Source organism: Sorex araneus, chromosome 11 (genome assembly GCF_027595985.1).
Source record: "Sorex araneus isolate mSorAra2 chromosome 11, mSorAra2.pri, whole genome shotgun sequence".
NCBI lineage: Eukaryota > Metazoa > Chordata > Mammalia > Eulipotyphla > Soricidae > Sorex > Sorex araneus.
Genome location: NC_073312.1, coordinates 46,330,577 through 46,400,394, shown reverse-complemented (window position 1 = coordinate 46,400,394; position 69,818 = coordinate 46,330,577). Strand labels below are relative to the sequence as shown.

At 51.2% G+C, this 69,818-nt stretch overlaps 4 protein-coding genes across 5 annotated transcripts in view; 1 reads left to right on the top strand and 3 right to left on the bottom strand.

Annotated features, from left to right (window-relative positions):
• The window catches only part of SFTPD (surfactant protein D), a 5,319-nt gene extending 5,239 nt beyond the window's left edge, over positions 1–80 (top strand). For both annotated transcript variants that reach the window (XM_055119275.1, XM_055119274.1), the window contains one exon: positions 1–80. This exon is cut by the window's left edge and continues 297 nt beyond it. In XM_055119275.1, the coding sequence (XP_054975250.1) occupies positions 1–80 (80 nt within the window).
• Positions 81–16,207: 16,127 nt separating this feature from the next.
• LOC101540995 (mannose-binding protein A-like) lies at positions 16,208–22,011 on the bottom strand. Its single transcript, XM_004607431.2, has 5 exons — positions 21,948–22,011; positions 20,112–20,287; positions 19,591–19,707; positions 17,258–17,332; positions 16,208–16,988 (listed from the first exon to the last, which is right to left on the bottom strand). The coding sequence occupies exons 1-5, from the start codon at positions 21,974–21,976 to the stop codon at positions 16,615–16,617; spliced, it is 771 nt and encodes a 256-aa protein (XP_004607488.2). The 5' UTR covers positions 21,977–22,011; the 3' UTR covers positions 16,208–16,614.
• Positions 22,012–35,894: 13,883 nt separating this feature from the next.
• On the bottom strand, positions 35,895–38,028 carry LOC101555380 (pulmonary surfactant-associated protein A-like). Its single transcript, XM_004607562.2, has 4 exons — positions 37,857–38,028; positions 37,419–37,538; positions 36,667–36,744; positions 35,895–36,277 (listed from the first exon to the last, which is right to left on the bottom strand). Exons 1-4 carry the CDS (start codon positions 38,026–38,028, stop codon positions 35,895–35,897), a joined length of 753 nt encoding a protein of 250 aa, XP_004607619.2.
• An 8,623-nt stretch (positions 38,029–46,651) lies between these two features.
• MAT1A (methionine adenosyltransferase 1A) lies at positions 46,652–62,579 on the bottom strand. The gene is made up of 9 exons (XM_004607430.2): positions 62,288–62,579; positions 58,760–58,837; positions 57,789–57,911; positions 55,128–55,240; positions 54,652–54,795; positions 50,214–50,432; positions 49,043–49,225; positions 48,637–48,770; positions 46,652–48,256 (listed from the first exon to the last, which is right to left on the bottom strand). Exons 1-9 carry the CDS (start codon positions 62,373–62,375, stop codon positions 48,154–48,156), a joined length of 1,185 nt encoding a protein of 394 aa, XP_004607487.2. The 5' UTR covers positions 62,376–62,579; the 3' UTR covers positions 46,652–48,153.
• Between the last annotated feature and the right edge of the window lie 7,239 nt (positions 62,580–69,818).

Sequence of the window (69,818 nt, the reverse complement as noted above, 5' to 3'; positions counted from 1 at the left end):
ACTGCGTGGAGATCTTCGGCAACGGCAAATGGAACGACAAGTCCTGCGGGGAGAAGCGCCTGGTGATCTGCGAGTTCTGAGGGGCGGGGCGGGGGCGGGGTGCTGTCCCCCTGCCAATAAAGAGGCGCCAGCTCTACTCCCAGGGCGGGGCTTCTCCACCCGCCTGTGCTCCCCACTGCAGAGGGGAAAGTCAGGCCTCCTAAGGGGAAGGGGGCCCGGGATAGCTTGGGGTTGGGGGGGGGGGTGTGCAGGGACTGGAGGTTGATCCTTGGCACTGTGTTCCCATCTGCCACCAAGCACCGCGGGCTGTGGCCCTAGTGGGCCCAACAGTCAGGCCAGGTCACTGGGCCCAGGATGACGCAGTCTGGCCTGGTTGGCTGAATATTGCCACGATGATCCCCAGGCCCTCTCAGCACGGTTTGGACGTGCCCCTCCACCCCCAACCTCCTGCATGAGATCTCCAAGACCTCCCTGTTAGAAAGCCCAGTGGCTCGCCCTTTCCCCTCTGCTCCCTTGGGGACTGTCACCTCACTCCTGCCTCTGGTCTTTCTGGTCTTGGAATCCAAATCACTCTCTGTTATTTAATTTTTTATTTTGAGGGGCCTCCCAGTGGTGCTCAGGGTGGCCTGGGGTCCCTCTGGGCTATTTTAGCCAATCTGTTTGTTTTGTTTTGTTCGGGGGCCACATGCGGCGATGCTCAGGTGTTATGTCCTGGCTCTGCACTCAGGAATTACTCCTGGTGGTGCTCAGGGGACCTTATGGGATGCTGAAGGTCGAGCCCAGGTTGGCCACACGCATGGCAGGCGCCCTACCCACCGTACTATGGCTCCAGCCCCTGTCTCAACCAACTGGGTTTGAGGATGCGGTGCTGGCTATGCTGGGGGTGTGTGTGTGTGGGCGCTCGGCTCCTGGGCCGCACCCAGGTGTGGATGGGGAGGCGTGGTTTCAGGGGTGGAGCTAGGGTCAGCCACACACAAGGCAAGCGACTTAACCCCTGTCTCCAGGTCACACTGTCACCTGTTTTCCTTATGCACATGGTGGATCCTTCTCAATCCCTTTTGCCGACTCCTCCTTCTCTTCGCGACCACTTTTTAGTGCAGTGCCTGCACCTCAATTCTCAGTTCTCCTCTCCCCTTATACTCGCTCCAGGAGGGAGCTCATCCCTCCCATGGCTCCAAATTCCTGCCCTGGGCTGATGGTGAAGAGCCCGTTCCTGTGCCCCAGGGTCCTCTAGCTGATGCAGCTGAGTCCCTAGCTGGGAGACCTCAGGACGTGGCAGCGAATGCCGGCTGGGCTCGATGACCCACACCCTGGGGGACCCTGCCTCCCCTCACACTGCCGGACGCCTATCTCCACCTGTACAGGGGCTCATGGGCGGAGGCAGGTACCACCAACTGCACAGAACTGATTCCTCCCGAATCTCAGGGTCTGAGGGTTCAGTCACACCCAGGGTGATCCCCAGCCTTCCACTTACCGAGAACAATTTTTCCCACGCTCCCTCAGAAATAGAAATCTGGGAACACAGAGGCAGGGACTTGTACACAGCCACAGGGAGGATTTGGATGAGGTCACTGGACTCCAAATTTTGTCCTTTGGGCCTGTATGTTAAAAACAATTGGATTGGGGGACACATTCGGCAGTACTTGGGGAACATGTGGTGCCAGAGAGTGAGACTGTGCACAGAGCAGTCACCCCAGCCCTCTGAGCAATCTCCTCATCCCGGGATCCACAAAAATTTAAATCAAATCCTTATGTATATTTAGGTTTTGAGTTTTTCCTTTGTGGGGTGTGGTACCAGGGTTCGAACCCCGGTCTGATGCGTGCAAGCTGTGAATTCACAAAGTAAACCACGGGGACTGCTGCTACGATGTGCCTGTGCATGTGCGATCGGTGGCCCTGAGCCACCTCCCCAGGCTCCCCAACAGAGACACAGAGAGACTGGGAGACAGGGACGCTGGGGACCACAGTCTGATGGTGAAAATGGCCCCTTTAATGCAGAGTTGCTCACATACTTATAGAACATCTGAAGGGGGATTGAGATAAGGACAGATGTGATTGGTCATTAGATAGATAAACATTTGGTAGAGGAAATTCTCTTGGGGAGATCAACTCCAGAAGACACTCTGTCTCCCAGGGACATCTACATTGCTCTTATCTTTCCCTCTAGGTGTACAAGTTATCAATCCTTGCAGTTGTTTGGATAAACACAATAAAAGACAAAGATCCCAACATTTAGTTCTCTGGGCTCTGAGAGCAAGCAAGGCTTTTACCGTAAATCCCAGACTAAGTCCTCAGACCAGTTCAGCTAGTCCTTCCCCATGGGGGTCCTGTCTCTTAGGTTGTAACAGTTTGCATAAAGACCATGCATTTATGCTTTCTAGAATGTCCCATTTTGATGCCGGGTAGTTTTGCCACTCACCCCGGCTTCCATTCCAGTCCCACGGTGAGACCTCCCTTTTGGGGTGTTAGGAACTACAGAAACTGAAGCCTGAGTCAAGTAATTATGACCAAATAATTATGCCCAGGAGCAGATACATTTCAGAGCCAGCCAACTCCCAAATATTACGAGCATAGCATTAATGGTCTTTCTGTGCTTAACCAAAGAACATTGCTCTATAGTAAAATATAAAAAGCCAATAGGGAGATAGAAAAGCCGGTAAAAATATACAGCACTTCAAATACAAAGCAGTACAAATACAAGTTCAGAATTACCAGAAAGTTTTGGTAATCAAGTAATCAAGATTAACTTGGGGAACTGTGACAATGAGAGGTGAAATACAAGGGAAAGATTAAAGATAAACTTTAACTAAGTTAGGAATGCTAGCAAGGGCATGTTAAGCTTCTCTGTGAGGAAGAAAGGGGGCAATTCACCGATGAAGCCTGAAACACTTAGGGTTGATATCCAACACAAGGCAGGTGCTTTACCACTAAGCCACAGTGCTGGCTCCTGTTGATGGTCTTTGCGAACCATGACTCCAAAATGATTTAAATGACACCTGAGCTTAAGGCATTGGGATCACACGAGGATGGTCCATAGGCTGACAGGAAGAAGTGACCGAGGAGAAACCAGTCACTCCGTTCTGAGTCCCCTGGGAACAAGACACTGCCCATTCTGGCCCTTTCTCAAGGGAGCTCCAAGGCCCATACCTTTCCCTAACACTCAGGCATCCACACCAGAACACAGGACAGTGTACTGAAAATAGGCTGTAACCCTGTGCTTGTGTGCGCACACACACATACACACATGCACACATGCACACTCACACACGTGCACGCACACATGCACACACACACACACACACGCACACGCACTCATGTCTGTCAATATCTTTCTCCTGTGATGGAAAAACTCTCCATTCCCGGCAGTGTCTGAAGTATGCCAGTTACACAATCCTGAGAGTTCTCCAGCGTGAGGCCACACCTGGACACACTCACCAAAGGCACTCAGAAAGGCCTTTTTATAGAAAAGAAAACAACTGGATCTAATTGCAGCTAAAGAGAAACATATTTTTCTAAGAATAGAGCGCTCTGAATTGGCCCATGGCGGAGGTGACATGGTGCACTTCCGGACTCAGCCCACCATACGCATACCCCTCTGCGTCTCTCAGTGGCCGAGTCCAGGGATGCACAGAGAATCGTGCAGAGACAAGAGAGTTTGCTGAAAGCAAGTCAAAACCACCAAAGCAAGTCAAAACCACCAAAGCAAGTCAAAACCACCGTGTGCCTGGATCCACCTCTCGGATGTCCACCTCTGAAGGCCAAGGGGGTGGCCCACACTGGGAGACAGGACGGGGCCCCATGTGAGGTCATGCTGGGCTGGAAGACTCTCTCAAAGCAGTCACTCCCCACACAATCCCTCAGCCAAACCCACTCCCTGGCAAGAGGGAGGGCAAGGAGACAGAACTACACGACTCAGTAGAAAGAGAAAAATCTACTTGGGGTTGAAGATTAAAGTGCTGGGACCCACCCTCCCTCAGCCCACCCCAGGGAAAATCTTCGGCCCACTTGCACCTCCAACACAGAGATGGGGGAGAACAGAGAACCAGTAAGGAGGGTCGTTGCAGCCATCTGTAGACACGTCCTGATGATAATAAAGGACTGGAAAGGAACGTCTCTGAAAGTTCAGGTGTTAGCTGTTCTTTTCTCTTTTTTGTAAAAGACTTGTGCCTCTGGTGGTCTGGAGATCACACACACTTGGTCGTGAAACTTGTACCCTTCAGGGGAGGTGCTCACTGGGGAGTGGGGCATTGGGTTGTGGGCTCACACATACTCAGTTGTGGTGTGCTGGAGATGGTGCAATTTGTCATAGGTCTGGGTTATCCTAACACCAGAGCCACTGGGATGAACTACGGCATGAGGGGTGGGCTAGGGACTGAACTCACGACCTCACATACCCAGGCTCCAGATTTTCTTCTTTTACCACTGAAGAGCTGTCCCCAGCCTCCACTAGCCCTTATCTGAGCATAGAGACCTTTTCTGCACACACTAACATGCATAAGGTCCGACACAGTCCTGCCCCAACCATGGTAGTCTCGGACCCCTGTTAGATGTCAAGAAGAACCAGCATAGTGTGATTCTTACGTTCTTGGGAGATCAGTGCAGGTGACATCATGGGTGGGGGGATGGGTGCTGGGGTTCTCTTGGGCCCAGAGGGGAGCAGTCACAATGCTTGCAGATGAAAGTCCCTACCCAGTTTAATATTCTCAAATCTCCTCCTGGACCCCAAGGCTCCTGTAACCACGCCAGCTCACATCCTGCTGAAGAGTCAGGAGGGACTTCAATGTTTGCTTTAGAATGCTATCAAGGCTCTGAATTCCCTTGATAGGTGAGATACTGACAGGTGGGTTTTGTTTTTATTTGGGGGCCACACCTGACGATGCTCAGGGATTACTCCTGGCTCTGCACTCACTCAGGAATCACTCCTGGTGGTGCTCGGGGGACCAGGTAGGATGCTCACACACCCCATTCTGGCTGGATTAATTGTATTAATACATTGACCCTCCACTGACTTAAGCAGTGTCGCGTCTCTAGGCAGTGTGGCTGCAAAGACTGAGGGAGGAACTTGTAAGGGTTGAGCCTGAGCAAAAGGTATTTTTCGTGTTTATTTAGTAAGTAGATAAAATGAATGACGCGAACGAGTGAAAGAGCTGCATAAATGATGTCCTTCATTCCTTCTTGCGAGTCTATTTGTGGCGCTATGAAAAGTGTTTTCAAGATGTTTCCAGGTCCTCTGGTCTGGGGAAATAGCTCTGGGACTTCACTGTTAGCTTTCCGGGACATTGATTATGTTCCCGAGAATTTCATTTCAGACAGAAAAGACTGGGGCCAGGCCAGAGCGGGAAGGTCAGGTCGTAACTTCAGGCCAAGGCAATATGTTCTGAGATCAGATGGTCGAACAGGAATGAGGGTAAAAATGGATGCATGCCTGGGTCCTGGAGAAGCAGAGCCTCGGAGAGTACAAAGAGAATGTGATATCTCTAAAGAAAGACTCAAATCTCTCAAAAGAGCAATTGAGGCTATGAGAGCTTCATCCAATGATTCCAAAGCTCTTATGAAAGAAATAAACATCCTAAAACTCTCAGAAAAAATTACTTAAAATAACACAGTGGGGCCAGAAATGTAGTTCAAAGGGCTGAGTACATGCTTTGCATCAGGAGCTGCTGATTCCTGGCTCTGTATGTGGTCCCCTGAGCGCACCAGGAGTGAGCACCAAGCACAGAGTTTGGAGAGACATTTGAGCCCTGTCTGGTGCAGCCCAAGAACAAAAAATAAAATAAAATTCCTTTAACAGCAACAACAACAGCAACACAATGAGCATGGACTTGATGATCTTATATCAGAGGGTTTCGTAGCAATAACACAAGTATGTCAGTGTATTACCAACATTAGAATAAAGAAAACAATGTAAAAAACTCCAAATGGGCCTCTGTGTGTGTTTTATGCATGATAAAAATAGCACCAAAATTGTAGGGAAATAATAAATAACTATAAAATAAAATAATACAATAATAATAACTTTTGATTAAATGACTGAGAATTTAGAGAAAAAATAAATCAGATTCTTTGTTACAATAGAAATCAAAAGAATATACAAACAATGGTTTTTGTAGTTTTGAAAGGGAAATGAAAGATCTAAGAAACATATTAGATGAGAAAACCCAAAGCAATAATATTAGTACATTTGACTAATGTATATAAAACTCTGTCAAAAGGAAAATCTATACAAAATTGCAGTTAGCATTCTGGTTTTTTGCAAAACATGACAGTTTGACTTCCTTGCAAAACATGACATCAGTAAAGATGCTGATTTATTTGCAAATACATGACAGAAAAAAATAAACAAGATAAAGTCTGGAAATCAAAGTAGAAAAATGGGAGAAAAGGATTAATAAAAGAAGAAATACTTATGACCGACCTCCCTTCCTTCCTTCCTTCCTTCCTTCCTTCCTTCCTTCCTTCCTTCCTTCCTTCCTTCCTTCCTTCCTTCCTTCCTTCCTTTCTTCTTTCCTCTCTTTCTGCCACATTTGGCAGTGTTCAGGGCTTACTTCTGGCTCTGTGCTCAGGGGACCATACCGGATGCTAGGTCTTGAACCCTAAGATGAGCCATATGCAAATCAAGTGCCCTGCTGTTTGCATTATCTCTCTGGTTTCTTGTATTCCTTTCTTCACTGACATCCCAGTGCTCATCAATTTGCTCAAGTGGGCACCAGTAACGTCTCCATTGTGAGACTTGTTACTATTTAGCCTGGCAAGCTACTCCTTTCTTAAAAATGAAAAATAAAAACAAAATAAAAACAAAAATAAAAGAAGGGCAAAACACACATATATATGAAATTACAATTAATAAAATATAAAGCAAGTGAAAATATTGAAACTAACCCAGACACCGGACTTTACCCTCTTCCCTCTCCCTCCCTTTTCATTGTTGCGTGGCTGGGGGCTGTGCTTGGTCGTGTTGCTGGCTTCAGTGCTAAGACTGTTCACTTTTTTGGGGGGGTCACACCCGGCGAGGCCCAGGGGTTACTTCTTGTGCATACACTCAGGAATTACTCCTGGTGGAGCTTAGGGGACCATATGAGATGCTGGAAATTGAACCCAGTTCAGCCGAATGCAAAGCAAATGCCCTACCCGCTGTGCTATTGTTCTAGCCCCAATTCCTGTCTCTTTACCGCTTCCTCAACCTGTTTCTGGGGTTTGGGTCACGAACGCCCTACCCTCTGTGCTATCGCTCCAGCCCTGATTGTTCACTTTCTGTGTCCACCGTTTTTGTGCCAAAGATCCCAGATGGCAGCACCACCTGTAAGTCACTCACTAGGCCCAGAAGCGAGGGCAACGCATGCTGTCCTGGTGGGTCCTGAAACCACCCTGGACACAGGGAGCTGAGACAGGCAGGTGAGGCAGAGAGTGTAGCATGGCTGGGCCAGTTCAGTCTGGGTTCGAAAGTGAGACAAACATAGGACAGAGAATTGCTCTGGGACCGAGGGTTTGCTGTGTCCCGGAGTGTCGTGACCCAGCGTGTTGAGGCCTGTGGACACCCAGTGGGAGTGTGTACGTGGATCTGGCCCTGTAGGGAAGGGGCATTTAGCAGAAGCTTTCCAGGGGGTGGTGAAGTGGTGAAAGTGCCCACCTGGCAAGCCTGAGGCCGCGAGCTCGATCCTCAGTGCCTCCTAACAGCTCTGTTGTTTGGGACCCTCCACACCACAACTAACGTGTGTGACATTGCAAGCAGCTGAGCACTGCAACCTAGTACGCATGCAACCCCTCGTCTCCAGAGCAATCATAACCAAGAGGGAAGCGGATGAGAGGAAAATACCCCAGTCTCTGTGACCAGGGAAGAAGGGGTGAGGGGGAAAGCAGGAGCTTGTTTTTTTCTTCTTCCTTTTTTGCTTTTTTGTTTTTGGGGGTCACATCCAGCGATGCTTAGGAGCTACACCTGGCTCTGCACCCGGGAGTTACTCCTGGTGGTGATCAAGGGACCATATGATGCTGGTGATTGAACCCGGCTCAGCCGCGGGCCAGGCAAACACCTTACCTGCTGTACTATTGCTCCACACTGTGTGTTCACCAGGTGACTACGAATCCCACGGCTCTTTCTCACCGCCTGCGTTCGGTGGTCTCAGGCTGCTTCCCCACCCAGGAGGCCGATGCCATGGGCGGATGAAGGAGGAAACGAGGGTCATGCTGGTTGGTGATCAGTCGCCGTTTATTCCATTCTCCCCATGTACCTGTTCTGGTCTCACTAAGCCCCTCATTTCTGTCTTCTCCTGTCTCCCTCGCTCGTTTCTCTGTGCTCTGACTCATTCCTTGGTCTCCCTCCAGACTCTCTCCAACTCCCGAACTCCCCGCATTGTGGGTAGCAACCACACACTCTGGTAGGGTAGAACAGTCAACATAATGAAGGCCCTTCCTGATCACCTGCAGCCAGGGGATCAGGCTCAAGGATGAAATGCCACTTAGGGGGTTTTCTCCTTTCCTTTGTCCAATAACTTAATTAACATCTTGATTAACAACTTAATTCTACCTCTTAGTGTCAGTTATTTTGTATGGGCACAGTAAGAGATATGTAAAGCTTGTAGGGTGGCTCTCCTGGGGATATCTCACTATAGATCTCAGACTACAGTGCTCAGGCCAGATGAATCTTTCCTAACCCTAGCAGGGTCCTAATCTAGTTTTTACTTTTTGGCTCAGGACAGAATGTCCATGACCATGCTTTTAACTTGTAGTTAAGTATTATGGCGCTTTGGCCTGGCCCATTTTGATGCCAGGGTAGCTCACAGCTTGCCCTGGGTCCATCCAGTCCCTCATAGAAACCCTGCTTCTGGGGTGCTAGGAGGTAAGGGCAACTGAGGCTTAAGTCAAGAAAACAGATGCCCAGGAGTGAATATCATTCAGAGGTAATTAACTCTCAAATTACAAAAGCATAGCATTAATTGTCTTCCTAGGACATTACTCTGCATTAACTATGCAAAGACCCTAAGGAGAAGAGAAAAGCAATATTTACAAGTTAACAGAGTCTGATTAGGAGATAAAGGTGATTGATTGGTTGGGGAAGCAGAGCACAAAAAAAGAGGTTACAAATAAACACAGAGGAATGGGAGCACTGTGATTGGAGTAACCCAATAAACCTATGCTCCCTGTGGCAAGGCAGAAAGGACAAACCAAAGTTATCCTACACCATTCCAGTTTTTTTTTTATTTAAGAATTTTTCCCACCTTAAATTTTAATCTCTTAAACATTAAAATTGAAGTTCTGTGATTTACATTACTTCTAATTATGGTTTCTTCTGCACATAATCCCAATACCACACCCACCACTAGTGTACCCACCTTCTTCCCTCAAAACCCTCAATGTCCCTTCTTTTCAAGGCCACCTGCCAACTCAATTGTGTGGATAATTTCTCCTGTTGTGTTGCCCGTGGCCCTTTAGTGCTACCTTGCAGTCTATCTTTAAGTGCTCCATATAAGAGAGATCATTCTGTACCTACCCCTTTCCTTCTGACTGACTGCACTCAGCATGATATCTCTAGTTCTATCCAGGTTATGAAAAATTGCATGATTTCTTCTTTCTTAGAGCTGTATAGTATTCCATTGTGTATATCCGCCACAACTTCCTGACCTGTTCATTTAGAGTTGGATATTTGGGTTGTTTCCATATAGCCTTTCGAATTAATGTTTTTGTGTTTGGAGGATAGAAGCCAAGAAGTGGTACCACTGGGTTGTATGCGAGCCCAATCCTGATTTTCTTGGTAACCTCTCTAGATGAAAGCAGGAGCTTTTGAAATTGCAAAAGAGCATTGTGGTATGCGTGCAGTTCACCAGGCTTCCCCCAGAGCCTGAGTTTGTCGGCCCTGTCTAGAGATAACCAGCAGAGGGCGGCATGAGCCCACAGCTCTCACTGCACAAGGTCAAGATAACAAACTGGGACCCAGATTTCCCTGAGCCATATTCCAAAGAAGTTTGGCAGCTCAAAAAGACATTTGCACTCCATTATTTATTGCTGCACTCAGTACAATACCTAAGATATGGAATCAACTTTGGTGTCCAGGGCAGATAAATGGATTGTGAAGATGTGGTGTATATGTACACGCAATAGAATACTATGCTGCTGCAAGGAATGATGAAATCATGCCACTTGCTGCGACCTGGTCAGAATTGGAGGATAACATGTTGCGCGATATAAGCCAGAAGAAGAAAGATAAACACAGGATGCTCTTACTTATCTGTGGTATATAGACTACTGGATGAGGAAGTATACTGTAATAAAGGGGGAGTGCCTAGATCATCCTTGACCCCAGTGTTTAGAGAGGAGACAGACAGAGAAAGAAAGAAATCAAGAGAGAGATAAGAAAACGGGGAGTAATGGACGAACAGGCATTGGGGTGTCAGTTATCCTAATGATATGGAGCAGTGGTACAGCCATATAGCCAAAACACCGGCTCAACAACACTGAAAACATAAGATCTAAGTTGCAACCAGTGGAACCTTTGTAATGTGCCATCAAGTTGACAGGTGGGGATGGGGTGGGAATATGGGAACACAGGTAGAGGGAAGTTGACACTGGATGTGGAATTGGTATTGAAATATTACATGCCTAAACCTCAACTATCAAAAACTTTGTAACTCACAGTTCTTTAATTAAAAAAAAAAAAAAGAAAAAGAAATTTGGCAGCTTCCTTCTGGAATTCAGCTTCATGCTGCGTCAAGCTCCAGAGATAGAGGAGGGTCACAGATTTCAGGACAAGCCTGAGACTCAGTGATTCCTCTGTTCACTCATTTATTCAGTTAATATTGAATGTGCCTGTGGTCGCCAGCCGTTTCCCAGGGCGCGGGGCTGCAGTGGTGAATGACACCCTTTCGCAACCGTCACATCAGCGAGAGAGAATGTTCTCATGCCAAAGAATGCAGCCCAGCACTCTGCTAAGTTTCTGGCCATGTCCATGCCTTTCCCCTCTCAGACACCCTGTGAGGAAGCCACTGTGGTTCGAAGAATGATAGTGAGGACTAGAGCCCAGAGACTCTGTGACTTGCCCAGGGCCACACAGCTGTTCAGTGGAGGAGTCAGGGTTTGAATCCAGGCCTCCTGGTTTCAAAATTCTTCGTGGTTCGTTCTCCCATGTCAGAAATTAAGCAAACAAGCAGCCAAGCAGAGTTCTGAGGAAATAGTGGCTACCAGGACAGTGAAAGGAGGCTTCACACTGGTGATTGGGATGGGGCCCACCTTAGTTTAGTGGCCGGATAAGGCCTTCGGTGGAGCATATGATCCCAGGCTTGGCACGGGAAGAGGAGCCTGTTAACCCCCGAGCATCTCTGTGAAGCCATGGCAGTCTCAAATCAAAACTCAGGGCCACGCGTGATTCCTTTTGTCCACAGCCAAGCATCTGTGCCCCTCCCCTCGGAGCTCTTGGAGCCACCAGACCCCATGCTCCTTGGAGAGGCGGGAACAGAGAGAGGCCTGGGCACAGGTTAGGAGAAGGCAGGGGTTGGGCCCTACCAACAGAAGACTGGAAGTTTCTAGCCCTGGGACCATTGTTTTCCTCACAGATGCACAAAAATGCTTCCAAATACCTCCAAAGCCTGTTGCCCACAATTCCCTACTCAGTGTGTCCACACACCAGAGACTTGCCATCCCCCAAACCAGCCAAGGCTATTCCAAGCCCCTGGAAATGCATTTGGCGCCAGCAGCTGCTTGTGGAAGGCGGTTATTTGAGACGTGACACAGTGAAGCAGGACCTTCCTGGGCTCTGGAAGGGTCTACAAAGAGTGCAGCAGCTCCAGTGTCCTGACTGTTGGGTGCCCTGCAAAGCCGAGAGAAGCCGGCAAATACTTCGGCGACTGGGTTTCTCGGGACAGCAATTTCTAAAGCTGACCGCACATCCGGGTCATCCAGGGGTCCCGGGAAGGTGGCAGATTTCTGCGATTTGGATTCACTGGGCCCAAGGCTAAGCCAAGATTCTATGAGCTGTCGAGTGTTCCTGGCAACGCAGCTGGTCCCAACTCTGAAGAGTCTGGTGAGTGACACACGGGGCTAAGGAGCCAGGCCGGGCTGGCTCTGGGGTGGTCGGTGGTTTGCTTAGTGCGGGGCATTTGTTTAGCTAGGGCTAAAGGGCGCTGCCCTCCTCCTTGTTTTGACTCTGACACCTGTGTTTGCCTGCACAAACCACCAGTCCAAAGGAGACATTGTCTCTTCGCCGTATAAGTTACCACCAGGACTGAGAACACCCCTTCCCAGGCAGACCCCCACCCTGAAGCCCTCCTCTCTTCCCAGCACTCCATGAGCCACTCAGCGTGGCCAGGACAACGTCCCATCCCAAAGGCGGTTTCTGGCTCCCTGTGACCCAGGCCCCAGGATGACGTTGGATCCTGTCTGTGTTAACAAAATGGGGAAAGATCCCTGATTCCTGGCAGGTTTCAAAGCACAGGTCAGTTACACAATAATGAGCAAACAAGCTTCCGGGTCAGAAGCACGCTGCCAAGAACATATCCCAAGGGGGTGAGTGAAGGGTCTCCCCGTGACCCCAGGAGGGGCTCATCTACCAGGGAGGAGGCGGGCAGGCTGGTTCCCGGCAGGAAGGAGTTTGAGGAACACGAGAGCGTGGCCTTCTCCCGGAGCCCCGGCAGCCTCTCCCGTGACCTGGGCATGGCTGGGAGCCAGAAAGAGCAGAGCTGCGGGGTGGCGGAGAGAGTCGGGCCTGGGCTGGGGTGAGAGTACAGTCCTTGCCTTGCATGCAGCTAACCTGGGTTTCATCCCCGGAACCCAATACGGTCACCCGAGCACTGCCAGGAGTGATTCCTGGCTGCAGAGACAGAAGTAAACCCTGAGCGCTGCCGAGTAGCCCAGATTTTTTTTTTTTTTTTGGCTTTTTGGGTCACACCCGGCGATGCACAGGGGTTACTCCTGGCTCTTCACTCAGGAATTACCCCTGGCGGTGCTCAGGGGACCATATGGGATGCTGGGAATCGAACCCGGGTCGGTCGCGTGCAAGGCAAATGCCCTACCCCCTGTGCTATCTCTCCAGCCTGAGACTAGTCTTCGATGGCCTTGAGCAAGAGTTCTCAAAGCTGATGGACCTCAGCACCTAAAAACACTTCCCAGAGACGGCAACTTCACACTGGAAATGGGTCCCACAGGACTTGGAGTAAAGGTGTGACCCTGGATTCTTTCCACTTGAGAAGGGAGGAGTCTTTACAAACCACTTTGCAGATGTGGAGACAGAGGCTCAGGGAGCCAACCTCAAACCACAGATGTGTGCTTCGGAGTCCTGAACATCCTCAAGCTGCCCCTCGTCAGTCCCACTGAGGTCCAGAGACCCCCAGGCCACACTCTGCTGCTGGGCGTCACTTGGGCAGGACCATAGACCCCTGGAACCGGAAGTTTCACTTCTGCTTCCTTTCTGGGAATGCGCTAGGATGTGGCTGGCAGGCATGCAGCGCTCAGGCAGGCCTTGCCTTAGAGTGAGACACGATGGAAGAAGCGACTCAGATACGCTCCCCCCACCCTGGCCCGGAGCAGCCTGGGAAACCCCGGGCCGGGCCGCCAGGGCTCCCTCTGCAGCAGAAGAACAAGCAGGGGCTGGCCAAGGGCACAGAGATCATCACACGCGTGTCAAGGCGTTTCCCTGGCGTACTTTGTCTCCTTTCTAGCCTGGAGAAAGAGGCTATTTGGAGGGTCACCTTGACTATGCAATTTCCCTTTTGTTCCAGGTCTTGGGAGGCCTTGGAGGAAACTCCAGTTTCTATCTTTGGGCTCTCATGAGAAACAAGCTTTTCCTTTCTTTCAATTGAATCACTAAGAGATACAGTTACAAAGCTTTCACGATTGAGTTTCAGTTATACAATGATGGAACACCCATCTCTCCACTAGTGTACATTTCCCACCACCAATGTCCCCAGCACCCCTCCTCTCACCACCCCCCACCTCACCCCACCCCCTGCGTCTATGGCAGGCACTTTCCTTATTACTCTCTCTCTACTGTTGGGCATTATGGTTTGCAATACCGATACTGAGAGGCCATCATGTTTGGTTCATTGTGTAGCTTCAGCATGCAATTCCCATCCTGAGTGATCCCTCCAACCATCATTGACTTAGTGGTCCCTTCTCTATTCCAACTGCCTTCTACCCAGCACTTGAAACAGGCTTCCAACTGTAGACCATAAATTCATTGATTTTTTTTTTTTTTTTTGCTGTGCAAGGCTTTGAATCCAAGTCTCTGGCATGCAACACAGGTGCTGAATGGTTGAGTCACATCCTCTATCAGAGAATCAAGTGTGTTTAAATTCCTCCACCTTTTTTTTTTTTTTCCTGTGAGGGGAGGCATCACACCTGGCAATGCTCAGAGGTTATTCTGGGCTCTGTGCTCAGAAATCACTCCTGACAAGCTCAGGGGACCATATGGGATATCAGGGATTGAACTTGGGTAGGCCACGTTCAAGGCAAATGCCCTACCCTCTGTACTGTCACCCGTCCCCACACTTCTCTTCTTCTTGAGCTAATTGCTCAGTGGACTGGAGCGTTAAGCAAAGGACTGGAGTGATAGCATAGCTGGTAGGGCATTTGCCTTGCACGAGGCCAACCTGGGTTCGATTCCTTCATCCCTCTCGGAGAGCCCGGCAAGCTACCAAGAGTATCTTGCCTGCGTGGCAGAGCCTGGCAAGCTCCCCGTGGAGCATTCGATATGCCAAAAACAGTAACAAGTCCCACAATGGAGACATTACTGGTGCCCACTCGAGCAAATGGGATGATAGTGCTACAGTGCTACAATTGCTCAGTGTCCTGTGGCTGGCTGATAAGCATTGGGACATGGACAGAGGGAGGTGGTTCCCTTCATTTTAGAAGGGAATGGTGGCAAAGGGCTGCATAGAGAGAGAGAGGATATAGGGAAGTATTGTCAGGCACTGAATCTGGTGGGGAAGAACAAATTTGGAAAGAAGATGGTCCAGGAGGAGAGAGAACCAGTCAGGATCCTCAGAGCATGCGGCAGGGCAGAAGTATTGCCCCCTTGGGTAACTCAGAAGCTGTCAGAGCAGGAAATCGAGCCCCTGTAAGTGAGGGGACAGGACCGGAGTGGTCACCCTAGATGGAACTGGAAGAGGTTGCCTGAAAGGGGGATAAAGAATCTGTGCTGGTCTTGCAGATTCTAATTGTGTTTTCTGGACTGAGGGTCAATCATTTCATCCTGGGAGGTAATGAATATGATGCATGTGGCATTATCTCCTACATTTTTTCCAGCTAAAGAAACTCCTCTATGCACAATATAAAGAGAGAGAACAATCTTCTGAGGGCAGCCGAGATTCCAGCCGTTAAGATAAAATAGAGGAGCTGCCTAATGCTTATTCATCTGTTGTTTCCCTGATTGTCATGACTCTGGAAAAATGTAGGTGTAGCTTTATGCCTAGCAGCTATGGTATCATTTTTGTTCTGGGCTATCTTGTGTGCCTTATCTTTCCTTCTAAAAGACACCTTTCCTGGTAAAAGATGCCTGGTCTTCCCCATAGCTACAGTTTCCACAGTGCCGCTACATTTGAAGCATTTCCCCATGCCTTTGACGAGCTGTCTGGATTTGAACGGAAAACAGTGGTTTGCTGCATGGCACCAAATCCTCTTGTTATTGCCTCCTAAGGCCAGTTCATGAGGAAGAGCTTTGCAGGATGGAAACTTCAGGGAAGTGACCTCTCCGTGATAGAGACCTGAGGTATGAGCTTCATTCCCTGCATCCTAAGCCTACAGCATGTCGCAGCCCAACTCTCAGCCCTGCCCTATAGTCTTGCCAAAGAAGCTCACCCATTAGACAACTCTACCCTGTATCAGTGGTTCCAGCTGTATCCCACACACATCCACCCGCTGGGGGAATCCACTCAACAGATAGTCACCAAGCACTGATTACATGAAAGGGTTTTCTTTAGTTATAAAAAATAATACCATGGAATGCTAATTTTACCAACAATATTTCATTCAGCAAAAGTGGCTTTTGGCCCATTTAGGACATATCTATTCCTTTTTCGGATGGTATAGTTGGAGCTGTAATTCACTCTTTGGCCAGACGTCAGTCTGAGTTCTGTATCATGTCATCTCCCTCCCACTCCCGTTAGTGAAAAACATCCATGGTGAAGAGCTGGCCTGGGGGTCGAGCTTGCATCAGAAGCCTGCTCAGAAGGGAAGCTTCCTTCGCAGAGGGGACAATACTGCAAGACTTGGCCTGCAGGGTGCAAAACTCCTCTTTCACAGCGCTTCTCTCTTATATCTACTAACAATGGAGTAACTAAACTTTGAACTGCAAGAAAGAAGGATTTGGATGCTGGCTGGGGAGGAAATGAAACCACCAGTGATGTCTTGTGGAGAGGGACACAGCCTACCCAACCATTTGTCCCCTCTTGTGCTGCTGGTAAATCAAACCAGACCCAGGAATGCCAGAAGGCCAACTTTGTTCTCAACTACCCTCACAACTACAACACAGTGGTATATGTATGTGATGTGTGAGTACCTCTGTGTGTGTGTGTGTTTGTGTGTGTGTGTGTGTGAGTGAGGAAACCCGCCTATGCCAACACCTGGCATTGGTAAAACCAGCATCAAATTCCCTTTCAGAGCAACAGAGAACTCAGCGGGAAGGAAGCCATGTTCTCAGGCTGGGAATTCACAGACAACCAGGTAGGACGATGAGCAGGAGACGTCGTTCCAGATGCCTTCTTTTAAGAGGATCACACAGTCCTCCCCTGACCCGTGATTATTAGGCTCATTCGTCTTCCAGTTGCTGTAGGTGATCCTCCCTCCAGTCACATACATAAACTGGCCTTCCGTCTGCATATCTGTGATGCCCAGGAAGGCAGAGTCGTTGGCCACATTCTGAATGGCTTGGTTCTCCTCAGCGTTCTTGGGGGTGGCGATGGTGGCCTGATGCTGAGCACACAGTGACTTCGCTTGGACAAAAGGCATTTTTTCCCTGTTGGTTACATACCACTTCTTCCCATTCTTTTTGCCCAAGGAGAAGCTTTGCACTGAAATTACAAAAGACGGGAGAGGTTGAACTTGGAGACCCACCCAGGATAGCAGGTGAAAGAATCCTCCCCTGGGAGACACTGGTCTCTGAAAAATAGTGCCAAACCCACCACCTCTAATTCTCTCAAGAAGGACTGAAAGAATGGTTGAGTGAACCTAGAATATGAGAAAACGGCGACCCACACTCCAGCGCCAAGTGTGTTCCTAGCTATTAGTCCTTTTCTGCTCTTCCGAAGCCTGGAGCACTGAGATCAGAAAACACACTTACGATTTTTGACTCTGTCCAGCTCTGATTTCAGGCTTCTCATTTCTTGCTCTAAGCGAGCCAACGTGGCCTCCACAGCTACAAAACAGTAGGAGAAGGGCACTTACTGAGAGAGGGTGCTGTGTTAGACAGTGGAGCGCCAGAGGAAGGCAAAGAACTTTCTGAAGAGTATGATTCATTCAGAAAAATGGAAAAAACAAAAAGGAGCAAAAGGGAAAAGAACTGAATTTCCATCTACCCTAGTAACTCTTCTGAATCACAGCTCTATAATGACTATGAAACAACAATGAAAAAAAATAATAATAGCTATTATAATGAAAGCTATTCAATTATAGCTCTGGATCTTTTTCTCACATATTGTAAGGTTATTATTATTGTATGATAAGTCCAATTCTTTCTTTTTTAATTATTTTATTTGGGTGGGGGGGCATACCTGATAGTGTTCAGGGCTTACTCCTGGCTTTGTGCTCGGGCTCTGGGGACTATTTGTAGTGCTGGGGATTTAACCCAGGTCAGTCATATGCAAGGCCTTACCCAGTGTACTATTGTTTGGATCCCTGAAAAAGAATCTTATAATCATTCTCTCTTGTTTTTAATTCCAGGAACACTCTTTATACTTCTATTCATTTGACTGATGCTGGACAAATAATACTAATTTAAATTTTCTTGATACTGACTTTATTTCACTTTGAAATAAGTTGCTGTCCCATTTTCTAGGCGTTCCACTACATCTGGTTGTGCTCAGGACTTACTCCTGGTTCTGCATTCAGGGATCACTCCTGGCAGGATTTGTGGGATTATATGGGGTGCCGGGGATTGAGTCTGGGAAAGAATTGTGCCATATATGGCCCTGGAGATTAACCTCAGTTCCCCCATGCTGTTCCCAGGAGCTTTTGAAGCCACTGAGCCATCTTTTAGACTTTTTTTCATCAGGGCTGTTCATGGCAGGACCTCTGGATTGCCTTGGTGCTTGCAGGAGGCCTCTGGTTTGAATCAGGAACGTGTGCTTGCCAGACAGAACCTCAAACTATTGAGAGGCAGACTGTTCCTGCCGCTCTTGGGACAAGAGACTCAAGAAGACCATTTTTCTTCCTAGTAACTGAAGCCAACACAGGATGGTTTCACCTAGAGGAGAACCTGTCTTATTTGTAGAAAGACTCAGCCAGAGACCCGACAGGGCCGGGAGGCCTGCACGGTGTCACATCCGCATATAACCTTGACGAGAGGCCCTTGGAAAAGGACTTTAAGTGAAATGACATATAACAATTTACTGTAGACAGACAAAATCAAGAGTTAATTTCCCATGATACATTTCTGTTCACAAAACTATCACTAATGGTGCCATAGAGAGAGAGAGCTCATAAAGTCGGAGATGTGCTTGACATATGGGAACCCCCTCGTTCTTTCTTCAACCACATGGTCCCCAGAGCACTGGCAGGAGTTGATCTTAAGCATCCTTAGGATATGCCCTCCTCCCCAAGAAAACCAAAATCATAGTCAATGTTTTAAAGACGTCAAGCACTTGGTGGGGGCTAGGGGGTGAGATTGAGCCACACCCAGCAGTGCTCAGGGGCTAACTCTGGCTCTGTGATCAGCATTCAAGACAAGCACCCGTCTCCTCTGCTATGGCTCCACTGAACAATAATGTTTATCTAATTGTTATCTAAACTTTTTAAAATTTTTTAAAAATTTTGCTTTTGGGTCACACCCGGCAAAGCACAGGGGTTACTCCTGGCTCATGCACTCAGGAATTATCCCTGGTGGTGCTCAGGGGACCATATGGGATACTGGGAATCGAACCCGGATCGGCTGTGTGCAAGGCAAATGCCCTACCCGTTGTGCTAGCGCTCCAGCCCCTGTTATGTAACCTTAAACATTAGATAAAGCAACACTGGACAGGACATCCTTCATGACAGGATGCACTCCTGCATGTGTGCACATTTGCGTCTCCCTGAACCACCCCCCCACGCCCCAACCACACACACTAAGACAATAGAGGCATGTTAGTGAACTTAGTGCTCGTATGTTTGGAATGTGGGAGAAAACCCATGTAGACTCCACAAGGTTGGTGGAGGAATCCTTTGACCAGGAATTTGTTTTATTTTCCCTCAATATTACAACATCATAGATGACACTGAGCAAAACAACACAATTCAAGAAGCTGATATAGTCAGGCAGGGGAGGGAACCCCCTCAAGACCCTGACATGTATCTGGCACCACCAGGTTTGGATGTAGAGTATCTCCATCAGGGATCAGAAGAAGGGACCCCTCCACTGGTCCACTGGTCTGGGCCCTGCGTGCCCCAACCCACACCACACCAGGAAGGGCTCCTTACCTGAACAGTCTCCTTGATCTCCTTTGGGACCCTTGGGCCCTGGAATCCCGGGGGGGCCCTGAATTCCTGGAGGTCCCAGTTTCCCGGGAGGGCCCTGCAGACCTCTGAGCCCTTCTCCTATTGGAAGAACAAGGAAATGTGGCCTGAGAGCTCACTGATATTTTCTTTCTGCAAAAGCAAAATCCTCCACTCAAAGAGTCCCCAGGAAACCTCCAATGAGCTAGTGTTGACCCCAAGAAGAAAAAGCCTTGTGCACTCTAGGGGATGGCCTGTCCTGGGTCCCCAAACATGCAAACACCCCTTCTCAAGAGACCCTCAGGCAAGCCCTGAGTGAAGAGGTAGAATCTCAGAGGACTTTGATATTTGGAGATATTTGATATTTGGAGAGAAAAATCTTTGATATTTGGAGAGAAATATTTTGCAAGCAGATTCTTCTGTGCCATTCACCAGCATGAAGGGTGCGCCAGCTCGTGTCTGGGGGTGGGGTCCCCTGCAGGGACAGAGCAGCCTGCCTCGTATACCTGGCTCTCCCTTTTCTCCCTTGGGTCCGTCTCGCCCATCTCGGCCTGGGGTGTTGCAGGCAATCACTGAACAGGTCTTTTGAACATCTTCACAGTTCTGGGGCGCAGAGCAGGAGGCTGTCACCACGCACAAAAGGAAGACAGCAAGCGAGGGCCTCAGAAACATGCTCCTGACCCTGGCGTGGAGGAAAATCAGGGAAAATCACTGCCTTGCCTTTCATCTGGTCAGCGCTGGCGGGGTGGGGGCCAGACTCTGTGGTCAGGGTTGTGGGCCCCTGAGTCAGTGTCATAGGCCCTGACTCTGAGTCCCTCCCAGGTTGCTAGGCAGAGATCAGTCAAAGGGAGTTGAGTTGGACCAGGCTGAACTAAAGGCTAAGCAAGAGGGGTGTGCTTGGAGCCCATCCTCTGTGGGAACAGGCTTTCTAAGTTAGGCAGCCCAGGCCGGAGAGTCTGGGGGTCTGGAAATGACAGACTCATCCTGTCTTGGGTACCTGGCACAGGAGCAAAGCAGACTGACTTGCAGGAAACTTCTGTTGTTCTCAACTCTCTTTTCTGAGGTCAAAGAGGATGTTCATTTCTCCAAATCCCCTCAGTGCTAAACTCAGAATCTGACAGGAGACCTGAAGTCCCACAAGATCCATTCCTTGGTGGGACCTGGCTTATGACATCTTTTGGATTTTTCACACCAATGTCCATAATTTCCACTCTGGAGTGCCCAGCTGCCTTCAGAACCTCAGCAGTTTCCTCTCTCTCTCTCTCTCTCTCTCTCTCTCTCTCTCTCTCTTTCTCCCTCTCCCTCTCTCCATCTCTCTTTCTTTCCCTCTCTCTCCCTCTGTCCCTCCCTTCCCCATGCTTCTCTCTCTCTCTTTCTCCCTCTCACCTCTCTCTCTCTCTCTCTCTCTCTCGGTACTTGGTGGGTTGAGACAGGGTTTGATCCTCAGAACAGATGAGACTTAGGTTTTTTTTCTCTTGGTTTGAGATTTCCCTGTGAGAGATTATTATTATTGTTATTATTATTATTATTTTCACCAGCCAGGTTCAGACTCCTAAAATAGCTGGCCCAAGGCCTGGCAGGAGGCCAGGGCTGCTCCTGGCAGAATTTGTGAGTGCCACCTCCCCAGTTCTCTGGCCCCATGTGGCTGTCAGATTGCACCCTGGCCTTTGCTACTCTGGCCTCTCATCCCACAAACTTTGAAAGCCCTGCTGTAGGGGTATCTCCACACTATTCTGGCCTCCCACCCCAGTGTCCAGACCTGTGTCACATAATGATGTCCCTGTAGTTGTCAGTACCCTTAACTCTTGCCTTCCTCCAGGACGAAGTGGGAAGCAAGTTGGAAGGGAACTTTCTGTTGTTATTTACTTATTGATGGGGGTGTGACAGCTATACCCAGCGATATTCAGGAGTTGCTCCTGGCTCTGCACTCAGAAATTACTCCTGGCGGTGCTTGGGGGACTGTATGGGAAGCCGGGGATCAAACCTGAGTTGGCTGCGAGCAAGGTAAACACCCTACCTGCTGTGCTGTCACTTTGGCCCCAGAAACAAACTTAATGAATCTCTTCTTTGACTCTCTCTCTCTCTCTCTCTCTCTCTCTCTCTCTCTCTCTCTCTCTCTCTGTCACACACATACACACACACACACACACTCACACCCCTCCTCCCATTTTAAGAACAATCACACCCCACGTCCAATCTTCCCTTTGGCTGAAAATTCCCTCAAATTGCAGATCAGGTAGATTCAGAAGGGACACCAACACCTGGTGATAGAGGCCTGGAGTGGACCTGAAAACCCCATCTGGACCCCTGCCTGGACCTCACCAGGGGCAGAAATGACTTACGAGGTTCTCAGAGTGCTGGCTGTGCCCATGAAGCTGGTCCTCGAAGCCAAATCTGTCAGACGCTTCAGTGACGTGGGGCCTAGTGAGCCTGGTGGCCGAGGCGGTGCCAGACTGGCCTTCACTCCCTGTTAATAAACAACCATCCTTAGAGCTGCTGTTTACTGACAGCCTGCCAGGGCTACTGACAGGATCTCCAGCACAGTCCTGGGCAAGGTGCAAGGTCTCGGCTTGAATGCCCTGCACACCTCTGTGGGCCCTCCCGCATGCCCTTCTCTGCAACCAGGTGACATGGGTCCCCTAGAATTGCATCTCTCAGCAGAGTTCCATCCAGTACGTAATTTTGGAGGAGCCGTTGCATGAACATTTTACCCAACAAGCAAATGCATGCTTGCACACACAGATGTGCATGTGTGCGTGCACGCATACACACACACACACACACACACACACAGAGGCACACTTTTCTCTCAGTTGTTTGGACTAGATTAGATCTTGGACCCCACTGTACCCCCTCATTTGCTTGGTTTACTAAAAGGTTGTGGGGACAATTATGCCACCTCTTTTCTCCCTTCTCTTCAGAACATTTGTTACTTGTCAGAAATCTTTTTCGGGGATGTCATGAGGCTGAGCAGAGGGGAGAAGTATTTTGAGGCAACTTTGCTTTGAAGGTGAATGTGGGTATTTGCTGTCACAGTGCGTGGCGGGAACATTTCCCTCTGTGTTTGATCACTATCATTTAGATTCTTAACAGAGAGAGAGAAAAAAGAAAAAACAAAAAGAAAATAAAGACCAAAAAAAAAAAGAAAAAGAAGAAAAGAAAAAAAATAAACTATTATTTAGATTCCAACTGAAATATTATCTCTGAAGAAAAGGTTTTCTCTAAACATTCCAGAAGTTACTCTGTCTTTAAATTGTAATTCCTTGCTTTAATGGGCTGGATTTGATCTCTTTGTAGAATGGTTTTTCTACCTCAATGACCAAAAACTCTTCAAAAAAGATACCTGTGTTCCTATGACCATTGCAGTGTTAATCACCATAGCCAAAATATGGAAACAAACCCAGTGTCCAAGAACAGATGACTGGATTAAAAACAAAAAGCCTATGGTATGTAGACACAATGGAATACTAATTGGCTAGAAGCAAAGACAAAATTATCTTATTTCATGGACCTTGCGGGCTGGAGGGATAGCGCAGCAAGTAGGGCATTTTCCTTGCTCGTGGCCGATCCAGGTTCGATTCCTCCGCCCCTCTGGGAGAGCCCGGCAAGCTACCGAGAGTGTCTCGCCCATACGGCAGAGCCTGGCAAGCTATGCGTGGTGTATTGGATATGCCAAAAACAAGTAACAAGTCTCACAATGGAGACATTACTGGTGCCTGCTCGAGCCAATGATGAACAACGGGATGACAGTGACAGTGATGGAACTTGCACCCACTCCTTTGGAACAAAACTTGATCAGAAGACGGTGTCGTGCTGCCTAGCAGCTGTAGCCATACCTGGAAGGGTACCAGGAACAGGAAATGCTCAATAACAAAATAAGAAAAACGCTCAGTAAACCCTTACAGAACAAACGGACCTTCCTACACGGCGACAAAGCAGCCCTTGAGCCCGCTGGAGCTTGCCCCTGTCTCCTCTTTTCCAGCACTTTTACTTTTCCAGGGCCAGAGCTGCACTGATTCACCTCCTGCGTCCCGTCCAGAGCACCTCCCAGGAAGCTCCATGGAGAGCGTTGGGGGAGAGGCAGCAGCCAGGCGCAGGAGGACATACCGGACCAGCTCTCAGCTGCCCCACTCCTGGGCTTCCACAAGTGTCCAGTGTTTATCTCCAGACCCTGATCCAGTGGGTCTTTTCCAAGCCTTGACAATATGTCCCGATTCCTGTCCTCACCCAAAACTAAACTCACTTTTCAAACACTCCATCTCATCAAACAACTAGAGAGGTTTGCTTTTTTCCTCGTGGGGGAACGGGATGAGGGTGGCTGGGCGACTCCCTGGGAAACAAGCCTCGTGATTGGTTTTTCCGCTTCTGTAGGGTCGTCAGCCCTGTATACTCAGGGCCCCCTCCCCCGTGGGCAGCCCTCCCAGATTCCTGTTCTGAGGGAAGCGCTAAGAGGTACCCGTTGTAAAGGAAAGGGTGTTTTCCGGACAAAGAACATTCACCCCTTAGAGCAAATATGAGGATGGACACTTGAAACAGAGAGAAGGACATGACACCAGCACCCTATATATGCGCCAGACTTTGAGGAAGGCTGACTTGGGGAGTGGGGTTGAGGAAAGGCAGGCGCAGGAGCCTGTGCTCTGGGCCGGGAGGGAGTCTGGGGAGTGGGTGAGCCTCTGCCCTGAGGAGGCATCTCCTGGATGAGGGCAGGAATCAGAGCATATGTCAAGGATTTTTGAAAATGCCCACTTGATCAGGGTCCAGACACTCATGGAAGCCCAGTCTGTCATCTCCTGGATTTGGGCTTTGAATTTATGCTATTACTATTATTTTTTTCTATGATGATTACTATTTAATCTTAACATTTATGCCAACCAAGTTGAAAATATGGGTTTTTTTTTTTGATGTCTCAACTACTCAACACAAGCTAGCTCACTGTGGAGACACATAAGCAACAACGGATCTTGTCCTTACTCTGGTACCTCATTATTTGCCCAACTGGCTATGAGACCAATTTGCATCTGCCTCGTTAACATGCTTGAACACAGCAGAAAACAAGCTGAGCAAGAGTGACCTGCCACATATGTGCAGCAATAGTCCCCCAAGGAATGTCAATTCTATGCAACAAATGGATATTTGTCAAGATAGTATGAATAAAGAGTAAGTGAAAATTTAATGCTGAAATTAATCCACAAGTCCAGTCGTGGATTAGTGGGTATTATCAACTGTCTCTGGAATCCGATTTCCTATATTCAATCCTAGTTGTGCCATGAATTGACTGCATGCTAGAATAAAGATTTAACTATGGAGCTAATCATATGATTTTTTGTCAGTTCTTGGCAAAAACAAAACAAAACAAAACAAAAAAAACGTTTCATCACTGTGCCCATGGTAGTTCGGAGCACTACTGTTGTTATTTTTACTTTCTTTCTCATAAATTTGTGTGTTCCTGCTTTTTGCCATGGTGCTTACCAGAATTGCTCACTAGGAGATGTGGCATAAACAACCTTTGATATTTGGCTTGGCCGTGAGCCTATGAGTAACATGAAGGGAGCATCAGCTTTAAAACAAATGGAACAAATGGACCCTCCTACATGTCAACAAAGCAGCCCTTGAGCCAACTGGAGCTCGCCCCTGTAACATTTAACATGTAACCTGGTCTCCTTGATTTCTTCAGTCATGGGAAGAATATGTCTCCGGTGGCCACTGGCACCAGGATAATTAAGAGATATAGAGCATATACTCCAAAAGCTGGAGTAAGGAATATCCCAGTCCTCGAATGGTGTGATAAGTCGAAGGATTGAATACGTGTTTCATATGTGGGAGACCCAGATTCAATACCCAGTACCACATGGCTTCTGGAGCACCAGTGGTAGCACAGAGCTGGGAGTAGTCCTTGAATACTCCCAGGTATAGCCCCCAGGTAAAGAAACAGAACAGTTAAAGTCCAGTCGTGGATTAGTGGGTGTTATCACTGTCTCTGGAATCTGACTTCCTATATTCACAGCCCAGTTGTACCATAAATCGGCTGCATGGTCTTTGCCAAATCACTTTAATCTCTATGTGCACCAATATTCTTATTTGTAAATTCTGAATAATTGTATCATCTGTAGATTAGAGTGAGTGAGGATTGCATGAGTTAATACAAATCTAGTACCTGGCACATAGTGTAATGAGATTATCAGTCATTAAACCAAATTGTGTGTGTATGTGTAACAAGGAATGCAAAGATGGTTCAACATAAAAACGAATCCATTTAACTCACTAACTTAATATATAGTGAGTTTGGTTAAGAGTCTTCATATACTGCTAGAGATATAGCTTACTGGGCCGGAACATAACTTTGTGTGCAGGAAGTCTGGGTTTTATCCCCAGTACTTCATATGGTTTTGCATAACCTCCATATGGACTGTTGAGGACTGATTCAGGAATAGCCCCCAGCACCACCAGGTTTAACATAAAAACCAGAGAGAGAGTTACCATCCTGAATGTATAGGATTGTACAGACTGGATAATCCTGTATAATCCTGAATTAGAAGCTAACCTGATTTCAAAATTAATGCATGTTTTTTACACAATTTTTCTTCATACAATTTCTTCTTAAACTCTTATAAAGCAAACTTTAAAATATTGCCCATAGAAACATTATTTTTTTAATTTACTTTTAATTTAATTTAATTTTGAAAATTTTATCACCGTGAGATAATTACAAGCTTTCACGTTTGGGTTACAATCTCACAATGATCAAACACCCATCCCCATAGAAACATTATTGACCTCTACTTTTGTCCATTTTTATTTGTTGGCCAAGAACTGCACTTTATTTGATGATTGGATCCATGGTACTTATTCTAGTTTATTCATTTCATTCTTGAATTTTCACTTGCTCCTTACTCATACTATCTTGACCTATTGATCTCCACTTTGGTTTCGTTTCTGATGCTTCACTGTCCTGGCCACAGCATGCTTGGCCTTGAGGCTGTGGATTCTTGCAGTGCAGAGGCCTCTCTTATTTCTTACACAGGATGGAGAGTGGCATGATGGGGCTTGGGGTGGTGGTACCTGCTCAAAGGAGGAAGGGCATGCCTGCAGGACTTCACTGTTTCCTGACCTGTCCTGGCTGGCTATTGGGGGCCCTTTGTGTGACCAGTCACACGAACAGATCCTCTAAGGGGCTGGTTCTTCACATAAGGGATTCTGTCATTGTCCAGCTGCAAGACTCCTACCCCCATCATCATACTCGTGGACATTATAGTCCCTTGATTTCTTGTGTTCCTTGACTTCTTGTCTTCTAAGGAGCAGCCTGCTCTTAGGAGGGTGTATTTATTCATTTAGTGAAGTGAGATAGTTTCATTATTAGAACTATAAGATAATCCCCTGATTGAATGAACTCAGATGTGAGGAAAGGAAGATGCATTCAAGAGAGAACATGAGCTTGAAAGAGCCAGCAGGCAAAGAGACGTAGAAAGATACGGCTCAAGGGAGAACAAGCGCTCGAAAGAGAAAGCCCCCTGAGGAGGGTGTAAACCCTGGCTTGGACTCAAGCTCATACACCCAAAGGGGAAATCCATCCAAGGAGTGGAAGCCCAGAAGGCTCCTGGGAATGCTTCTGTTCTCCACTTTCTCCAGTCCCTCATGTCTCAGCCAAATCGAGGCCTTTGCTGCTCTGGTGCTACAGCAGGTTTTAAAAAAATTTTTTTTATTATAACCCTGTGATTTACCAAGTTGTTTATAATACAGTTGTTTCAGGCATTAAGTGATCCAACACCAGTCCCACTGTCAGAGTGACCGACCCTCCACCAATGTCCCCAGTTTCCCACCCACCACCCCCAGCCGGCCCTCTTGCAGGCACAATTAAACTTACTCCATGTTGTTAGTTAAATTGCAAAGGCAAACGGAATGATCAAATCTTAGGTTAATGCATCCGTTTGTGATGTGTTATATGGCATGGTGATGTTTCTAGACATTGTCTAAGGTCTGCTGTGCTGGTCAGCGCTAGCTGAGCCTTTTGTGTTCTATTTGGGCTCATTGAGCTTGTTGGTCTTCTACGCAACTTCCCCATCAGATTTGCTGTGCTCCGACTGGGCTGATATTACCAGGAATATTTGAGGTAACTGTGGCCAGGGGCTCCACAGGACAATATGGTGGGTCGGCAGTTTTATGAGGTTCAGTTGTAGAACTGGGCTACTTCTAAGTTGGAGGGGGGTGTCGGGTGTGGCTGCAGGCTGCTGGACCTTCAGGCCAGAAGGGGTATCTGCCCGTCCCAGTTCTAAGAAAGCCACAGAGTTCTCAGCCTGGACCAGTCTCCCTGGGAGGATCCGGCGGTATCATCCCTTCAGCAGTTTAATATCAAGTGACCCTCACCTGACTTAATCAGGAGAAGAGGAATAATCTGAGCATCTCTACTTGCATAACTTTCAGGGGAAGGAAAGGAAGGAACAGTTTCCACTATGTGAGTAAAAGAGGGTCAGCTTCCTTTTCCCTCTAGTTCAAGCAACCTCAAATTACTAAGCCACTCGTGCTGAACAGCCTCTCCTTGTAGTTTAAATGCTGGACTTTCTGGGAATTTCTGTAGCCTCAAAAAGGAAGCACTTAGATCCTCTTTTTATTCCCTGAGGGCTCTGACACCAGCATCTAGGAATGGAAAATGATTCAACCCACACTTAATACATTTTGTGATAGCAGACTAAATAATATGACAAAATATTATATGACAAAATTCAATCATATTGTGAGTAACACTACTTCAGTTAATCAGGAATTTTTTTTTTCTTTTTGGGTCACACCTGGCAATGTACACTGTACAGTGGTTACTCCTGGATCATGCACTCAGGAATTAATTACTCCTGGCAGTGCTTGGGGGACCACGTGGGATCTGGGAATCGAACCTGGGTCAGCCGCGTGCAAGGCAAATGCCCTACTCACTGTGCTATTGCCCAAGCCCTGAAAAATATTTTTATCTTTGATCAAAGGTATATATATCATAAGAGCAAGATTTTCAGTGGTGAAATATTGGCAATACTTCCATTATACACTCATTGCTCTTAGTCAAAAAAGTACCATGTAATTGAATATCTTCAACAATTTATAGGGGTGCCTGGCCTGGTACAAAACATCACATGTCACTGTCACTGTCATCCCGTTGCTCATCGATTTGCTCGAGTGGGCACCAGTAACATCTCCATTGTGAGACTTGTTGTTACTGTTTTTGGCATATCGAATATGCCACGGGTAGCTTGCCAGGCTCTGCCGGGCAGGCAAGATACTCTCAGTAGCTTGCCAGGCTCTCCAAGAAGGACAGAGGAATCGAACCCAACCAGCCACATGCAAGGCAAATGCCCTACTGTGCTATCACTCCAGCCTAACATCACATGTAATGAACGTAATATACAAAAAATTCACTTTAAATGAACTAAATAAATGAATATAAAATCTGCAATCATAAAATACATAGGAGAAAACAGGTGCTAGTCTTTTTTTTTTCTTTTTAGGTCATACCTGGTGATGCACAGGGGTTATTCCTGGCTCTGCACTTAGGAATTACTCCTGGTGGTGCTTATGGAACCATATAGGATGCTGGGAATCTAACCCAGGTTGGTCGCATGCAAGGCAAACGCCCTACCTGTTGTGCTATCGCTCCAGCCCCAGTCTCCTTAATACTGATCTTAGTGGTATTTTAATGGACTTGACCCAAATGCAAGAAAACAAAAGCAAAAAACACCAAATGGGGTGACCTCAAACTAAAAATCTTCTGCACTATAATGAAAATTATCATCAAACAAAACCAAAAAAGGGCAAGTTACACATGGGAGAAAATATTTGCAAATCATATATTTGACAAGAGGTTAACATTCAAACTATATAAGGACTCATACAACTTAGCAACAAATAAGCAAGCAAAACCTGAAAAATCCAATCTATAAAATAGGCTGAGGGTCTGAACAGAAATTTCTCCAAAGAAGACATAGACATACTAATGACCAAGAAGGTATTCAAAATCACTGTCAGAAATGCAAATCAAAACCACAGCAAGATAGCATCTTACATGTTATCAAAACAGACTAAAGACTGTAGTAAAAAAAAAGACCAAAAATATCAAGTGTTAGAATACGAAGTAAAGGAACCCCTCATACAATGTCGATAGAAATCAAAATTAGTGTAGCCACCATATTAACTATAAGTGGTATGGGAAATCCATAGAGAACAGTAGGGAGGATTCAAAGATAAGTAAATAAACTAGAATGGAAATACAGTTGGTGCAGCCATACCACATTTGAGTAATCAACTATAAAATACATTTAAAAACATATACACAGTCATGCTCATTGTAGCAATTATTTGCATTATTTGAAATAGCCAAGATACAGAAAAAAATTATTTGCATTATTTGCAGTAGCCAAGATACTTGTATCACTTGTATCACTTGTAGTCCCGTTGATCTTCGATTTGCTCGAGTGGGCACCAGTAACGTCTCCATTTGTCCCTGTCGAGAGCTAGTTCAACCCAATGATATCTGCTCGCTCCAGGAACAGGAAGAGCCTCAAGTCGTTCACTCAGAGATTTGACGAAGAAATCTGACCATCTAGTTGGTGGGTGGCACGAGGTCTTCTGACGTCCTGTGGAATCCAGTTGGTAATAGCTCTAGTCCAGCGGTCATCTCTGAATCACATTACATGACCAACCCATCTGATTTTTGATGCCTTGGCAAACGAGACAGCATTCCTGATTTTTGACTGTTGACAGAGGTCAGAACTTTGGATTCCTTCTCTCACTTGAGTGAGACATGATATTCCCAGCATAGCTCTTTCCATTCCTCTTTGGGATACCCTAATAGCATTCTCATCCAGGTCTCTGAGGCATATGTTAGTGCAGGAAGAACGGTGGAATCGAAAAGATGTGCCTGGAGTCAGAGGTTCTTCGTTCTCTTAACCACCTCTTGGACGCTCTTGCTTTTTTTGGGGGGTGGGTCACACCCAGCGATGCTCAGGGGTTACTCCTGGCTTTGCACTCAGGAATTACTCCTGGCGGTGCTTGGGGGACCATATGGGATGTGGGGATCAAAACCGGGTCGGCCGCATGCAAGGCAAACGCCCTACCCGCTGTACTATCGCTTTTCTTTTTGCTTTTTTTTTTTTTTGGTCTTGGACGCTCTTGAATGCATTCCACGCTGCTCTCTTCCTCCTGCGCAGTTCTGGCACCAAGTCGTTCCTCATGTTGATTTCTCGACCCAGATACACATAGCTGCTGCATTCAGAGATGTTTATTCCATTGAGAGCAAATGGAGCTTCAGGGACCAGTTCATTTTTCATGAGCATCGTCTTATTGAGATTCAGCTGCAATCCGACCTTTCCACACTCGTGGTCGAAGTCGGCCAGCATTTGTGCCGCTTTGTTAATGTTTGGTGTTATGAGAACTATGTCATCAGCGAAGTGGAGGTGGTGTAATTGCCAACCATCTATCTTCACTCCCATTCCTGCCCATTCCAGTCATTGCATGATGTTCTCGAGGGCAGCACTGAAGAGTTTTGGTGAAATGGTATCACCCTGCCGCACCCCTCTCTTTACATCAATGATCACTTCCTTGTAGAATGCTGAGATCCTGGTGGTGAATCCACAATACAGCTCACGGAGGATTTTGATATACTGAGTTTGAACGCCCTGTTTGGCCAGGGCTTCGATGACCGCCTTAGTCTCAACAGAATCGAAGGCCTTCTTTAAGTTGATGAATGTTAGACAGAGCGGCATCTTGAACTCTCGAGAAACTTCAATGAGTTTGGTCACTGTGTGGATATGGTCTCTCGTGCTAAATCCCCTTCGGAACCTGGCTTGCTCGCATGGTTGCCCTTCGGCTAGTGTTCTGCCTATTCTATTCAGGATGACACGAGTGAACAACTTGTAGACGACAGACAGCAGGCAGATTGGGCGATAGTTGCCCATGTCGTGGATGTCTACCTTCTTGTACAACAGAATGGTCCTACTGGTTTTCCACTGGGATGGAACCTTGCATTCAGACAGGTAGCGTGTAAAGAGTGGGGCCAGTGTATTGATGAGTACTGGCAGCAGATTCTTCAGGTGTTCCGGTCTGACCTTGTCTAGACCAGGTGCTGTTTGCGTCTTTACCAGCGAAATGGCGTGTCAGATTTCAGAAGGGAGAACGTTGGGAACGACATATCCATCCTGCGGAATTTGGTGTGTGGGCAGGTGGACATGGCTGTCATAGAGATCCGAGTAGAAGTCGTGAATAATTTTCTCCATTGCTTTTCTGGAGGACGTGATAGATCCATCGGGATGTCGGAGGGCAGTCATCTTGGTCTTGTAGTTGGCGAAGGACAGGCGAGCATTGCGAATACTTTTCCTGGCTTTTGCTGCACTGGCCAACACTGCTGCTCTTCTCTCTTTGAGGTCTTCCTTTATCGCATCTCTGCACAGCTTTGTGAGCTTGGACGTTAGCTTGTGGTTGCCTGAGGCTCATGCCAAACCACGTTGACGAATGAGCTAGAGAGTTTTTGAAGACAGGCATCTGTTTGTGGCTTTCTCACTCTCAGCATTCTTCGCACAGACATGGAGGTGCTAAACCAGTCGATCGTATTCCTCGTTGATGTTGTCAAGGACGGCATCTTCCCATGTTGCTGCAATAGTGCCAAAGAGCTCCCAGTTGGTAGTCATTCTGGGAGTTCTCTTCTTACATTTAAATTTTGCAGACTTTTCTCCCCACTCTGTGAAGTAGAATTTCTCACGAAGGAGACAGTGATCTGATCCACTACCCAGCCAAGATAAAGAAAAAAAAATCAACAGACAAATAGATGTGATTTTGAACTGCTAAGAAATCACAGAAATTAGGGCCACATGCAAAGCTTTGCATTCACCCAACCCTGGTTTGATCCCTGGTACCACATGACACCCTGAGCATTGCTGATGTAGCTCTGAAGCCCTCTGAGAATCTCTGGGTGTGGCCCTGGTGGCCCCTCCATGGCAATCCAGAGCAGCACTGCATTTTTGGGCACTTGCTTTGAGCTATCCAGATTGGTTGTCAGAGTAACACTAGTAAAGGTCTCTAGGCTCCCTGATTGTTGATTGGCAGGGTTCCCCCCTTGGAATACTACTCACTCATGAAAAGAAATCATGGTATTTACAATATAAATGTACCCTGAGAAGATTATGCTAAATGCAATTAGTCAAACACAAAAGCTGTGTAATATAAATACAAATACAACTACTGTGAAATTTCATTCACGTGTGAAATACAGAAAAACAAACAAAACAAAACAAGATTGTCAATGCGTAAGGGGCTGGGGGCATGGGTGAAATGGATAAAAGGCTCAATTTTATGAACTTGACTGGAAAATTAGGTTTGTGGTGGTGAGTGTGCGATAAAATCTATTGACAGAAAACTATAACCTGAAACTTACAGAATGTCACCTCAGTTTTTAAAAAGGGAAAATATAAAAATCTGAATCAAAATAGAAAAAAATATAAGTATACCATAGAGGACAGGCAAAATTTGTTATTTTTTAACCTATGATTATATGTCTATAAAATGTAAGAGAATTAATGATGCCAGAAATATTAGGGAGAAATGAAGTTTCCCAAAATGGCAACTTGAACAGAAGAACAACAAAAACTCAAAGCTTCAACTAGATCAACAATAATGACTTTCACTTGTAATGAAACCTGGATTTGATTCTCTGCACTGCAAGTTTCTATAAACATCACAGGGAGTGGCCCCTGAAAAATTTGCCAGGGGGTAACCCTTGAGCACCTCTGAATATGCACCACCTCCAAAAAACCCTTAAAAGTGATTAAATAAAGGGGCTGGAGCAATAGCACAGCGGGTAGTGCGTTTGCCTTGCACACGGCCCACCCAGGTTCGATTCCCAGCATCCCATATGGTTTCCTGAGCACCGCCAGGGGTGATTCCTGAGTGCAGAGCCAGGAGTAACGCCTGTGCATCCTCGGGTGTGACCCAAAAAGCAAAAAAAAAAGTGATTAAATAACATAGTGGCTAAAATAAAGCCATAAAGTAAGTAGACACACCTAACAAAAAATTAAAAGATAAATTTTTGGAGGCTTAGATTGTTCATTTATAAAATAAGGAGAATCAAATATGCCACTGCCTTATGCATTTCTGAATTTGGGAACATTCAATAATTTGTGTGCTGGGCCTAAATCCCACATGGCAGGGTGGACAGACGAAACATTAGAATTCATGAAAGAAAGAGAAATATTTCCATTCTGTTTTGTTTTGTTTTGTTGCTTTTGGGGTCACACCCAGCAATGCACCGGAGTTACTCCTAGCTCTGCACTCAGGAATCACCCTGGCAATGCATGGGGAACCATATGGGGTGCTGGGAATTGAACCCGGGTTGGCTGCGTGCAAGACAAATGCCCTACCCGATGTGCTATCGCTCCAGCCCCTCTATTCTGGTTTGTGGCACTCCCTCTTGATCAATAAAATTACTGTGTGTGGTGAGGTGGTGTTCAAAGATGTAGCGGGGGTGGGGAGAAGTAGAACTTTCTGGAGATGGGTGCATGCATAGTTGCCTCCTCAAGCAAGCAGGGACATAGTCTAATTCCTAAAAGGTCCTGGGTAGAGGGTATGGTGTCATTCCATGTGGACATAAGATGGGGCTAACTTGGTGGGGGGGTGAGGGACAGAGCTCCAAGTGCCACTACTGCTGAGCTGCTAGAAGCATCCAGATGGCCGAGAGGGCAAAGGAAGGCACAATTAATCCCAAGTGGAACACGTGGCCTTGGATCCGAAGTCGTCTTAAAGTCAACCATCATGATTGATGCCCGCATGTTCTCCCCTGCCCCATCCCTGTTGGTTGTTCCAGTTGGTTGTGTAGCTCCCCATTGCTTGTGTCACCTAAAAGGGGGGGTTGGGGGGCTGGTTGTCTCCCATACAACAAAGAAAGCAGAACCTGAGTCTTGAATTTTCTCTTTTTCAGATAAGTAGGGGATCAGCGCTCGAATTCAATTGATTTATAAAAACACCAGAAATGGGAAGTTTCTTTGAAACCCAAGCAACGGACACACCAGTTTTTATTTTTCTCATTGTTTCATAATTTATTTCACTTAAATAATCTCTGTTCAGCAGTATGTCCTAAGATATTTCCAAATCCTCAAGAAATATTCATAATCTGTGACAGTGAAATCATCTCTGTTCAGCAAGAGGATGGGGGTAGTGATGAGCCTGAGCTTCCAGGGAAGTGGACCTGAATCTAGTCTCTGCCCCTGGCTGTGCATGACTGAATGGAAAACAGTTAACTTCCCAAAGCCTCCCTATCCTCATGGAGAAAGTAATGTTGATTAACATTTCAGAAGACAAACTAAAAGTGCTTGTGACGGTGCCTTGGTGCACAGTTTATACTCAATAAAAAGTGGATCGAGTGCCTTTGTGAGGTGTAAAGTAGTTTGGGGGTAGTGCCCATCAGCAGGGAGTTACATGGGTTATGTCAAGTTGGGTGTGAGATTTTCTTTCAGATCAGGGGTTGAACTGGCCCTCCCAAGACTCAAGGAACAGCACTGTGCATGTCAGTAACCAGGACTGAGGCCACCTCCCCCAGGCTGGGGCACCACCTAGTCTTCTGACCTCATGGAAAGACTGACCAGCTGTCTGTCCTCCAGAGGTCCCTGATACCGGATAACCCCATGTTGTGGGATTATGTCAATAGCCCCATTTGGAACTTCCCACAAATCTCTCTGCTTTATTTTTTCTTTTTGGGTCACTCTTGGAGATGCACAGGGGTTACTCCTGGCTCTGCACTCAGGAACTACTCCTGGCGGTGCTCAGAGGACCGTATGGGATGCTGGGAATCAAACCTGGGTCGGCCTCATGCAAGGCAAACCCCCTACCCGCTGTGCCATCGCTCCAGCCCCACGTCTCTCTGCTCTTATCCTCACGCTTAACCAGAATGGCCAAGTCTTGCTGAAGTTGCGCAAAGTGGTTTGTGAGAAAAGAGTAGAGGGATACCCCCCCCCAAAAAAAAAGTAGGCACCTATGTGTAAATTTGGAGGGAAACTTCCATCTCTGGACCTCACCGTGGCAATCTCTAAGTAAAGGAACTGGACAGGAGGAGGAAGATGACGTCTGGTCTCTTTCCAAAGGACAGAGGGAGAAGAACTGCCTAGACGTGTAGCTCTGAGAAGGGGTGTGAGCAGGTAGGGGGCTGATTAGTAATCATAGCAGAGAGGATGCTCAGAATGCCTCGACTCTAAGAGACACAGATCCATTTCGATGAAAAGGAGGGACAGCATCTCATAGGTTAGGTAGACCTCCAGGACGGAAGCCATCTATCCTGGAAACTCACAGATGGTCAGTCGGTACTGCAGGCAGTTCTTGTCATTCCATTTCCCATCTGTGTACATCTCCACACATTTCTCTTTGCCCCGGCCCCTGGGCTCCCCTGGGTACCAGTTGGTGTAATTCACTTGGGTCCCATCGATGGAGTAAAAGTCGCCAGGCTCGGAGCCCTCCTCCAGGCCCAGGTAGGCGTAAGTGTTGTGCTTCTTCACAATGCTGGCAATGGCCTGATTCTCCGCGGAGTTCCTGGGGACGGCAATGCGGCCTCCTGCTTTGGCACAGGATTCTTTAATGGTTTCAAAATTGACTGACTGTCCGTTGGTCGCGAAGACCTTGTCTCCCACTTCCAGCGCCAACCCCTGCAAAGCAAGGACTGGGAGGAGAGGGGTCCGGTCAGGCCACCAAAATCTTTCTCTCCAAGTCCCTTTCCCAAGCGTGGGCCATCTCGGTTCTCTCTCTGACAGCTTCATCTCTCTCCCTCCCACCCTGGTCTTCCCAAATTACTCTCTGTGCGCTCGTCACTCATTCAGCCCCAACTTGCGATCTGAGGGCAGAGAGGGCCCACCTGTCCATCACTCCCGTGAGGGCAGAGAGGGCCCACCTGTCCATCACTCCCGTCTCCTCGGTTCCACGTCAGAACATCAGGGAAACCTCACTCTCCACCCCAAGACCCGTATTTGCAGGTTTGTCCTTCCCTTTGCTGAGGAGGGGGCATCTTATAGGAGACCTCCATCCCCTAAGAGACCCCAGTGGCTCACTTACCACCTCTGGATTGCATGATTTGTTGTCGCATCTCGTGGAGTGTGGATTGTAACTCCTCATCTAGGTAAGCGGGGAAGCCTGGAGACAGAGCCCACCCAAATAAGGAGCGAGTCCACAGACTGTGCCTGGCAGCGCACAGCCTCCCTCGGGGCCAGTGTTCTGCCCTTAACTTGTCCACACCGCCCTGCCTGATCCTTAGGCACAGGGTCTGTGGCCCGGCAGAGTGTCTCTGTCACTCTGAGAGCCCGCGATGCCCTTCTCCTGGCCATGGCCCTTCGTGGCTCTGTTCGCTCAGTTCTGTTGTGTTTTCTAGCTTCCGGGCAGGTTCCCCTCCTGCACCATGCACCAAGCCAGGCGGGGTTGCTGCTGCTCTCTCCAGCTGGCCCTGGGCCACTGTGAAGAGCTCCAGCATTCCCCTCGAGATGATGGTGTTTTGGATCATACACCTGCCCATCACGGTCCCCAGCACCGCAGAAAGTTCCAGCACCTTCGCCCTAGGGAGTGCCTCCAGAGCTGCTCATCTTCCACCCTGGCCCCGTGGTCCCTCCTGTGGGATCCCTCGCAGCCTCCACCAGGCCCTGCACTGTGGTCAGCCACCCTCTCCCCACCTCTGATTTCACTCTTCAGCCACACACTGTGGTCAGCCACCCTCTCCCCACCTCTGATTTCACTCTTCAGCCACACCGTCCCTCCCGCAGTGGCCCCCTGGGCACTCTGCCGTGTGGGCACTGCCCTTCCCCGAACCTGCTCACCTGGAGGGCCCATGGCGCCCGGCTCGCCCTTCTCTCCGCGCTCTCCAGGGCAGCCAGGAGCACCCACCAGCCCGTCACGCCCAGGGGGGCCTGGCATTCCTCCGGGGGGACCCATGGGGCCTGCAGAGAGATGGGGAGACGCGGATTCACAACGTCTGCAGCCCACATCTGGGTGGAGGCTAATGTCGCTCCCTCCTCAACGCCCCGTAGGCACTTCAAAGACAAACCCTTCAGGACTGCCACCTCCCCCCCACCACCACCCACCCACCTACTACCCACCCACTTACTCGCTACCCACCCACTTGCCCACCTGCCATCCCCTCCCCACCCACCCTTTATCCACTGTTTCCTGGGACCCAGCCCAGAGCCTCGGACTCAAGGACCTTCTGGAGACAGTTGACCCGCCCTCGGCTGTGGGTGGGATCACCTGCCCCATACCTGGAGGGCCGGGGTCCCCTTTGACGCCATCTCTCCCATCTCTGCCTGGCTGGCCGTGGGTGCCAGGGGTGCCAGGGATGCCAGGGCTTCCAGAACAAGAATCCTTCACATCACACAAGATGCCAGGAGCCGCCAGCAAGAGGAGGGCGAAAGCCACAGAGGGTGGCGCCATGGCTGCTCTCAGCCGGTCCCTGCGGAAGGCGGGCGCCCCTGTGAGGTACCTGGGCTTGGGCCCCACGCGGGGCCGGGGCGAGACAGGCAGGAGGGCTGGGGAGAGGCACACCGTGCTCGGAAAGGGCCAGCTGCATCCGGAATCTCACGCCACGCCCTTCCAGCTCCGGGCGGTGGGTCCTGGGAGGAGCTCAGATGCAGGGCTCCGGACCAGGGTTCGAATGGCTTCTCTGTTGACAATGTGTTGTGCAACCCTGCACTGTCTTGACCTCAGTGGAAAGTTCTCTGCCCCCTGGAGACCATCCTGAGCTCTTGCCCCCCAGGAGTTGGGGAAGAGGGATATGCGCCCAGACTCTCCCCCTCTGCCCCTCAAGCTACTTTTGGGGGTTTTCTGAAGCTTTCCGGGTTTGAAGGAATTGTGTTTCTGAGGATGAACAAGTGATGATGACCATCCCAAAGTGGTCAGTGATGGTGGTCCGTGGAGCAGGGGCTGGGCAGGTGGGATAGACCTGGCCTAGGAGCATAGCAAGGTATTGGGGGGGGGATCTGCAAACTCACTTCCGGGGTCCACAGTAAGGACACCAAGACTTCACACTTGGACCCTTCCCCACCCCCCCGGGACACCTCCCCGCTAAGTCTGGCCTTGGTTAAGCCTGTGATTGAGGGGCTGGTCTCCCCACCTCGCAACGCCCAAGCGCTGGGGGACGACCCGGGTCTCGACTCACCCGCACGCCTTCGGGGATGTCCACTGCCAGGTCGGCGTGGGGAGGTGGACAGCAGCAGCGTTTATATGGATGGGGGCCACGGGCTTCCTCTGCGCCCTCCGCGGCGCCTGCTGAGGCCTCTCCTCGGGAGGCCAATCAGGACGCGGCCTCTGTTTACCCTGTTTCCCCACAGAGCTCTCAGGCTCGAGAGGTCCTTAGCACAAGCCCCGACAGACGCTCCACGGCCGACGGGAGGGGAATTTCCCATGAACTCCGGGTCGGCCGCGCGCCCCACACCCAGCTTCCCACGCGGGCACGCACGGAGCCACATGCACGGGATGTCCCCCTCCCTCCCGGCCTGCGGGGGTCCTGCCGGGGTCGGGGGACGCACTCACAGCCCCAGAAGCCCCGCCTCCTCAGAGCCCACCAGCAGGAGACAGACCAGGACTGTCTCTTTTCCCAGTAGACTTTGTGACAAACAGGGACGACTCCCGTGAATCCCTCCCAGCGGTCTGGGCTCTTGGGAGGGTCCCTGGGGCTGGCCTGGGTGGTCGAAAGGGCAGGAACACTCTGTCTCCTGGGACCTGCTCCCAGCGCAGCTGGAAGGACCCACATGGTGCCAGGGATCCAACGCTGGGTCCCTGCGTGCTAAGCATCTTTCCAGCCCTTGAAGCTCTCTCCCCAGACAGGAATATACACGTGGAATCCAATGAAAGATAAAACCACAGGCCCAGCTCAATATACCCAGAGGAGATTTTAAAAAATAAAATCCAGGGGGCTTGAGTAATAGCACAGCCGGGAGGGTGTTTGCCTTGCAGGCTGCCAGCCCAGGTTCGATTCCCAGCATCCCATATGGTCCCCTGAGCACTGCCAGGAGTAATTCCTGAGTGCAGAGCCAGGAGTAACCCCTGTGCATCATCGGGTGTGACCCAAAAAGAAAAATAATAAAGATAAAATAAAATAAAAATCCAGTACCTAGCATGACAGATTAGGAATTAGGAATAATGAGAAGTAACCAACTGCCTGATACTTCATACCTGTTCTCGATGGTCAGGAACAAGACAGGTGTCTCTCTCACTGTTACCACTTAAGACCGTGGTGTTGGTTCTAGCCAAAGTATTCATGTATTTATTATTTTTTCATTCAACAAAATATTTTTTATTTTTGAAATGTTCATTTAAGTTTCGGAGCTTATAGTGCTATAAATAAGTTTCTCATGGATTTAATTCCACACCCATCAGCAGTGTACCCACCTCCCTCCTTGAAGGACCCCAACCCCCCTCCTCCCACCCCCTGGTTTGATTGTGCGGATCAATTCCCCTGCTATGTTGCCTTTGGATCGTTGTTGCTGCCTTGCTGTGCATCTTTAAGCTGCACATATGAGAGAGATCATTCTGTATCTCTTTCCTTCTGACCGGCTTCATTCAGCATGATATCCTCTAGTTCCATCTGTGTTGCTGAAAATTGCCTGATTTGTTGTTTCTTGGAGCTTTGAGGTATGTCATTGTGTATACATATGCAACTTCTTCTTCTTCTTCTTCTTCTTCTTCTTCTTCTTCTTCTTCTTCTTCTTCTTCTTCTTCTTCTTCTTCTTCTTCTTCTTCTTCTTCTTCTTCTTCTTCTTCTTCTTCTTCTTCTTCTTCTTCTTCTTCTTCTTCTCCTCCTCCTCCTCCTTCTCCTTCTTCTTCTTCTTCTTCTTCTTCTTCTTCTTCTTCTTCTTCTTCTTCTTCTTCTTCTTCTTCTTCTTCTTCTTCTTCTTCTTCTTCTTCTTCTTCTTCTTCTTCTTCTTTTTCTTCTTCTTCTTCCTCCTCCTCCTTCTTCTTCCTTCCTTCCTCCTCCTCCTCCTCCTTTTTCTTTTTATTTATTTATTTATTTTGCTTTTTGGGTCACAACAGGTGATACACAGAGGTTACTCCTGGCTTTGCACTCAGGAATCACCCCTGGCGGTGCTCAGGGGACCATATGGGATGCTGGGAATCAAACCCGGGTCGGCCGCGTGCAAGGCAAACGCCCTACCCGCTGTGCTATTGCTCAAGCCCCAGCCATAAAATTTTTTTTAAGAAAAGGAATAAAGGGGCCAGGAGATGCTCAGGTGATAAAAACCTAGCGTGTGCGAGCCCTGGGAGGACCCCCTACCCAGTACCCACCCTCCATGTCTACCTGGAACTCCGGGGACCCTTCCCACCTAGCCTGCCCCACGTCCATCCGCACTCCCGTCTGCAGTCCCCTTGCTCTTAGAGAGGGTTGGAACCCACAGTCTAACTCCATCCAAGTCTCTCTGGTGTCAACCTCGGCCTCCGCCCAGCTCAAGGGTCCTCCAGTGCCGCCGAGTGAGCTTTGCGGGTTCCCAAGCCTCTCGAGAGGTGCACCCGCTCTGGGTCCTGCGGCTTGGCCTCTGACTGTTTGCTCTGCGGGCACCGCCCTGCCTCAATCCTCCAGCTCTGATGTGATGTCAGATGACGGCAATCATACCTGCAGGCCTCTGCTTGCCCCCCAGGAAACCGCCACCAGGTACAGTGACCAGAACACACCCTACCCCCCCCCACACACACACCAATTCTCCTTTGTCACTCTGCTCCCTGATAATTGGGACTTTGCAACGGGCCATTATGGTGTTTTGTTTGTTTGTTTGGGGGCCACACCTGGCAGTGCTCAGAGCTCACTCCTGGCTCTGTGCTCAGCAGTCACTCCTAGTGGGGCCTGGGGGACCATATGTGGTGCCAGGGATGGAATCTGGTTCGGTCACGAGCAAGGCAAATGCCCTACTCACTGAACTATCTCTCTGGCCCCCAAAGTGTTTTTATTCCCTACCCTTCTCTTTCCTTGGTGCTGCCACTGTTGTTGAGAGGACCTTGGGCCTACACCTTCCTGGCTGCAGCATGCCTGTGCTCGCTCAGCTGGGAGGCTCACTGTGCGGTGGGGGGGGGGGGGAAGAGGGGACTGTGGGAAGGGTCTCACTTGGGGCTGCTGGGCCTGGCCACGCCCCCGCTGGGGCTCGCCGGAATTGGCGCTCCTTTCAGCCGCAGTTCGCACACATGCTGGCTGAGTGGGGCCTCCACTTCCTGGTGTGATGCTCAGAGGTCATGGTGTGTGCCGAGGGGTCACACAGTGTGTGGGTGCGTCAGACGGGCAGACAGCTGAGCACCGGGCTCAGGTCTGTCCTAGAAGGCATGTAACTCGACTGGGCCTTGCAAGGCAAGTGCACCAAGTCTGTGTTAGTCCCCGGGTGCCTGGGGTCAGTTTGCTATGACTCCCGTAGTGACAGTAACTGACCTAGGGCGAGGCATGCAGCCTAGAGGGAGGCTGCCTGGTTCCCATGTAGGAGGTGCTGGGTTCCGTCCCAGGCAAAGGAAGGAAAACTCCAACTCGCATCTCTGCCCCGCAGCAATGTCAACAAGAGCCTTCCCCCTTTGTTTTTGGTCAGAACGGGAAAGCTGGGGAGGCTGGGGAGATGGCTCAAAGGGCTGGGGCACCAGCTTAGCTAGCCTGAGCCCTTGTTTCTTCCCCTGGCCCTGCATGGTCCTCCCAGCACTGTCAGAAACTGTCCCTAAACACCCAGCTGGGAGGTGCCTCCAAATACCCACCTGTGAAGTGGGTGCAGACGCGGGTGTGAGTGCACTGCTGGGGAGGAAGTCCCAGCACAGGAGCCTTTTCCCTGAGCAACCTGGGTGGACCGGGTGAGGGAGTTGGGGTGGGGGGCAGTGCACCCTGCAGCAGAGGAGCCCTGAGAAATCCAGGCAAAGAACACGGGAGCTTTCCTCTCCACTGGACTGCCCTGTTCCAGGGTCGTCCTGGCCCATCAGGAGCTCTGTGTAGCTTCCTGTGCCACCCCGCCCCCCCCCCCACCGCCGAACGCCCCAGTGAAGGATGGAAACCCCAGACTCCCGGGGCTCCGTGGGATGCAGAACTCACATGGTCTGTCCCGCCAGTACGGCCCAAGGAATGTGTGGGCCGACCCCGCCCTCTCGTGGTCATACGGGGAACTGCAGACAAAGGAATCCTTCCCGCGCCCACCTAACATCTTCAATTTCATCTTCTTAGAGGGCGAGAGTTTGTGTCTGGTCCCAAGACGGGACAAGAGACAGAGTCTCTCTCTCTCTCTTTCTCTCTCTCTTCCTCTCTCTCTTCCTCTCTCTCTTCCTCTCTCTCTCTATTCTTCCCTCCATCCCTCCCTCCTGTATCTTTGACAGTCCTCTCCTGCTTCCCCCAAGCCAGTCCCTGTGCAGCAGTCGCCTCCCTGTGTTTTTCCCTGTCTCTGCTGTTCCAGCTCAGGGTTCATCACTTTGTCCACGGAGGCTTTCTCAGTGCTGTGTCCCTCGAGAAGCCTAACACGAACCACTGTCCACTGCTTAACGCCTCCGAGGCACCACTAGCTGGACCCTTCACAAGGCGCATCTCTCTCCCAGGCTCAGCAGAAGCCCATCTTGACTCTCTTATAAGAGAGAATGAAACTGAGATGAGCAAAGAACCTAAGACCAGCTGCATCTCTGCCGACAGGGTCTAGAGTCTGGTTCAGAGCCTTCGCTGGCACCATCCCTGCAGACTGTGGCACAGGCCCTGCATGTGGCCGTGGGCCAGGCGCTGAACGGGCACTTCCCGGCCGTCCCTCTGCAAGAGGCCCCCAGGGACCTGACCTGCTTGCTGCTGTGCTCAGGCGTGTGCTTGGCTCACACTCTACCTCCATCCTCCCGCCCCCCTCCCCGGTCCCTGGGCAGGGCGGCTCATAGCACAGTGCACTGGGCCAGGCTGCAGGTCCCAGAGCTATGCCTGGGCAGTACAGACCATGGTAACAAAATGGTAACAATAGTAACAGGGACCAGGTTCTTCAGAGGAAGAGACTGAGAGCCCCAAAGGCCCGATATCCTGGGGAAGTGGCCCAGAGCTCAGATGTCCTGGAGAAGCATCTCACAGCTGAGGGTGGTGCAGCCCTGGCCAGTGCCCTGAAAAACCAGAGGCAGTGACCCTGGTGGGCCTCGACCACCAGGACCTTGTTCCCCAGCAGCCCCCATAGCCAGCACGGCCCAGCCATTCTCTCACCAACTGGCTCCCTTCGCCCCACAGAAGCAGCTCCAGAGGGGAATATCTGGTGGCTCCAGTGATGTTGAAAGAATCTGCACTTTGCCATGGAATTTAATCAGATAGCACTGTGGTCCCATTGTTCATCGATTTGCTCGAGCGGGCACCAGTAACGTCTCCATTGTGAGACTTGTTGTTACTGTTTGGGGCATATTGAATATGCCACGGGCAGCTTGCCAGGCCTGCTGTGTGGGCGGGATACTCTCGGTAGCTTGCCGGTCTCTCTGAGAGGGATAGAAGAATAGAACCCGGGTTGGCCACATGAAAGGCAAACACCCTACCCGCTGTGCTATTGCTACAGTCAGATATTTAACTAGATGTCTATTATTATTAAATACTAATAAATATTTAAACATTCTCTAGGATTTACAGTGGGGAGAATTTAAGTCATTGCTATTTGTTAAACATGGCCTAGAAAATTATTTATAATACCAATCACAATGCAATCGGAGAAAAAAGCAAAACATACTTGGAGGGGGGTGAGGTTGGACCCCACCCAGATATGCTTGGGGTTTACTCATGGCCCTGTGCTCAGGGATCACTCCTGACAGTGCTTAGGGGGTTACATGTGGCATCAGGGATCGAACTGGGATCAGCTGCATGCAAGGCAATGCTTTTCCCCTGTACGAACTCTCTTGCCCCTAAATATATATTTAAAGAGTTATTAAATGTAGAAAACATGCAAGGGGCTAGAGAGATAGTACAGCGAGTAAGGCTCCTGCCTTGCATGCAGTGAACCCAGGTTCGATCCCTAGCAATCCATAGGGCCGCCAATGTCCTGCTAGGAGTGATTCCTGAGTGCAGAGCCAGGAGTGTCCCCTGAGCATTGCCAGTGTGGCCCCCAAACTAAACTATTCAAAACCACATTTGAACAGAAAAGAGGCCTGACATTAGCACCTTATAGTGACTCTTTCCTCCTCTGCAGTGCTCGGGAGCTTAGCAGCCACTTCTGGCAGCCAGCCAGGCTGGCGCGTCAACCCTTGGCCAAGGGTGTGGTGCCGCTCAGGCCCTGTGGTGGGAGGGGTCTCCAGGGCCACACCCGGTGATGCTGACTGGGGAGTACTTGGGAGTGCGCAGATGTTGGTCTCCCCGGCCCTGACCTGGGGTTCAAAGGGGGGCAGAGTGGAGCAGACTTTTCTGGTGAGGGTGCTGGGGACCGTCACACTTGAGGGAGGAGAAGGACCATGATGAGGCCTTGATGGGAACTTCTCCGAGGCTCGAGTCCCCCTGCTTCCAGGAAGGAGGCGGGGAACATCCTCTGCCCTGAGCATCAGCTGGAAGTACCACCTCTGGGACCAGAAGGGGCATGAAGAGCCTGCCCACAGGGCCTTGAGGGTAGGGTAAGGGGACCAGAGCTCAGGCTTCCCCATAATCACTCCTCCAGGGGGTGACCACATGACAGGGACCCAGTCAGACCTGTCTCAGGCCTCCCTCTTGTCCCAGGGAGCCCTGGCTTTCAGCCCTGGAATTTTCTGGGTTCAGGAATGGAATCTGGTTCAGGCAGAGAGAAAGCGCTCTCTTCCATCATTGGAAACCAACAAGGAGAGGGAGCAGCTAGTCAAAAGCAGGGGGGAGTGGCATGTGCAAAGGTCCTGAGGTGGGAATGAGTTCAAGAAAGCCATGGTAGCACAGGGTCTGGAGCACAGGGTGCCAGGTGGACAGGCTGGACAGTGACAGCCTCATCATGCATCTGGGCCTCTACTCATTAGGACTGAGGCACTGAAGGATGAGAATGGGGGTGGGGGGGTGGAGAATGTGACTGTAGATCTCTTATGGACTGTCCTTCCCCAGCCACTGAAAGTCACTTCAAGGCTGAAGTCTGCGGCCACGGAGACCCCACGCCATCCACCTCATCACTCCACACGGTTGATGCCCCGGTAGAGCACAGCCTTTACCTGGCTTCCAAGGGACACCTCGCTTCTCCGTGTCCCCCTGCCCTGCTGACCCCTCTCCCTCCCCCATGCCTGTGCCACAGTTTCCTGGGCACTGTGACACATGATGTCTCCGCGGCTCAGACGTGGCTCCCCCTCCTGACCCCTGGCAGCCTTTCGGCCTCGTGTGCCTCGCCGAGCCCTCTCAGCTCCCCTCCACACCGGCCAACATCGCCGTTCCAGTGCGTCCTGGCAAACACGCTTGACAGCCAGCAAAGTTTCAGTGACGTCCATGTCCTGGCAAACACGCTTGACAGCCAGCAAGGTTTCAGTGACGTCCACGTGGGGGCTTCTTAGGGCATAGGTCACGCCCAGCCCAGACTGGGGGGCCCTCCTCCTCCCGGCCACGCCCCATGGCCAGACTTACCCGGCCGCCTGCTTGCAGGGCACAGAGCAGGCCCCCACCGCCCACCTGCCCGCGTGTGGCCGGGACCACAGTCTTGCAGGGACGCTATGCTCTCTGCCCCCACAAGACCCATGAACGGGAACTGGGTACAGGGCTGGCTCCTCCCCATCTTCCTGAAATACCCACCCCCCCAACTTCCCCGAGCTTCAGACATGCAACTGTCCCCCAGAGACTGTCGGGCGCCGCCTGGTGCCCAGCCCTGTGGGAGGGAAGGAGGACGGGAGGTAGACAGGCTCGGGGCAGCTGGCGGTGCCCTCCAGGCTGCGGGCACAGGCCCACTCCAAGCCTCTTTGGCCCGACGTCACCTGGGCCAGTGACGCATGGGACACGGGCTGCCCCCCTCACTTGGTCCCCATGGGATGCTATGTGGAAAAAGCACAGAAATGCCGTGACGGAGCGTGGTGGTCTGGGGCCCTGAGCCCCTGGGGGGTGGGGGTCAGGTCACAGTGCTCCGAGGGGCGCTGTCGAGAGAACACTGGGCACCGAGTGGTTCTCCTGTGAGTTTTTAATTCTTCCTAGCGGAAACTATTCACAAAGAAAGGTTCCAGTTTGTATACACAATCCTATAAACAACGTGGAGCCCGGTGTGGCAAGGAGGTGGGCAAATAGGACATTTCCACTGGGATGAATATTTGGCCGGCCCGAGTTAGGGGACCCCCCAACCCCCACCCGGGCCACCTGGCTGCCTCCCTGTCCTGAAAGGATCTGGAGGTTTCCCCGGGGGCTGGGGAACCCCTGGGAGAGCCCAGGGCTCCTGAATCCTGCCCAGGTTCTGGGCTTTGATGCTCTGGGGGGGGGGCATCCCCCTGCCCCCGGGAGGAAGGGAGCTCAGCCTCGGGGCTCCGGGCCGTCTGCGCCACGTCAGGCTTCTTGGGCTACCCCCAGCCCTGCCTGGGGTCCCGGGGGCTGCTGGGGAGGCTGTGGGGGAGGGGGAGCGAGGCTGGCGGGAGAGAAGGAGGAAGAGCGGCTCCTCTTCGCAGGGCGGGGCCAGCCTGTCCATCACCAGCTCAGCCCTTAGAACCTGGCTGGCCCTCGGGAAGGGGTCCCTGCAGGTGACCCTACTGATTCAGCACACGGCGAGGAGTCCTCAGGAGCCAGAGGAAGGGGGCCCCAGAGTCCGGGGCCCTGACTGAAGAGCCGGGAAGCCCAGGTGGGGCTGCCCACTCACCCAGGGGCCCTGAAAGGCCCGAGGGCCAGGGAGGGGGTTATGTGCTTGCTTGATTCCAAACTCCAGCCCAGCCTCATGGCCAGTTGGGGTCCCAGCTCTCAAAACAAAGGAGGGTCCTGAGCTACACTGGACTCTGCAGATGGTCCTGGGCTGGCCGAGCCTGTGTGTGTGTGTGTGTGGGCGGGGGTGGTCAGACCCTTAATCCCAACAACTTCCATCTCCGGGATGGGCAGGGGGTGGAGGCACCGCCTCCAGGCAGTCCGCTCTGGCATTGCTTAGGTTAGGCCCGTTTCTGGCCCCAGATAGGGCAGGGCTGCCACAGAGGCTCCTGCGTCGAAGCTTCTGGAATTCAAGGGAAGGCCCCAAGCCAGGCAGCCCTGGGGCCCTGGGCCAGTGACCTCAGTGGTCTGCGTCTGGGTTTCCCTGTTAACAAGCGGGGGAAGGTGCTACCTCATCATCGTGCTGCAGTGAAGGAGAAACGAGACCAGCAATGAGCTCAGTGCCTGTGTGTCACTGAGCGGGTGTGTGTGTGTGTGTGTGTGTGTGTGTGTGTGTGTGTGTGTGTAGGGCAGGACCCCACAGAGCCCTGAGTTCTGTGAGACGCGCCGACTATGACGCAAGTGTGGAGCCTGCCGGAGCGGGGGTCGCGGGGGGGGGGGGGTCCCGGGAGGGAGGGAGTATGTGCCCTGCATGAGAAGGGAGGGTGCCCACACAATCCACACCACCCGGCCCGCGGGGAAGGTCCCCGGCCCAAAGGGTGGGGGCGGGGTGAGGGAGGGGCTGCTTGCTGGGGTCCAGGCAGGCGAGGGCAGGAGCCTGGGTAGGGGGCGCCCAGGGGGCTCTAAAACACAAGCTTCTTGGGGACCTCCCAGGGGAACTCCTTCCTCCCAAAGTGGCCGTAGCACGCCGTCTTCTGGTAGATGGGCTTCCTCAGGTCCAGTTGCCTGCACGGGCAGCAGGGAGACGGTCAGTCCCCATGAAAGGGCAGCAGCTCCCCCTGCCCCCCGTCCCCCGAGTCACACAGAGGCCCAGCGCCTTCCGCACGCAGCCTTGTCCCATGCTCAGGAGGCAGAAGTGGCTGGACAGGGGGCCACTGCCCCCGAGGCCTCTGTTCTGTCCATTCCCTCCCAGTGCCCCCTGGCTCAGAGCTGGGCCAGGCCCACTGGACTTGCAGCACCGGGTGCTACCCTGCTTGTCCCAAGCCCCCCGCCCCTCCCCCGCCCAGGCCCTGCTCAGGGACCCTGAGAGCCACCTCCTGGGGCCGGGACCCCCCTTCTCAGGGACCAGAATAGAGGGGGACTTCCGGAGTGGGGGGCTCCCTCACTTGACAATGACGCCGGGCCGGAGGTCAAAGTTCCTGTTCACCACTTCTAGAAGCTCCGCCTCCGTCTTCTGGGATGTCCCATAGGTGAAGAGCGAAATGGACAGGGGCTCGGCCACCCCGATGGCATAGGACACCTGGCGGGAGAGAGCAGGGTCAGGACACAAGGTTCCGCCGCACAGACACCCCGGTTTCCGCCAGGAGGGCAGCGGGACCCACGCGACCCCCACGCTCCGGGGTCGGGAGAGATGCAGCAGCACTGTGACAACCACCCCCGGGCTGGTGGGGGGGTCCCGCCCCTCCAACATTGCTCCCCTCTACCCCTTGGGAACCCTCACAGCATTGGAAATGCTTGGTCCCCCCAGATAGGGTTGGGGGTCTCCCCGGGCCGGGCGGGGGGCCAGCGCACCTGCACCAGCACTCGCCGGCAGAGCCCGGCTTTCACCAGGGACTTGGCCACCCAGCGGGCGGCGTAAGCGGCAGAGCGGTCCACCTTGGTGTAGTCCTTCCCGGAGAAGGCCCCACCGCCATGCGCCCCCCAGCCGCCGTAGGTGTCCACGATGATCTTCCGGCCTGTGACGCCTGCGTCACCCTGTGGAGGGGAAGGAAGCCATGGCAGAGGAGGGCCACCACCCCTCCCTACTTGGGGCAGCCCAGGCCCCCCACCCCCTGCACCTTGGACCACAGCTGGAGAGAGCTCCCTGGGCCAACACAGACTCAGCCCAACACCCTGGGGGCCACCCTGGCACGGAGGTCAGGGAACCTGTCCATCACCCACAGAGAAAGAGAGGGGCGGGGGAACTGGGTCCCTGACCAGGCCGGGCAGGGGTGACGCTGGGCTGCCCCATGCCACATCACATGTCTCAAGAGTCTGCTCTGCGCAACAGCCATCAGGAAAGAGACTCTGAGAGCATCTTTCGATGACTTGGGGGGAGCAACCTGCTGTGTGACCCCTCCCCACTTAGACAACTGCAGCCAGTTTTGGTTTTGTTTTTGCTTTTGGGGTCACACCCAGCAATGCACAGGGCTTACTCCTGGCTCTGCACTGAGAAATTACTCCTGGAGATGCTTGGGGTAATATGGGATGCTGAGAATTGAACCCAGGTCAGCCGCATGCAAGGCAAACGCCCTACCCACTGTGCTTTCGCTCCAGCCCCCAACTGCAGCCAATTCTGGTTCAAGCCCCAGCACCCCGTATGGTCCCTCCGGGGCGGTGCCAGGAGAGATCTCTGAGTGCAGCAGAGCCAGGAGTAAGCCCTGAGCCCTGAGGGGTGCGGCCCCAAATGCCGCCCTCCCCCAAATATACAAAAACAACCCCACAGGGAGGACCACCCAGGCCCGATGCTGACCTGTTGAGTGCCACCTGGGAAAGGCCAGTCAGGCAAAGGGGAGTTAGCACCTGCCCAAGGTGTGAGGGGCCTGGGGGATCCTCAGGATACGCCCCGACTTCTCTCAAGGGCCGGCAGAGGAATTCCCCTCCCCCCACATTGCACACACAAACAGGCCCCGGGGAGCCCCCGCCGCGCTGCTCCTCTGCAGCCTCCGTGCGCGGGGACCAAGGGCCAAGCTGAGGGGCGCACCTGGGGCCCCCCGATGACGAAGCGGCCGCTGGGCTGCAGGTGGTAGATGGTGTTCTTGTCCAGGTACTTGGCCGGCACCACGGCCTGGATCACTTGCTCCTTCAGGGCCCTGCGCATGTCCTCCAGCGTGATGTCCTCGTCGTGCTGGACCGAGATGACGATGGTGTGGACGCGCACGGGAACCACGGCGCCCTTGTCCTGCGCGTACTGCACCGTCACCTGCGGGACAGGGCGGGGTGGCACGTGGGGCCATGAACCAAGGGGGACACGGCACTGCTGGCCAGCCATGGGGGTTTGGAAGCAGGCAGGGCTCCCGGGAGGCCCTCGGAAACGTCCCCTTGGTGGGCCCTTGGTGGCGGGGGGCGGCACCCCTGCACCCTCCACCCCTTCCCCCCGCCCCCCAGGGTCCCCACTCAACAGTGTGGGTGATGGATGTAGGAGGGAGCCAGGCCGTGTGTGAGGGGCAGGTCTGTGCCATCCAGCCACAGCGTGAGCCCCCGACCCGCCCCACTCTTGGAGCCCCCACCTGGTGCCACACTGTGAATGCTCTGGCACAAGCTTATCCCACCTGGGCCAAAGTTAGTGACCCCCGGAAGCAGGTGTTGTGTCCTGCTGTGACTCGCTGGAGTCCCATCCTCTGCCTGGGAGATTTCTGCTTCCTCTTTTTATCTTTCTTAGGTCATATCTGGCGATGCACAGGGGTCACTCCTGGCTCTGGAATTACCCCTGGCGGTACTCAGGGGACCCTATGGGATGCTGGGAATCGAACCCAGGTCAGCTGCGTGCAAGGCAAACCCCCTACCGGCTGTGCTATCACTCCAGCCCCTGCCTGGGAGATTTCTGGCCCTTGACAAAAGCCCTCTCTCAGCTCTCCAGGGCCGAGGGGCCCCACCTCCTGCCAAGGCTGGGTGTGTGTGTGGGGGGGTTCAGGACTCCACGGTTGCACTTGCTGGGGCAGCTCTGCCCGTGCGTGGGGCCAGTGCCGGTGGCTGCCGCCAGGACGGCTGAGAAGGGCTCAGGCCAGGGTGCCCAGGGGGCTGCAAGCCCTGTAGTGGGGCGCCGCTGGGCGTAGCATGGAAGAGCAGGGAAGCAGAGCGCCCCCAAGCAGGGAGCTGCCCGCAGGGCCCCAGCCCATCTCACGGCAGAGCCGTCCAAGAGGCTAGTCCGCACAATCTGAGTTAAGCCGCCCCAGAGCAAGACGGACACTCCCTTTCTTACAGGGGGGACACTCAGGCCTCTGAGATGCAAACTCCTTACTCTACAGTCACGCACGGCCAGCGAGAGGCCGAGAGGGCAAGCCCTGCTCTGCCCGAGCCACGGCTGTGTCCGTCCCCTGCCGTGTCCACCAAGCAGCTTCCCCACGGACCCTGTCCCTTAGGGACACGTGCCTGAGCCTGAGCCTGATGTCATGCCGGACCCTGGTAGCCACAGAGCAGCGCGGGCGGCCCGAGCTTCTCGAGGGAGAGGGAAGGAGCTGGCGAGGTCTGGGTAGGAAGAAGCCAGCGCCGCACGCTGCAGGCCCATACCCACGGGAACCAGGCCAGGAGCCCAGAGCAGCTGTCCCGGGCCCCAGTTTCAAGGCAAACGAGCCGAGGTTACGGAACACGAACACCCCACGTCAAACCCCACGGCCAGCCCTGAGCTGGGAGCCGGGGGCGGGGGTGGGGCTGCAGAGGCTGCCGCTATGTCAGAGGGCCCACAGGGACGCCGCAGGATGGTCCCCGAGCCGCGGCAGTGCCTGCCAGGCCGCTGCCTGCTCACCAACTACCCCGTAGGCTGTGCTGCCCAATGCACAGAGCAAGGGGGATGGGCTCTTGAGGGAGGGAGGGAGGGCGAGAGCCCTGTCCAGGGCACACGTACAGACACACAGACAGACAGACAGACGGCAGGACTGAGACTCGCAGGACACACAAAACAACAGGACTGCGTCTGACGCAAGCCCGGTCAGAGGGAGGCAGCCGGGGCCAGGGAGCTCCCGGGAGGGGCCCTGCAGACCAGGCCCTCGCACCAGGCCCTCACGCCCGTCTCCCCCGCCCCCACCCCAACTCAAGCCGTGCCCTTGCAGACACGCAAAAGCGAGGGGGAAGCAGTGGGCTCGGAGCAAGGCTCTTATCTCACCGCGTCAGCAAGCTGTGGAGAGAAAAACACCCCCTGGAGAACCTGTTCCGGCCGGGGAGCAAACACAGCCCTGGCACCGCCACCCCGCACTCGCTATCTACGCCCGCGTTTGCTCAGGTGCAGGGACTCATCCTGTTCCCAGTCAAGGCTGGTGGCACGGACAGGCCAGAGCAGAGCCACGGCGCCCACGTGCGTGGGGCGGGGCGTCCCTCACTGAGCCTCGGCCCCCCGCACAGACCCTTCCTCAGGGCACACTGAAGGTAGGGCGGCCCTTCAGCATCCGAAGGAGCATGAGATGATTTACTATTGAAACCAAATCGCATCACTGTCTTGTGCTTTTTAGAAGTAAACACACACACATGTGCATAAACACGCATGCACATATGCACCCACATGCCCAGCAGAGCTCAGGGCTAGCACCTGCTCACGCACAAGTGCTCGGCCAGATGTATGGCAGTGCCCTCCCCCGCCCTCCAGGGTGCGCTGTGGAGAAAATCCCAGTGTCCCTGCAGGAAGGACCCTGTGTCCCCTCCCTCCACCCTCGCTGCCCCGGTCAGTTCCCTTCTCTCCCCCAGAGAAATGCAGGCACCTCTGCTTGCCGTGCTCACAAGGGAACAGGGAGGCACCGCCCGTGCTCCCGCCCTCCCCATGCTGGGAGCTGCTCTTCTGTGAATCTGTCTGGCACGGGTCGGCAGGACAGGGACGGGTAGGGCCGGGCAGGACACTGCCCCGTCAGCCTCACTGGGGGCCATCCTGCCCCACAATTTCGAGCACACCTGAGCAACGCTGACCGTTTCCTAGTCAGTTTGAGGGCACATGGATCACCGACAGTGGGGCATCCCCCGGACACAGCTGTCCTTCCCTGCCAACCCTGCTGCAGCCCGGATGCCACCGGGGGGAGGGGCTGTGTGTCTGGGACAGAGGCCCGGGCACCAGGTGGGGTTCCAGAACCACGCCCCCAAGTGGAGGGTGCGGGAAGGCCCCAGCTGGGGAGGTTTCTCTGGGGAGACCTCCCAGGGAGCCAGCCGGGAATTCTGCACCCAACAGCAGGCGGGGCTCAGAGACAGACTCTACATTAGGCCAAGGGTGGGAGCCCAGGGGGAGACCCTAAGAAACAAGGGACATGTTTTGACCCAGGCTGGGCAGGCCACACACAGAAAGGTCCAGCTGGAAGAAACAAGAAGTGAGGCCTGAAGGACAGGGGGTGAACTGGAGCGTCCAGCAGAGAGAGCCCTGGGGGTGGGGGGCAGCCTGGGGCCCGGCCTGGGAGAGGCTGGGCTGGAGCTTGAGGGGGGTCTTCAACCTCTCCACGCACACCCCTTTTTGCCCAAGACAGTTCCATACAACCTTGGGGATGGAGGTACATAAAACAGTCATGTCACACATTTGCGGATACTAAATCATTAACAAACGAATTTTCCAACAAATTTCTAAATGGGGTCACAGAACACGGAGGGGGGTCTGCAAAAAAAATGGCAATGCTAAGAGATTTCTGAACGCCTACCACCCCAAAACACACCAGAGTCAACTGCTGTCGTGAATCTGCAAGTACGAATTCGGGGTCTCAAGGGCAAGAGGCGGGAGAAGCGGGAGCACGGGTCAGGGAAGGCTGCTTGCTCGCTCTCCGCGGAGGGGGAGCAGGGCACAGGGGCCCGCAGGGCGGGGAGTGGGGCCCGCGGCAGCCCTGGGCACTGAGTGGGCAGAGGGGAAAGCTGGATTCGTCTGCACAGCAGAAAGGGCAGCTGGGAGAGAGAGCCTAAGAAAGGGCGCACGGGGGTCATCAGGATTAACCAGGGCAGGGGACGGGGCGTGAGGGGGTGAGGTCTGAGCTGACACTTGCATCACCACTGCCCTGCAAACAGAGACTTCAGCGCAGCTTACCACACTAGCCGGGGGGCACAGAGGTCAAGGCCCAAGGGGACAGGGTCAGGAAGAGCAAAGGCAAAGCCCTTTTGGGTCAGAGATGGGTGGCCGAGAGATAGAGCCTGCACCTGTCCACATGTGCCCAGGCCTGTGCCCATGGACAGGCAGGGGCAGAGGCCGAAACCAGGCAGGAACTGACCGCGACTGGGCACTCACCAGAGTCTACAATCGCCTACTAAGGAGGCAAACAGGTGGACCCATTCTTGTGAATGTCTTGCCTCTTTGACAGCGAAACACCAACATTCACCCCTGAGGAATTTTCAAATCAGTGATAGCCGGTGGAATTCGCAGTTCTTGATGTGCCCGGTGGTCTGCTTTCACCTTCAGCGTGGCAAGAGCAGGGCTGGGTGCTGGGAATGTGCCCTGAACTCTATGTGACAGGGAGCAAGGGGCTCACCTGGGTCTTCGAGTCGGGCCTCAGCCAGGGGAGGACTCCCGAGCGCCTCAGCTCCGCCATGCGGGCGTTGAGCTTGTGAGCGAGGATGATGGTGAGCGGCATGCACTCCTCCGTCTCGTCCGTGGCGTAGCCGAACATCAAGCCCTGTAGCAGGCAAGGAGCCTGGTTCAGGCAACAGGGCGACAACTTCCTCCCCCTCGGGTCTGAAACCACACGGAGGCCCTGGGCATGGACTGTCTGCACTGGGTCCATGGGGAGGGAAAGACGCCAGTGGCTAGGAGGGGGCGATGGGCCCCAATCCAGCATCCGAGGCAGTTGCAGCAAGGGTGACTGACTGACCCGGGCACACACCTCCCTGGTGGCTGTCTTCAAGGAGAGGACTGTCCCACAGAGGGACCCAGGCACCTCCTGGCTCTCACGGGTCAGAGCTGGGCCAACCCCACCTAGGCCCTGACCCCTGCGTGGCACTGACTTACCTGGTCCCCAGCACCCACATCCTCTTCGTTTCTGTCTAGGTGGACGCCCTGGGCGATATCTGGGGACTGCTGCTCCAAAGCCACCAGCACGTTGCAGGTCTTGAAGTCAAAGCCTGGGCAGGAGGGAAGGCAGGCCTGAGCTGGGACGGTTCGGCTCCGATGGGGGTGGCAGCAGGGGACTCTCCGATGGGGGGGGGCGGCCAGGGGACTGTTCAGTTCTGACACGGCATTTCGTGTGGGAGTGGGAATCGGGGTCTCTACACCTGTGTCTGCATGGGAGCTTCCCATGCTATCAGGAGAAGTTTTCAGCCAAAGACATTCCTCTCTGAGCACTAAGTTACAACTCTGGTTATTAAAGACACACCCCAGGCAGCATCCCGAGAACCAGGGAACAGCCCAGATGCACAAGCTGCAGGGCTGGGGGTGGCCGGGGCCACATACTTGGCCTCCCCCGGAGGCACTGCCCAGGACCTGGAACGGTGACTGAGAAATCATGGAGGAGGCCTGAGCTGGGTATGAAACACCTGCACAAAACGGTACATACAGGACCACCCTGGGACTTGGCCAGAACCAGGGGCCTCGGTCCTGAGACAGGCCTGGGGATGGAGAAGCTCAAGAAGCCACACCCGGGGCTGGAGCGATAGCACAGTGGGTAGGGCGTTTGCCTTGTACACGGCTGACCCGGGTTCGATTCTCAGCATCTCATATGGTCCCCCGAGCACCGCCAGGAGTAATTCCTGAGTGCAGAGTCAGGAGTAACCCCTGAGCATCGCTGAGTGTGTGCAAAAAAAAAAAAAAAAGAAGCCACACCCTGGCAGCTCTGACCCATTCTGCTCATCCCACTGAGCTCGGGCAGGAGGGGGTGGCTGGCCCCCACAGACCACCACCGCACGCTGGGTGCCGGGGCCCACACACAGCCAGCCTGTTCCTCTCCTCACTGGTTGTCACAACTATGGTGGGTCCCCACCTGGTATTGTGCCTTCTGGTACAGACACGTGGACAGGCTCCGCACCCAGAAGCACAGCTGCCAGCAGAGCCGGACTCTCTCACTCCTGCCTGTCTTGGGGGACTCTGGCTCCTAGGAACCCTCCCTGCTGCCAACGCAGGGTGCAGCTTGGCCAGCGCTTGAGGAAGATCTAAGTGTCCATAAACAAGCGGGCTTTCCTGGTAGAAGAGGCAGCTGGCGGAGCCGGGGAACGTGGCAGGAAGCTGGAGCCGCGCCTTCCCCTGCGAGGTGCGGACTGAGCTGGCCGGCATGCATCGGCTCACGCCGCGCTCCTCCCCTCGACTCCTGTACTCAGACACCCCCTGCCCAGCTCTCCCAGGGAACACCTTGGTGGCTGCTGCCCGGAACGTCAAGCTTCGTGCGTCTTGAGCAGTCACAAGGGCCACCTTCCGGTCTGCCCACCCCCAGGAAGACACCACCCGTCACCTTAGAACCACCCACGAGGAAACAGCGTGTGTTCCAACAGGGCTGGCTCTGTCCGACCACGTTGATCGGACCCGCTGGAGGTGGGCTGTGACGCCGTTGGAGGTGGCTGTGACGCTCGCCTGCTGAAGGTCACAGCACCTCTTTGAGGGACCACAGGAAACTCAGAAAGAGCCAAGGAGATCCTCAAGAAAGTTTCCTGGGCCAGTTCATGATCCCAGAGGCACAGAAAACAATCTCGGAACCCAGCGGCTTTTTTTGGCAGAAATCCCTCCAGACTTATTACTAAAATATCAGAAATCCAAAATGCTTTTCATAACCAGCAATAGAAAACAAAGTACCTAATGAGGCCTTTTCGGCAGGTCTGAAGGCTGGGGAAAATTCCAAATAATAATGATGGGTCTTTTGTTGAAATATTGAATGTGATCAAAGCGGAGAGAGAGTAAGGTGGAAATCATCTGCCACATAGGCGGGGGAGGGTGGGAAGGGGGGGTATACTGGGGTTCTCCGTGGTGGAGGGTGTGCACTGGTGAGGGGATGGGTGTTTGATCATTGTATGACCGAGACTTAGACTGGAAAGCTTTGTAACTGTTCTCATGGTGATTCAATCAAAAAAAGAAAGAAAGGAAAAAAAAAAGAAAAAGAAAGTTTCCCAGGCCAGAGTAATAGCACAGCGGGTAGGACATTTGCCTTGCATGCAGCCAACCCAGGTTCAATCCTCGGCATCCCATATGGTCCCCCGAGCACCACCAGAAGTAATTCCTGAGTGCAGAGCCAGGAGTAACCCCTGAGCATCACCAGGTGTGACCCAAACAAATAAATAAAAAAAAAAAGTTTCCTTCTACAGCCAGAATTACCTGCATGATCTATGATCTAAAGCCTCAGTTTGCTCACCTGCTTCACCACGAGTGATTAGAAGACACAAACACAGCACCCAGCATGGGGGCCAAGGCCCAGAACGCATCCCAGCAGCCCCCAGTCTGTGCCTCCCCTCCCCCTACCTTCGCCCACACTGTGAGGGCAGGACGTCAGACCAGCCCAGGACAGGGCTGACCCAAGAGGGCGCAGTCACCTCGCTGGCCGTACTTTTACCAGTCAATTTGACCTCTGGACCCCAACAAACAGACCTCGGGATTTCCCCCCCCTCCCACTGCTGGGGGTTTTATTTGCACTTCCACAGGGAGAGTCTCTGACTCAGCTCCAGGGTAGGGGGACTCGGGCCCGGGACTCACCCTTGGCCGAGTCATCGTAGCCGATGTGCTTGATGGCATCGCGCACCACGCGCTGGTAGTCCACCGTGGCCCTGGAGGTGATCTCCCCGCACAGCAGCACCATGCCCGTCTTGCACACCGTCTCTGCAAGGGCCGGGCGCACGGGTGGGCGCCTTGAAGGGGAGCACCTCGCCAGCCCCCCACCTCGCAGTGCTGCAGAAAACCCCTCAACGGGAGCTCCCGGGGGAGATGGGGTTCCCAGGAAGAGAAGGGCACCAGGGAAGAGTGGGGTCCCCGCTCAAGTGGGAGCCCCCTGCCAGCGACGCCCCGGAGACCCCCTCTGCTCTGCAAAGAAGGGGCCAGCCCCTAAGTGTTCACACTCGGCTCCTTCAAGGCATGTTGGCGGAGACAAGAGTTGGGGGCTGGAGCGATAGCACAGCGGGGAGGGCGTTTGCCTTGCACGCGGCCAACCCGGGTTTGATTCCCAGCATCCCATAGGGTCCCCCAGCACTGCCAGGAGTGATTCCTGAGTGCATGAGCCAGGAGTAACCTCTGTGCATCGCCGGGTATGACCCAATAAGACAAAAAAAAAAAAAAAAAGAACGCAGTCAACTAAGTGGCCCTCTATGGCGTAAGGCTCCACTGCAGGCTCCAGGGATTGGGGTTCTACAATGTGATCAAAGCGGACATGCTTTCCTGCTGGTTACTTTAGCAAGGTGAAGTCTATTCCGAGGGGCGCAGGGTCCTCAGGGCCTGATCCCGGGGCCAGCGGGAAGGGGCAGCCTGCAGAGCTCAGGCCAGACGGCTGGCAGGAGGAGAGTCCGGCACCTGGACCTTTGAGCCGCTCAGCAGGGAGGGCAGCATCTGGTCACCCCGGGGCCCCTCAGCTTGGAAGCCCCTGGCCCTCTGCTCTGCCTACAGCTTCCACACAGAAGAACAGCTGAAGCTCAGGGGCTGAACAGCTGAAGCTGGAGGGAAAGGGGGTTTCTTACCACAGGCCACCTTGGCGTTGGGGTCCTGCTGGAGGTGGGCATCGAGGACCGCGTCGCTGATCTGATCGCAGATCTTATCTGGGCAAGGACAGGTGTGCGTGAGAACCAGACACCCGGAGCAATCATACCCCACAGTATAAACTAAAGATACCTGTCTGTCCGTTCACTGATCAAGTCTTCCTAGGGAAGAGGCCCCTTTGCTTTGAACACAAGGAGGGATTTTTTTTTAAAACTTTGGTTTCTTCCTATTCTGCCTGATTTTTTAAAATTAATTTACTTATGTTTCAATTGAGTCACCGTGAGAACAGTTACAGGGCTTTTAGGATCAAGTCTCAGTCATACTATGCTCAAACACCCATCCCTTCACTAGTGCACATGTTCCACCACAAATAACCCCAGCATACCCTGCCTTCCACTCCCTCTCTGCCTGTGTAGCAGATGATTTTCACTTTACTCTTTCCTTACTTTGATTACGTTCAATTTTCGATAGGAAACTCACTATCATTATTTGGAGTTTTTTGCCCAACAGTCAGACCTGTCGGAATTCTGCCTGATTTTTTAAATCATGCACCATCAGGGATTCCCTAAAATGATTCGTTCTAAATTATTTCTAAGAGTCAAAGGAATTCATACACACGGCCACAGGAATGAGGAATCCTCAACACCTCCCCATTAATTCTAACATGCAAGGAAGTTCAGAAAGAAAGTTGACCGAATAGCTATTAGTGCCAAGTTGTAGGGTCAGAGGGGGTAAGCAGAGGCACTGTACCACGAGATGCTCGATGCACTGTCTCACCCACATCCTCGGAATGCTGAGAGCTGCCACATATCACTGGCGGTTTGAGGGCTACTTCCTGTTAACTTTGTGACTCTCGGATCACACCCAGCGCCACTGTGTTGGCAAAGCAGGGCTGACGAGAGCTCACGACTTGGGGTTGGATCTCATTCTCCCACTATTTGCCTTCAAGACTCCAGTCGGTCGAGCATATTGATCATTAAGTGGCACTGAGAAAAGCTTGCTGCAGCACTGGGGGGTACAGGAACTGTCCATTGTCACAAACTCAAAACTGGAAGTGACAGCTATTTACACACGTCATCGCTCATTTCTGCTCCAAATACCCATAGACTCTGCTCTAAACAGACTGCTTAATTCCTCCCCTCCCCACTTCACTGAGGTATGACTGCTGTACCAAAATTTTGCACATAATTAAACGTTTACAATTTGGTAAGCTTGGACATAGGAATATACTCACATTACCATCACAATAATCAAGGTGTTTTAATATATACATATATATGTATATATATATATACACATGCATATATATATCCATCACCTCTAGAAGTTTCCTCAGGTCCATATTTTTTGTGTGTATTCTTAGTTTTTAAATTAATTCAAATCCAGAACCTAGCAGTCCTGCTCTAAAAAAGTATGCATTAACATGTCCTTTAAAAAAAAAAGGGGGGGCTGGAGTGATAGTATAGTGGGAGGGCATTTGCCTTCCCTGTGGCTGACCAGGATTCAATTCTCTGTATCCCATATGGTCCCTGAGCCCTGCTGGAGTGATCCCTGAGCATAGAGCCAGGAGTAAGCCCTGAGCACTCAGTACCTCCCCTCTCCCCCCAAAAAGAAAGCCCACTGCACACCTGTTAATGCACCCCACCAGCCTGCCCAGCAGGACCCTGAGGTGCCACACACATCCTGAGCATGGATGACTCTGCTTGTTTCTAGGACACAGGTTGTATCTCCCCAGCACATGGGGAAAGCGGGCAGGGGTGTTAAGGATAAAGCGAGAGCATAAAGACAGCACGCAGGTGAAGGTAACGCCTAAGGAGACTGCTGGGGAATAGTTTCTTTAGACTTTTAAAGTTTCTATCAAGACCAGTGAATGGGATTTTTTTATATAGTTTAAATAAGATGCATCAAGGTTATCTTTCTGCCAGAGAGGAATTTCAGCATGGAGATGACAAAAAGGAACCTGACTACTTAGTTCCTATACATTGGCAAATAAAAGGGAAATCAGAATAATGGGAGGGCTGCCTCTGGGCTGACAAAACAATGAATTGTTTGAAAGGAATTTTCATTCACTGCGCGGAGCATGTTGCATTGTGCCTGATGGTGCCATCTGTCACTGCATGCCAAAGCACCTGCTTCTTCCGTGGAACAGACCTTTCCCCTAACTTAGAGATGACCTTCGTAAGCCATGGAGCTGTCCAGAATTTGTCTGAGATCACAGGGTGGTAAACCTAGAAATTCTCTTTAAAGCTAGGCACAGTGAAAAGAGGCTATTTATGTTAAATTGAGCTATGGTACATATAAAACTTAATTTAGCCAAGGCTTCTCGATAGAAGCCCTATTTGGCATTTGGAACTATTTTTGCAGGTGGAGGGAGGGGGTGGTGGCCTTTTGTGTTCACCAGGTTGAGCTTGTGTATTCATCTGTATCCACCAAAGGCTGGTCACTTTCCCCCTTCAAGATCTGTGACAACCAAATGTTTCCAGAAGTTCTGAAACACCTGGGGAAGGAGCAAGTCACACCCGCAGGCAGCACCGCTGACACATATGTCAGGAGTGTGCCCTGCGCCCTCCAAAGCTAAGACACAAGGGGTGGATATTACATATTTCTACAAACAGGATAAGGGAAATTAAAGGAAAAGAAAAGTGAAGTGGTGACATGGCATCCCAAACTTCAGGGACACAAATGGTTTCTGAAGAAGGGCTTCAGCACATAAATCTAGTCCCCAGGTGTGTCTAGCCTAGACACACACACACACACACACACACACACATTTTTCTCCCTAGAATACGAGTTTCTCAATATGTGGCTCTCACGCTGGTAACACTGACATCTGGAAACTTATCCAAAAGTGGGGAATCTTGAACCTTACCCAAAACTGAGCCAGAAACTGGATGCCGATGCACCCCAGAGTTTGAGAGCAGCTGTTCTAGAACTCCGACAGTCCTCAGGGGTGTATGAGCTCAGAAAGCTCTCATTTCTCCACATTACAGTCCACCCACCTTCCGGGGGTGAGATGCATGCTGGAGTTCACTGCCTCTCCTAGAAACTGCCTATGTATCTTTTAGCTAATAGACACCTCAGAAAGCACAACTGTCCACTCCATCTGCCCACACTGGACAAGCAAAATCCTGGTTGAATTCAGGGCAAAGAGTCTCAGCCCGCTGATAACAGCTGCCACAACATTACACACGGATGTTCACATCTGCCCATACCCGCCTGTGTGTATGAGAACGCCGAGCTCTCGATTCTCTTACTGTGTGGCCCCACTAGGTGAGATGCTAGTACCCTTAGATTGTTAGCTTACAACTCTGTCATCTGTATCGACAGTGGGTTTTTTATTTTTTGCTTTTCCTTTTCACTTTTGTTTCTTTTTGCAAAACTACACGTTATAGAATTTTTTTAAATTGCTGCCTCCGCTCCTCCAGAGAGCTGTCACAGAAACCCCCACAAGTTTGTTTTTGAGACCTCCCTTGCTCACCGGCGGCCTCCGTCCTGGACAGCCCCCTTACCTGGATGGCCCTCTCCCACAGACTCCGACGTGAACATGAAGGCCCCCTCCTGAGAGCGGTCGTACTTGCCGTCCACGGGACCGTTCATCTTCGGGTCTGCTCAGCTGCTTCGGAGCAACTCCGATGCTTTGACTTGGCCTGAGGTTTTTTGTTGGTTTATTTATTTTTTTTTCCTCCTTGAAACCCGACGACGGGCTTGTCTTTGGCAGAGCCACGGGGCTCCCGGCTGTCTAACTCCCTCCGAGCACGTGAGAAGAGTGTGTGGGGATGGGTGAGAAGGGAGGGACTGGATCCGGATGTGTCACTCCCTCTCACTGGTCAGAGCTGGCTCCTAAGAACTCCTATATATGGAAAAGTGAAAGTGGCTGAATAATCATGTGAGGAAACTGGAAGAGTTCATTTCCGGGGGGTGGGGGTGGGTGGAGGGTGGGCGGGGAGAGGGGCGAGAGGGGCATATGTCTTCACACCTTGAGGAATCCCAGTCCCCAGCTCGGCTGTCCCCCAACTCTGAGCCTCCGGCCAATGTCCGAAGGCTGCAGCGAGTCTAGGGCCTGAGAGCACGTGTGGATCTATCTCGGCATCAGCTCTGCAGCTCATTTCCAAACTGCTGCCGGGTTAACACCCCCTGTTGCGGGGTCAGGGGGCTGTGGTGACTCCAGGAGGCAAGCGAGCAGCAAGACACGCGTTGTCCCAGAGATATGGTTCAGGCAAAGATTGCAACACAGAGTGGGCCTTCGCTGTGCTCCCCCCCTCCAGCCTCCTCGGGGTCAAATCAGGATCGAGCTCTTCCCCTTCCTCTACCTTCTAAGAGCGAGAACTTGCACCTGTGTTCTGAGCCAGTGTGGACATTACACAACAGGTTCATTCGAGAGGAAAAGCTTTGATGTCCACATTTTTTTTTTAACTAACAGGGAAAAAAAAATCTATACTGCTTGCTACACGACAACCAAGACGTCTGCACAGTATCTGGACAGGTTACAGAGAATGATTATTTGAGAGGCTGGTTCACTAGACGGAAGCTGTCGGAAGTCTCCCCACATCTCCAGGTGATAAATGCAACGAATGTACATATTCACTCCCGTACACTTGATAAACATCCTGCTCACGTAACTCCTGCTTTGGCCAAGAAAAGTAGACAGGATTGTATCTCTAACCAAGTCATGCACGAAGTGACAGCATCCCTCCCTTCATGCTCTCCCACTCTCAGACTGAGCCGCATCCTCAGGCCCACAGAACAATGGGGAATTGAGATCACAGGGACTGAGAAACCGGTTCTTGCTAGAATGTAATAAAAAGTAATCAACCCAAACCTGGCAAAACAAAGATTGGGACTGTGGGAAGCAGAAGGTAGAACGCCAGAGCCTCAGCTAACAACGCCGGTGACGGAAGGCCCTATGAATGTAACTATAAATAGGGTTATCTGAAACTTTTTTCGGGTGCATGCTCAATCTTGAATTTCGTTAACTGGCCGGTAGGGGAGAAACCATCCTCCAAGAAAGTCTGTATACAACTATGTGACCATTTCTGGGGGCCAAGGAAGGGATTTCATGCCTAACTTTTTGATTGCAGGCATTTAGCAGAGGGCCACAGCACACTCAGGTATGGGATTGCTCAAGTTTGGGGAGGAAAAGGCCACCTGGGAAAGGGTAGGAAAATGAGGAGTCAAATAGGGACTTTAGACGACACGGGCTTGTCTGTGTCAGCACATAGGATTCCTCCTGTTTGCACTGAGAGTATTTCAACACTGCTGTCCCTTTGTAAATTTCTTCTGGGGACATTGGCTCCAAACCTGGAGGCAACATAGGCTAATGTTTAATGGGACAATTGTAGACCTGGGTGACCATCACAGTTAGACCTGGAGTCTTTGCATTCTAAGTTGGGGTGAAGAACAACACCCACCCACTCACCCCCAAAAAGCACAAGATGAAGTTCAAGTATCGAGCATTCTTTAAGTTCCTTAGAGCTATGTAGAAGAAGAAAAAGAAGAAGAAGAAGAAAAGTAGCCTAATACCAGCATGATGGAGTGAAGAGGTGGGGGTGGGGGTAGGGGTAGGGGCAGAGGGCAGAGGGCAGAGAGCAGGGGTTTCTGGTGAGTGAGGCAGAACTCCTGAAATGAATAAATGCAGCAGGACCCACATTCAGAGTGAGTGTGTGTGTGGGGGGGGCGGTTCGGAAGACAAGTGGTTCAGTACCCGTCTCATGTGAGCATCTCATAGAATGCCCGGAAGCGCTGGGGTTGCCCTTGATGTTGAATAAGGACACTACTGCTCGAAGCTGTAGGTACGGGCTCCTACAAGCACACAGTGACAGTGCAGAGTGCACAGAAGCTGGGCAGGGGGCTTCGGGCTGGACTCTCACTTTTGCTTCTAACCTACATGGCTCCTGGGACAGGCTTCAAACCCCTCTCTAGGCTGCCACTTCTTCGTCTCTAACGCTGGCTGCCAACAACGATTGCCTACCTCCACTGTGTTGAGTACAGAGCATAGAGTCTAGGGCCAGCATAAAAGAGTTTACCATAATGTTATGTAATAAGATGAATCACGGACATGGTTCTCTTCTAAACATAAACATGCATATATTGCTTATTTTTTCCCATCTATAATTTTTTTAAAATTCTATTTTCATAAAGTAGTTCACAATATTTGATTACATTTAAATTATTCGCACACCAATCCCACCGCCATTATACCTTCCCACCATCCATATTTTAGATGTTTCCATCCCAAACCCCAACCCCTGCCCCAAAGCAGAACCGAAATAATTTATTTTATAATCCATTGCTTCTTATAAAATCCTTTTCTCTGTCTCCTAGGGCTTTCTTTCACATCTCTAGCTCTGGAGACCTCCTTCTTAGCATTTTGATTGTATCTCATGAGGAGGCTCCATCGTGAGTCATTTCTCCAATCCTTGGTTAGTGACTGCTCTCTTTGCCTTATATCACCATAAAAACAAAACAAAACAAGACAAAAAAAACCCCTGTTCACTGGCATGCTTTCCTGAGTTGATAACAGGCAAGGCTATGGCTATGCTGACTTAGTGAAAACATCCCCCTTTGGTAATAACTCTGACGTTAGATAAAAGAAATGACATTTTAATCCAGAGTTAAGGAGGAGTTTCCACCTCCCCCCAGCACGCCCTGAGAGAGAATGGGCGGATCTCAACGACCATGGAAATACTGAAGAGAACTGACTCCATGAGGACTTTGGAGCCTAATTTTCCATCATGCACCCAAACGTGGGCACAGACCGTCCTGTTTTGTGAATTGTCCTAGTGCCCCTGGCCCCACTGACAACCTAAGTCCATTCAATGTGGCAAAGGTCCACGGTCAATCTCACTTCCATGCAGCAACCTTCACCTCTGAAGTCTTGCTAAGGAGCCTCTGAAGAAACTCATCTTTGCTAAGAAATCTCCGTTTTTATCAGAATCAGTCCTCATGGATCCCTAAATTAAAACTTTCCACCCACTGCCAGTGGAGTAAGTCAGCCCAGTTGACCAATGTCCAGGAAGACCCGAGGGCCTTTGAACAGGACAGAAACATGGCCCACCCGGCACTATGGCACCCGAAGTCCATGACATAAACTGAAGAGCAGGCAGGCTGTTTTTTTTTTGTTTTTTTTTTTGCTTCTTGGGTCATACCCGGCAAGGCACAGGGGTTACTCCTGGCTCATGCACTCAGGAATCACTCCTGGCACGCCCAGGGGACCATATGGGATGCTGGGAATTGAGCCCAGGTTGCCCACGTGCAAGGCAAATACCCTACCCGCTGTGCTATCACTCCAGCCCAAGAGCAGGCCGTTTTGATGGCTACACTGTGGGGGCAAAACTGATGCATGCAGCCACCTCTGAGATGTTGTTTTAAGTGTAAACATTTCAAAATGGCAGTCACGCACCCCTCCCCCTGCCCTGTCACCAACTTAGATGGTACAATAATCACATGAAATATTTTCAAGAAAATGTCTTTGTCTATGCCTTCTATAACTTAAACACAAACCACTCTAGGGAAAGAATAACTGGAAGAAAAGGCAAAAATCTACTCAGACTACACATCTATAAATTTTAGATAGTTCCAACAGTATCTGACCTTCGTTGATTAAAGTAAACAAAAAGCAAATAAGATCAACACACACCATAGCTGTTCTGAAAAGGCAGAAGTAGTTCTGGACAGACATAATGGAAAGAGCAGATCTGTGCTGAATCCCAAAGGAATGATAATTTATTCAATGTAGTAGGGAGACAGGGACTGGAGCAATAGCATAGTGGGTAGGGCGTTCGCCTTGCATGCGGCCCACCCAGGTTCAATTCCTCCGTCCCTTTTAGAGAGCCCAGCAAGCTACCGAGAGTATCCCGCCTGCATGCAGAGCCTGGCAAGCTACCTGTGGCGTATTCGATATGCCAAAAACAGTAACAACAAGTCTCACAATGGAGATATTACCGGTGCCCGCTCGAGCAAATTGATGAACAACAGGATGACAGTGCTACAGTAGGTGCTACAGGGAAACAAGGAAGTCTTGGGAGATAAATCTTATGGGCCACAAAGCCACATTAGTTACATGACATACAGAACAGCATTTTCCAGACTCCCTGTGCAAAAAAATGATTTCTCTACCAGAAGCGGTTCACTCTATCATCTTTCCAGGCCATGCTTTCCACTGTATTTAGGGAAAAAGGGGCTGTGTCAAACAAGTCTCATGCCCTGCCACAGTGCCCCTCCTGGACACACAATGGGGCAGAGACTGGACACCACGCTGGGTCAGGAGCCAGGCTCAGAGCAGCCCACAAGCCTGTGGCAGGCAATCCCAATGGGAGCTTTTCTCTGCTAGGAAAACACAAGCTAAACTTGACGATAATGCCAAGCTCAAGAAGAGAGTCTTAAAACTCCTATCTCGATCCAAGAATAACTCACAGGGGAACCGACGGACATACTCCTACGAGATATGACTCCAACTGGGCATCGTCAATTTTCTGAACTCTATATTGTTTCCTCCTCAGAATCACTCTTTCCTCCAAATACATCTAGTCCCAGCTTCTGAGGCTTGCAGTCATCTGAGCCCTCTTTTATCGTCCACATGTAATTTCCCACCGTTAACTCCTTCTCCTTGGTGCGTTGAAATTCTCCCCTCCATTCCCAGCTCAGGCCCCTCTGCCCACCTGGGTTCTCTCTCTTGTGCATTAAGTGCCAGCTGGTCCAGCCCCCTACAAACACACCTTTCCATCTCCAGTCCTGGTGCACATGCTAGGTGCTTTAACAGTACCGGGACGGTTACCTAAAAACTGAATAGTAACTAATGTAAGACAGTCTCGGTCAAGGCATCATACCCAACTGTTTCTGTAATGAGTGTTTACTCTGTCTCCCAGAGGCAGCCTTTTTTGGGAATACCATTCAGCAGTCAACATACCAACCACAGTGTCACACACAGAGACAGAAACTGAAGCAATGAATTTTTTCGGGGAGGGGTCACACCCGGCGATGCTGAGGGGTCACTTCTGGCTTTGCACTCAGGAATTACTCCTGGCGGTGCTCAGGGGACCATATGGGATGCTGGGAATCGAACCCGGGTTGGCCGAGTGCAAGGCAAACGCCCCACCTGTCACTCCAGCCCCTCTGAAGCAATGGATTTTTTAGTAACAAAAAAGACCCTAAAGACAATCTATAAAGAATATCCTTTGTATAAAAAAAACTAAGATTTTTTAATTTAATTTTTTTTATGGCTGAAGCTGATTGTGCCATGGTTGGACTCTTTTTTTTTAATTTTTTTATTGAGCTACAGTTACAAAGCTTTCATGTTTGAGTTTCAGTCATACAATGATCTAACACCCATCCCTCCACCAGTGTACGTACATCTTCCACCATCAATGTCCCCATATATCCCTCCCCACCTCACTCTTCCCCCTGCCTCTATGTCAGACAATTTTCCTCTTACTCTCTCTCTACTTATAGGCATTATGGTTTGCAATACAGATAATGAGAGGCCATCATGATTGGTCCTTTATCTACTTTCAGTGCAGATCTCCCATGCTGAGCAATCCCTAATTGATGAAACTAAGATTTTTTTTTTAAAAAAAGCTTTTTTTTAAGGGTTATATAGAGATTCAATAAAGGATATAGAGAGGGAGAGGAGGAGGCCTGAGGATGTAACTAGGTGGTAGTGGAGGTCTTTTGCACATATGAGGCCCTGGGGTTAATCCCTGTACCCTACAACACCCCAGAAAAAAGAAAAGAGAAATTGGTTATTACTGAAAATGTTTAAGTGGAGTTCCACTCCTCCACAAAAGTCATTCACCTTAAAAAAAACAAAAAAAAAACTGAATAAAGTTTTGTGCAACTCTGAAATCCCGACAAGAATTGAAGTGTAACAGAGAAAGCAGTTCTCCCCATGTTCTTAGAGTCTGTGGTATCCTAAATAGCTAACCTTGTCCCTGCACCCCCTAATGAGAGCCATAAAGCTGGCAGCCTGCATTCCTGATGGAGGTAGCACACCTATTCTCAAAGAATTGCCGTTGGGCTTTTTCACTTGCTCAGCAGTTCCCAGGAAGACTGGGCCAGGGCTCGTCTTTGTTTAGTCCAACCCCACTCACCGCCTAGACTGGAGGAGAGTCCCTGTGACAACGGCAGAAAACATTTCAAGGCAAAAGTGGCGGCGATGGCGGACCGAGATAGCACCTGAAACAAGAAATAAATAGACTAAAAGTTCGGAAATGAAGAGGTTGCATAAAGAGATACATGGGAAAATCAGGGCATTTCTTTTCCTTTTCACTTTTTCCTTGGAAAGCACCAGGGATTGAACCCAGGGCCTGAACACCACTGAGCCACACTCCCAGACCAGAGGGGCATTTTTTTTTTTTTTTTTTTGCTTTTTGGGTCACACCCAGTGATGCTCAGGGGTTACTCCTGTTTTTGCACTCAGGAATTACTCCTGGCAGTGCTTGGGGGACCATATGGGATGCCGGGGATCGAACCCGGGTCGGCCGCGTGCAAGGCGAACACCCTACCCGCTGTGCTATGGCTCCGGCCCCCAGAAAGGCATTTTTAAAGATACCTGTGTATAAATGAATCAAGAAGTTCAAGTGTATGTGCAGGTCTGGACAGACGTTCAGTGAAATAAAGGGTCAGGGGCCAGAGAGATAGGACCGTGGGTATGGCGCCAGCCTGGCTCACAGTCAACCAGGCTTGATCCCCAGCACCCCGTCTGCTCCCCTAAGCCCTTCCAGGACTGATTCCTGAGTCCAGAGCCAAGAGCAATCCCTGAGCATTGCCAGGTGTGGCCCAAAGCCAAAACAACAACAACAAAAAGAAAAATAAAGGGTCAGACAGAGTAGTAGATGGCTTAGCTGAACACTGAGGAACATACTATCAGGCAGGCAATCTGTAGGGACTGTAAGCTTTTTTTTCTTTTCTTAGCTCCAAGTGTAAGGAAACATATATATATTTTTAAAAACTTGCTGGTAGTAGAACTAGTAGAACAAAAGCATCAATGATCACACACAGAATACAAAATAGTTTAGTAAAATATTAAATTTAAAATAGTGACAT

Bases quoted from the DNA above. Each gene is read 5' to 3' on its own strand.
- MAT1A (XM_004607430.2), bottom strand. From the start codon at position 62,375: ATGAACGGTCCCGTGGACGGCAAGTACGACCGCTCTCAGGAGGGGGCC. The intron at 57,912-58,759 runs GTAAGAAACCCC...CGGCCCTTGCAG, and splicing joins CAACGCCAAGGTGGCCTGTG to AGACGGTGTGCAAGACGGGC. The intron at 49,226-50,213 runs GTGCGCCCCTCA...TCCCCTCCACAG, and splicing joins TCGTCATCGGGGGGCCCCAG to GGTGACGCAGGCGTCACAGG.
- LOC101540995 (XM_004607431.2), bottom strand. From the start codon at position 21,976: ATGGGCACAGCCAGCACTCTGAGAACCTC. The intron at 17,333-19,590 runs GTAAGGAGCCCT...ACTGTTTTGTAG, and splicing joins AGATCAAGGAGACTGTTCAG to CTGTGGAGGCCACGTTGGCT. The intron at 16,989-17,257 runs GTAAGTGTGTTT...TTGTAATTTCAG, and splicing joins GCTGGACAGAGTCAAAAATC to TGCAAAGCTTCTCCTTGGGC.
- LOC101555380 (XM_004607562.2), bottom strand. From the start codon at position 38,028: ATGGCGCCACCCTCTGTGGCTTTCGCCCTCCTCTTGCTGGCGGCTCCT. The intron at 37,539-37,856 runs GTATGGGGCAGG...ATCTCTCTGCAG, and splicing joins AGGGGACCCCGGCCCTCCAG to GCCCCATGGGTCCCCCCGGA. The intron at 36,745-37,418 runs GTGAGCAGGTTC...CTCTGTCTCCAG, and splicing joins GGGCGCCATGGGCCCTCCAG to GCTTCCCCGCTTACCTAGAT.